The sequence below is a fragment of the Anopheles moucheti genome, chromosome X (assembly GCF_943734755.1).
Source record: "Anopheles moucheti chromosome X, idAnoMoucSN_F20_07, whole genome shotgun sequence".
Classification (NCBI taxonomy): domain Eukaryota; kingdom Metazoa; phylum Arthropoda; class Insecta; order Diptera; family Culicidae; genus Anopheles; species Anopheles moucheti.
In genome coordinates, this window is record NC_069142.1 from 9,297,997 (window position 1) to 9,360,243 (window position 62,247).

Genomic DNA, 62,247 nt, shown 5'->3' on the forward strand with positions numbered 1-62,247 from the left:
CGAGTATCTGCATCTGGCAGAAGAGTGGTGGGTTTGAGGAAGGCTGTTTTACTTATCTGACGTTCGTCCCCCACCTTCAGAATGTCTTGGATATATAGGATATCCAACAACCTAGACGTACTTCGGGACATTTGACTCTTTCTTTTGCCATCCCAAAGATCTTTCCTAGTTACGAGGTGCGAGGGGGAAATTCTAAATGTATCACACTCCATTTTCGATAGGTTTGCGATTATGAACCTCCGACAGGGGCAAGTTGAACGGTTTCCAACCCAGCAGCAGCAGCAGCAGAAGCAGCCAAGACGCGGACAGGTACCGAGCGTAGTCGATAACGTGGCAGTAGCTGTGTGCTAGTGCGATGGTGCTCAGCACGGAGTGGTCCCAGGTGGAGATAATCGATCTGATCAACGATGGTAACGGGCTCGGGTTTATGCTTGTCGGTGGCCGCAGTACGGGCGTGGTGATCAAGGCGCTCATACCCGGCTCGGTCGCCGAGCGGGACGGTCGCCTGCAGAGCGGTGACCACGTGCTACAGATCGGGGACGTGAATCTGCGCGGGTTTAGCTCGGAACAAGTGGCGACCGTGTTGCGCCAGTCGGGCCAGCAGGTGCGGCTGATAGTGGCGCGCCCGGTCGAACCGACCTCGCCGGACTATCAGGCCCTCGCCAGCCATGCACCGATCATCCCCACGAAGATGCTCACCGATCCGGACGAGCTCGACCGAACGCTGCTCCAAACGGCCGGCTACACGTCCGGGGCCTTCCTGCAGCCGAGCGGCACGCTCGCCCCGACCGCCCTGGGGCTGCTGGCGGCAACAACGACAACCACCACCACCACCGGTGAACCGACGGCCGGCGGTGTCCTCTGCCCGACGCACATCGAAGTCGTCGCCGTCAACAACAGTCTCAACAGCAACGGCACGGTGGCCTCGCTGGAGTCCACGAACGGTGGCCCGATGGCACTCATTTCGCCCACCTCCATCGCGCTGCCTGCTCTGCCCCCGCACCAGCTCCACTGTCAAGCGATCTCGACCATCAACGCGCTGCTGGCGGACAATGGGGGCGAAGGGGTGACGAGCGAACCGCTCGGGACGCCCCAGTCACCGCAGTACAGCGAACTGGACGGTGCGCCGCCGGACACGCCCGAGACGGAAACGTACGAGGTCGAGCTGCGGAAGAATGTGTACGGACTCGGCATCACCGTGGCCGGATATGTCTGCGAGGAGGAGGACCTGTCCGGGATCTTTGTGAAGAGTATCATCGAGGGCAGTGCGGCGGAGATGAGCGGCAAGATAGCGATAAACGACCGGATCGTCGCCGTGGACAACCGCTCGCTGGCGGGGGTCACCAACCACCAGGCGGTGGAGATCCTGCGCAACACCGACATAGCGGTGCGACTCACCCTGGAGCGGTTTCTGCGTGGACGAAAGTACGAACATCTGCAGGTGGCACTCATCGACCCGATGGTACCGACGGCTGCCGCACAGACCAATGCCGCTGCCAACGTGTCAATGTCCTGTCACGCGGCCGGCGAGCGGGGACGAAGCAACGGCACAATACACACAACTTCCCATCCGAGCAGAGTTAGTAGTGGTGGCGATCTGGTCGGGATGGTGCTCTCACACTCGCAAACGCTCTCGCATTGCGCCTCGCAGTGTCAGTCGCAGCGGTGCTCGATCGTACAATCCCCATCGGCGACGACGCTCTCCATATGCCCTGCGCGGTCGGACGCCGACTCCATACTGACCGAGTGCGGCGCGTACGAGTGTGGTGGTATCGAGCCCGAGCTCGAATCGGGCACTACGTTTGACTCGAGCGTGTTCGCGTTGGAGAACGGTACTGAGGCACCACCGTCCGTGGATGAACTGCTGCTGGATGCCGAGGACGAACGCCGGAATGGTGCAGCGGATGCGCTGTACGCGAATGGGTCGGTGCTGGCGATGGCAATGGCGGCGACCACAACACCGCTAACGACCGCCGACAGTGACAGCTGTGATACGCGAACGGCACGGGGAACGGAACCGGACCCGGTGGTGCAGCGATGGTCACGCGAAGTACCCCACAGCCAGATCGTGGTGGCCGACATCCGCAAACTCGCCGGTCTTGGCATCAGCCTCGAGGGGACGGTCGAGGTGGAGGGCGGTGTTGAGGTGCGCCCGCATCACTACATCCGCTCGATCCTGGAGGATGGGCCGGTCGGACGTGACGGCCAGCTCAAGCCGGGCGACGAGCTGCTCCAGGTGAACGAGCACCGGCTCCAGGGCCTGAAGCACATCGAGGTGGTGAAAATACTGAAGGAGCTACCGGCACAGGTGCGCGTGATCTGTGCACGCGGCAGCTCACCCCCCACTGTGATCAACACGTCGCGCAATGCGGAAGCGTTCGAGGCGCGCAGCATACTGGCGGGCGGCCTGCAAAGTCTCCAGAGCCTGCAGGGCATCCTGACGAAGGCGCAGTCGGAGAGCTCGCTCTACACGTCCAGCACGGCCACGCTCACCGATCAGCAGCGTTCGAAGTCGGTGGAGCAGGTGTCCGGACTGGCGCTCTGGACGAACGAGGTGCTCTACTGCGACATCGAGAAGACGGAACGGGGCTTCGGCTTTTCGATACTCGACTACCAGGATCCGCTCGACACGGACGGCACGGTGATTGTGGTGCGCGGTCTCATACCGGGCGGTTCAGCGGAAACGACCAACTTCATCTTTCCCGGCGATCGGCTCGTGTCCGTCAACGGGCACAGCCTGCAGAACGCCACCCTGGATCAGGCGGTCAGCATACTGAAGGGCATACCGCTCGGCCCGGCCCGGATCGGATTGTGCCGGCCACTGTCAACGTCCGACAACAATCTGTCCTCCACACCGGAAACGCCTACCACCTAGCCAGGCCGGTAGCGAACCGCGCACCACCGTCACCCGGCGCCCTCTCCAATAATCTTCCAATGACCACGCACCACGGCGCTGCAAGATGGCGGGTAAACGCGGTAGCGGTTATGTGTCTCTAGACGACGGTTCAATCAAGCGAGTGCCTCTCGAGCAACCTTTTACCATGCCTATGCTCCCATTTTCTTGGTGTGTCCACCTTTGCCCAAAACGGATGTACGCCCCCTTTATAGATGCTAATTTATGTCTCCATCAATATTCATTCCCCCGACGACTCCGTCACCGTGTTCCTCGGTGAGCCCGCCCTCGCTCGGTTTGATTTGGGGATGATTTATGCGAGCGGCGTCACGACTTTTGCACAAGCGGGGAACTTTACATTCCAACGGCATGCAAAACGCATCTGCCAACCACACGCTGGTACGGGTTGTTTGAAGGTCGTGTGTACTCTTCAAACTCTCTCAAATCCCAAAATCCCAAGCAAGATATCGACAGCGGCGGTATGTTGCCGTAAAACGGCGAACAGCAATAACTGTAGTCATTAAACTATTCCAAGGGCTCCAAGGAATTGTGGAATTCTGTTGTTCTTAAAGGGCAATGTCGTAACATAATCGAAGTACAACCTATCGATACTCACACCGCCGTGTCTGTCGGATTTGGGTGGTTGCTCCACTTCACGCTACCAAGCATCGAATGTCCTGACTGCGTCCACAGTATACACCCCGGTTATAAATCAAGTGGAAGCTTCCACTCTTACTTCGGGGACCTGTCGTTTGGAGCGCAATAATTTGTTGACATTAGAGGGTGAGAGGAATGAGAAATAGACCAACAAAAAAAAACACATCTCCCATACCCGTGACCTATGTCGGGGTAGCCACTACGGAGCCTGGACCTTCATCCGTACTCCACCCCCTGCCCAGTAACCGAGAGAGGTCATTAATTTAAGGTGGTATTAAATTTACAGCCCCGTATCTTCGGGGCCCAGGTTTTTTGGCAGCCCCCGGTGTGACATCCGGACGTCCGGCTTTTGCGATAAATCGAAGCGTCACAGCGTACAAGGTTGCTGTCAACTGGTAAAATCCCCGCCCAACTGGAAAACGGCAACTGGAACAGCAACACCGCTGGATTGTTTTTGGCAAACCAGTTGGAAAACGAAATTCAATTATCATCTAATGTCAACAATAAATAACGCTCGCTATTCCGGCAGAGGGCGCTTTCACCCATGCCAACGATACTCTTACTTTGGGCCGCTCACCCGAAAGGTTCGTTAGAGATGCAGGCAGAACCCGAAATACGCTCTTATAGCGAACCGCTATAACCCGGCAAAAATGCGCGTATCTCGAATTTCCGTATAAGTCAAATTTGGGTGCAATTTCGTTTATACATCAACGTATAAGAGTCGACTTGTTTCACTCTATTTATTCAGCAAATCACCCGTTTTATATGACAATGGAGTGAGTTTTCGAACAAATTTTCACCTTTTGGCTATAAACTAACTCAGCTGTCAAAAGTTCCCAAACAACCGCATATCTCGAGGATTGCCTGTGCTGTCGAAACGATTGTGGATGCGGTAATGTTGAACCTCCCCCGAAAACTATTGTACGACCGTTTTGCGTTCCCACACCGATCCATTCTTCGTCCGCAACGCAGGGAGGAGTGTACAGCGGTGGTCTACTAAATCCTCTTACCAGAATACCGTATCTGCCAGCTAACCGTGCGGACAGCTATTGTGACGGAGCTTTAATGCCTCGGGTCATCGATGTAGATAAACATCAAGCCCCGTTGGGTTTGCGTTCATCCGTTCACCAGTCGCGAAATTTGAGCCTGCACGGGGGCTTTTGGTCCGGTCTCATTATCGGCGTCATCGCTATCGTTGCATTAGCGCTACCAAACACCAGCGCACCAGCTCAATCATACTCCATCCATCAAGCGGCCTAGTGCCTTCTCCCCAGTGGGCCGCACTCGTTCCCGGGAGTCGGATGACACCTCACTCGAGTGAACGATGAGTGATGAGCGTGTGGCGCTGCGAGGAAATTAGATAGGGGATGAAGGATGCCGGTACTGATTCTACTGCGAGCAACACTCTGACAGCTCTCCGAGCTTTTTGCAGCAACGGCTGGGCACGGTCAACTTTCCGCGTTGTACATGTCTTCCGCCTACCGGGTTTTGCTTTTCTTCGCCCACCGAGGCAGGTTGCCCGAATCTAATCGGCCTACCACATAGCACACGTACAGCTCCACTGCGGATGGTAGTAAATTAAGTCATATTGCACGTACTTGTACCTCCTGAGTGGTCGGGTTGAGCTTTTACTTTTACATCCCCGTCGCTGGGTCGGCTGGTATTGTGATAAAGCGCTGATCGATGAGTGTTCTCGAGGTGACGGAAATTCGTTACGCAGAAGAAGGAAAAAATAATAAAACAACCCACCCGGCGTTTGGGTTAACGCCGGGTGTTTGGAGTTGGCGTGTCTTGCATAACGTGCTCAAGAATGGCACTCTTCGACGTGCTGAAGATTGCACAACGAAACGCTACTCGAAACGGAACAACCGCTACCGGTTGTAGTCGCCGGCCATCCATCCTTGGAGCTGAGATGAGCTGAGTACCGTCCGCCTCTTCACCTTCACCGGTTGGTTCAATTCTGCTGAGGGCGCAGAAGCACTCGCACGTTCTTCCGAATATCGCTTTCCATTATCCGTCGCTATCGTCGTCTAATCAACAAGAATTCACCTCCAACAAAAATAAAACCCTTTCCGGGAAGGAAAAAACCTTCTCTACACGGCACGAATAAAAGAAATCCTCCCTCGCGCGCTTGTCTGAATTAGACGAGCACTAAAGCCAACAAAGCGTGTGTCATTTAACTGCTGAGAGGTGGCTCACAAAGCAGCAAAATTATATCGCATGCATGGCATATCTTCATAGTCTCCCGGGGCAGGTCTGCACACACGCATCTCCCGTGCGTATTACAGCACACACACACATACACGCATGCTAATGTGAAAACTGGTTACTGCCAGCCAGGAAGTGGTGTGTGGTGTGCATAAATTCCACGGCGAATTTCCGTTTGCGTGCGGAAGAGGTGAGCAGAATTTTCTCTCTACTCCCCCTCGCCCCCCCCATCGAGTGACGCAGTGGCACGGTGGTTCGGTAATAATGCTGGACCCATAAAACCGGGGGCCAACCCTGGCCAACCGGTCCCACACCGTTTGGTTTGGAACGTTTTTCAGCCCATTAGTGGAAGTGAAAGTGTAGACCTTTTGCTGCCTTCCGCTTTATCGGACTTTATCCCCACTCATCCCGTACCCGTTCTCGGGAGGAAGGGAGTGGAAAGGGAGGAGGGAGAGGGGGGGTTTACAAGGTGCACAAAAAAAGGCAACCAAAAACAAAGATGGCGATAGGCGTGTGTCGTTCGGTCGAGAACGAGCCGGAACTGATTCCATAAGAATTCTCCATCCCGGAACCCATCCGGCATATGCCGAAAGGTGAATAAAAAGGTGTATAGTGGAGGATGTTCACCATTACACCTCCTTTACCAAACTCGTCGTACGCCCCTCACCAAGCCCGGTGTGAACGAAATACTGATGGGCGCTTCAACACCGAAGCACGCCTAAAGTTAGGCAATGTGGTGTACTTGTCGGACGAAGGATGGAGGAAAAGTTGGTCCAAACTTTTGGTAACTCCCGCGCACTCCCTCCTGTCGGGAACAATCCACTCCAGGACGAAGAGTTACCGAGTAAGCGAGTTAGACAAACGTAAACTCCCGTAAGCTCATCAGCGTATATTCCAGATGACTGGCGTCCTGAACGTGGCAAGTGACAAGCTTCTGTGTGGCTGCAACTGTACACCGGCCCACTCCCGTCATATGTCCGGATGAGCTCCACACGCCCGGAGCTGTCAACAGGAATGGATTTGTTTCGCAAACACTACACTTTGCCACACATTAATGCAATAAGTTATCGTCGAAAAATGTGCCTAGACGTGACGGAATCGACAACGGCAGGATGTCACGACACTTGAGCTAATTTGTCTCGGTTGTTTTTTCACTCAAAGGTTTTCGCTTCTTTGGGAAGTTATTAACGAACACGCAGCAACTATTGAAGGTGCAGAGTTAAAGGCGAGATCACTTAAAGCCGGTGTAGTGTGCTTTGCTCCAAAGTCATTCGCCAGAATTGGAAAGTGTCCTAGCTGGCCTCAAAACCCTTACCGAATTCCCCAAGGTATCTCCACTCCAAAAGAAAATGAGTTCCCTTTTTTGTTCTCCGCTATTCTCCGACCAGAAGTTCACCCGAAAAACTGACAAAAGGGCCACCGGGAGCAAATAAGCAAACAGTCGTAAGTCGTAAGTCCCTTTTGTGCCCGCACATGGAGTCGGGGTATGTTGAAAGGTTTCACCCCGCCTCCACACACAGTATCCCACAGCTTCCCCATGTAGTAAAACAGCCGGCGGCGCTTTGCTGCGGTATAGTCTCTAGTCTGCAAAACAAATGTTAGCAAAAAGCACTCTAGCAATTTTTTTTTTGCTTGGTACGGCCAGGATTCGGCGATTCGGACTTTAATGTCCACGCAGATGCCGGTAATTTTACGCCGTCCACGGTATGTGTTGGTGCTTGCTGTGGTTTTGTGCAAGAACATATCCCGCCCCAAAGATGCATGCAGTACACCGCCCAGGGAGGTATCTCATCCGTTTCCGTTTTCGGGGTGGGCAAAAGAAACTTTGGGCAAAAGTTTTTTCCCCAAAGTCTTTGCGTAGCTTCGTCTCTTTCCTCAGATGTCAGACGTCTCATACGGGGATCCACGCTTTTTGGAAGTGGATCGTCTCAGGTTTTGGTAGAAGCGACAACCCCAAACGTGCGGTTGGGCCGTGGTGTACTTGTTATGATGAGCATGAAGCATCAGCGTACGGATGTTTTTGGTGCGCTGACACGCTGACTTCGACGGTTTATTTATGTCCTCCCGAGCACGGACTTCTCGGCAATATCTCCGAAATGGTGGAGAATTGACATATTTATTTAATACACCAAACTTTAGCTGCTGTAAAGTGGGGAGAGGGAGACGGAAAGAGCGATACAGGTAGGGAGGAAACAAGAACACGGCATTACGCAACAGTTTACACTAACTTTTCATTTAGAGATACCCGGAGCAGACGTTACGCTTCGGTGAAGTTGTCTTGTTCGGTTCCGCCACGCCAGCATAGCTGTTATTCTTGTTTTTGTGCTCGCACGCGTTCCGCGGTCGTTTATTTGCATTTTTCGGTAGATTTTAGCACAAGGCAGGCAAGGCTACGATACCCCCATGTGACCTCGCAAAACCGTACCTTCGTGCGTGTACGTTTCGCGTGTACCAACACCATCGCCCATATGGTACACCCCTGTTTTCGGGGGCTTTGGTGGAGGATCCGGTCGTTTGGTGTGCAACTTGTTGGACGTACGCCGGATCTGTGCGCCCGGAAGACTCTAGTGGCGGGGTGGCTACAGGAGGGCAGCAATTTTGCGGCAAGTCAGCATTTATTCTGGAGCAATAAATTTTCCCGCCAGGCAGGCGCGAATTTCATGACCTCGTTTATTCGGACAAGGGCAACTTCCAGCTTCTGTGCTGTGGAAGCTGTGCTATGGACGTTCGAAATTGGCCAAGCTGTTCACAATTACATTACGCTGAATTTTTTTATTGCTTTAGCTTGAGGGAGGGAGTTGGGGAGTGCACAGTCACACAAACCTTTACGGGAATTGGTCCGCGCGTACATGGGGGTCCATCCATTTTAAAACAATTCTTCGACCCCGGTGGCCATAAGCGCCATCTTGGGTTCGCCCACTCAGCCTGTTGGTGCTGTTTGGCACTGGCCGGCCAGTTGTATTGTATCAATTATTTCGCAGTCGCTTTCTGCGCCGGATGGAACAGCAACAAATGAAAGAACACAAACCGAACCAATCTCGCCGGTAGCTGGGAACAGCGGAGGAAGCACCAAGGAATGCAAATGGCGATGGAAACAAATACCCTACACGCACGCACCGCAACATTATGTGTGTGGTGATGAAAGCCTACCTAATAGATCGCCTTTTGTTTCAAATACGGTTGAATGCGCGGAGGATACCGCAGCCGAAACAATCTCCCATTCCAATATGGCGCCTCGTTGGCCACCGGCATGACTAGTGAAGCAGAGCCTGCCTTTTATCCTACCGTGACATAATATAATCCCAAAAGCACACACACACAAACACACATGCTATACACTCTTTAAACACACACACATACACACTAAAGGGAAAAGAAAACCTGCTTCATCATTTGCGGTGGAGGTGTTAAAAAATTCAACATCCTTCCGAAAAATATACTAAACCACTACCACACACACACACACCAACACCATGAGCTCGACGTTTCTGACAGTAGCGAGAGCAAGCGATAACGAGACAGTAAGAGAGAGAGAGAGAGAGCGAATAAAAAAATACAAAACCCAGCGCACAGACAATACACTATCAGCTCACAGCTCATCCACCTCAGTAACGAGGATATACATACATATTGGGCTAGTAAATCAACGCCACCTGATCGTGCAGCTACTGCAGGTATAAAACTTTGTCGTGCTTTGTTCCCCGTTTTTTAGATTAGATGGGCAGCGAACACACCGAAACAATCGCGAAAATGCGTACCACAAGCCTCCGAAACCCCGTTCCGCACGCCATGTCGTCCATTTTGTTGTGAACCTTTTGTACTATCGTGCTTCAGTTTGTACCGCAAGGCACAAGAGTGTCCTGTCATGTTCAGGGAATAGCGAGGACAAGAATAACAAAAAAAAGGAACGATGCAAAGATGTTGAATGCCCAGAACAAAGGCACACCAATCCATGACCAGCGCAAACAGTAGTGGTTTCACCGTACAATCGTTTTGCGGTTAAGATCGGTGTTTCTTTATTTGTGTTATTTTTCCTCCTCTCTCTCTCTTTCTTGCTGTTTAAATGTAACGCCACATATTGCACTGTGTCTGCCGTACATCGCACGGAAAACCCTGCAGGGTCCTGGACGTGCGATGGAACAATGGTCATAGTGGATAATCCACTCTTTAGTAATGGATATGGCAAGATGGCCGGAGCAGTACAACGACTGAGTCACTCACCCATGTTCCCATGAAGAGTTGGCTATCGGGACGTGGAAATTCACCAGTATTCCCGATGTCTGCAGCTTCTTCCACCTCAATGCCTTGTGGATTTCCCTCCGCCGTCTTCCTTCTCCCTCTGGTAATGGATATGCCAAGATGGCCGGGGCAGTACACTAAGACTGAGTCAATCTCCTAAATACCAAGACCAGCGGCTATCCGGATGTGGATTGCCCTCACTCAAAATGCTTCATAAAAGATTTGTCTCAACAGCACACTTCTACTTAATCTTCTTAATGTGAAAGACAAACGTCTGTAACCCGTTTCGGGGATGGAGAGGCTACTGTCACTATTCCGAAATGCAACGTTTTAGTGCAGAATGCCTGGTTGGGTAGAAGGTTTGGAAGAATCCATCAAATTGTGTCATGTATGCATCTTTAATTGAATTGGTTGGTTGCAGTAGGACCAATTCCTGGTAATTGTTTGGTTCGGTTCATGTTACCCTGTACGCTCCACAGCCGCTTTACTGACGTCATCCGAGCGAATCAGCTAGAATGGCTAGAAATAGGGCAATTCCAAAACGGCCTCTGCCGGAAAACCATCCCCAGTGCCAGTATTGCTCCCTGATTGGATAGCAAAAAAAAAATACTGGTTACCGCTTAAACTCACTCCGCACTCCTTGTACGTGCCCGTTCGATTGTGGAGGAGTCGGTGGCACTCACCAAAAAATAAACTGGAAAGATGCAAATTTGAATAAAAATTCCCAAGCGTTCCGTGTAGCACCGCTGCTAAAACCACTGCTCAGTCGACCGGAAATACAACTCGGGACCTCAAACCCGTGTACGGGATGTGAAAACATTGAGGGTAGAATGAGAAGAAAGCAAAACAAAAAAAAAATAACGCAGAAAAAGCTGCTCCTTCCTTTGCCGCACGTAAACGTACGCAACTAACGCTACCGAAATGCGGATTGCCGCGTTTCGGGCGTATATATATTTTTCGGTCGCTTCTCGTTATATCAACGCACCCGCCTGCCTATTTCCTTCGGTTGATATTGATCAATCAGAAAGCATCTGGCACGATTGTGCGAAAACAGGGAACTAAATGGAACCGCGGGATAGAAAACACATTTATTCCACCTCGGCCCGCAATGTCCAAAGGATTTGTTACAGTTTTTTTGTCTTACTTGTTACTTGTGTTTTTTGTTGCCAAATGTCGTTTTGCTACCAATTTCACCTGCCTGGTGTAATCGCGTGAAGTAATCGATATATACGAGCTATTTTGCTTTTAGTGCTATTACCATCATGCGTTATCGTTTTGTGTCGCCATTTGCTTTTTTTTTCGTTTTGTTTGTTTGCCGCCATTCGGTTGCACTTTAGTAATGAACTCTAGGTCAGCGACACACTGAGAGCAAATAATTAAATGCATGGGTTACGGTCACTGCCTAGCAACGGTAGGATCGTACAATACACTCAACACCATATTCGCGGTTTATCTCGCTGGAAACGTCCTGTTTATTATTTTTTTGTTGTGCTTTCTACATCTCTTTGTGTACGGTGAATGAACGATGCACTACACAACGGTCGCACATTTTGAACCTTTGGTCGGACAGAGAAATATTGTCCGATCGGACAAATGGAACAATTTTTTTTAAATGTTATGACGCGAAGAAAAATAATCTCCTAAAGCCTTTATGTTTTAATGTCATCGTACGCGCACAACCTGGATACCATAATTTATCCAGTGAGGCATGAAATCGAAAATGGCTGCCACTGTACAATTATTCTCCTTATAGCGACCACCGTTTTGCCTGCACCGGCAACGGATGGTTGCCTTTTCCTTCTCATCGAAATGAAATTATTTTCTACTTTCTTTATGATTATTTTTCTTGCGCTGTTTTTTTTTTGCCAGTGATATTTTGTTGTCGGCTCAGTTGTCTCGCTAAAATGGTAGCAATTAACATTTTTATCGATTTTTGTCCCATAACCTGATCCTTGACATTCAACGGTTGGCGGGATACGGGACGACAAAACGACGGTTAGACGGTCGTAAAGGGGTTGGTTGTAAATGATTTCTTACCGTTTTGATTCGATCCCATTGACCTGGTTTTGGAGTGTGTGTAGGGAAGGGATTTCCTGCGATATCCATTTCCTTTAAAAGGGTTCCCTTTTGTTTTGCTCTAAAAACGACAGCTTGATTGAACTTGAGAAACACTGGAGAAAACCGAACCGACATTTATAAAATGAACAATAACAGAAAAAAAACCCATTGCCTAAAGGTTCTGATGCGAAATTGATAAAGAAGAAAAGAAATGCATAAAAACATTAAATCAGGCACATGATAAAATATCACACAAAAAGAGAAACAAATACGAAAACATTAAAGTAAGAATAAAAAACTAAAATGAAGTGAAAAAATCTCATAAAAGAACAAGCAAAAGTGTGTTAGGGAGAGAAAGAGAGAGACAGGGAGAAAAACAAAAGAAAGATAAAAATTAAACAACAGAAAACCAAACAAACCCACTTACAAACGTTTTCCACCATTCTAGGAATAGTGAAACCAATCCCCATCTTTAAACGAGACGTGCTAGATGTAAATGCGTCCTTTTTCATAATATCATATTTATATCTTCCTAAAACGAGACTAGCAGCGGCCTTTGGCAAACATATAAAAACGAAAAGCGTATAGTGACACGGGATTAAGCCTCCAGTGAACGATAGGTCGGAGAGAAAGAGGATCAGGATGAAATGAGAACGCAAGAGGCGCGGTTTTGCTTTCTCGGCACGGGCACAAACATTGGAACGGTTCTGTACTTTATAGATATTTCTATTATTCTCCAAAAAGAAAACAAAAAAAAACAACTACACACTGTGACGATCTAAGTAAGTAGGACTAATTAAGAATTGCAAGCTAATCACGCCGACGAGTGTAAGTAACTATTTTATCGAAATTATTAGGAAAACGAATAGAGCGTTATGGACGCAAGAAAACAAGGGTGGAAGTGGATAGCTCAAACGCACGAGAGGGAGGAAAAATACACACACACACACACACACACACATTATACACACAACCCTGTTGATGGTTGTTGTAAAAGTAGACCAGCAAGCCGTTACTAAAGCCATTTTGCTGTGCGATTAGCATAACTTCATGGGACATGGGTGTCCCGCGGATTGCATAGTTTTTGGGGCATATTTTATTTTTGAACCAACCCCTAACAGGTATGCAATCCGCAAGACGTACCATCTGTTTTACTCCGGAAAGCCGCTTTAATAGCTCGTTTGTTCTGGTTTTTGCAATGCTAACTTGCTGAGAAGTACCGAAGCGTCATTCTACGCTCCCAAGCACGACAGAAAGCGTACTAATGCTTAGAAAAAAAAAACAAAATACAAAACTACAGCGACGGATTAGCGATGGTTAGTTAGCACGGTGAGTAAACACACTTAGCTGCTCTGTTTCAGTCAATGACGCACATAATTTTAGGAACTGATCCAAGGTGTATATATACTACAATATGCACATTTTTTACAAAATGGCTTTTTATGTTGTTTGTTGTGATTTCCGCATGTATGCAGAATAAAAAAAAACACAAATATTTTTCATTTGGTTATAATGAAACAAGATTAAATCTTACTCAAGTAACAATTACGGGCAGTACCTAATGTGGTTTTTCTGTCTGACTGATTTTTTTTCTTGAACATAAACCAACGCACATTACCCTGCAGATGTTGTACTATAGTGCATTGCTGGTAGGCTGTAGACCGTGAAAAGGATTCTATTATATCGTATTATCCTTTTTTTTTTAAAGCCACGCCTGAAACACTGAAAACAAAATAGAATAAAGTGTATTTACTCCGCTCAAAAAGGTGTATGCGCCTGAAAGTATGCTATGTGGTTTTATTGTTACCACTTATCGAGTAATATGAGATCACGGACTAGTCATTCGGCCAAATGCAGTCAAACGTGCCCCGTACACGTGAGAGAAACGAACCAAACCTAGCGAATTGCATACCTTACGGCGTTTTCACGTTCGCCTCGTGTAATTTGTTTCTCAAAGGCGCAACACACTTATGGCAAACAAATTCTATCCCAATGCCTGCTCGCTGGTTGTTTATGCTTGCTTTCTGTACGTTGGTAAGCAGGTGAGGTGATTGTGTTATACATTTTGGCAGCAAGAATTATCTGCTAAAATGCTAATCAAAACAGACGCGGGCGTATTGCCCCAGCAGGGAAGAATATCAAGCTACAACAGCTAAGTGAAAACAGTAGTGGTAATAACTAAAATCACACGCAACAATTAAATTAAGACGAGTGAAATGGATAGAAAGCGACACAATAATCATTAGGGCGTTTATCCTTTCTGCACCGGAAAACTATCCCTTTGAAAAGAGCGAAAACCCCGTATCTTATCGCTTCTTGTAAATGTTTACATGGCGGCAAGCCTAACACCCACACCTACACACAAACACACATACTAACTCAGCGCATGTATTCGGTGACCAGTAAGCCAGTGCACAACACAACAATCTTGTGATAATCAGTGAGTGTTCGTTACTCCTTGTTTAAGCAGCAGCGGGAGAAAAAGGACGCGTAGTAGTAAGGCTTAAGGCGGTTGGAGGCGATTAATCGACAAAATATAATAAACCAAAAAACACGTTAAACAAGCTTTCGGTATTGCGTTAGTGTCCGTTTATGCTGATTTGATTTGGTTGTTTAGATATATAGCGAGAGTGCGTATGCGTATCGTTTGTTTGACGATACTTGACTGTAATGTGATGCTACTGTTTGTACTCTAATCAACGCACCAACTCCTTTAAGTGTTTCGGTCCGGTCGGAGCACTAAGGTAGCACCAGGGCGAGAAAAGAAGTGCTCCAGCGCAGAAATGAAAAGGGCGGATGGCGGGTGGAACCGGTTTGACATATCACATCTAACTGAAGAAGAAACAACAACAAAAAATCACACACAAAAACAACAGCTAACAAACGCACTCTCTTGTGACAGAGTGAAAAAGTGAACAAAAATCCGCAAAACAGCAAAACATTGATTTATGTTCATAATTTGCTAGCTAAAATAATTTTAAAAATGGATTCATCTAATAGCGAGAAAAGAAAACAAAACCGCAAGTACAGTTTCCGCATAGATATGCCTACATAACAATAAGTGGAAACTCAAGCGAAAGAGAACCAATTAATCAATGAAGATAACACACAATATAGGAAAATATAAGCAAACCCGAACGAACCAATAACTATATTCCAAAACACCATTCTCTTTGATTAATTTCAGCAAAGTGTGAATTATGTTATGCAAAGCGATAAAAAAGTAAAGGGATATGATAATTAAAGGCAAATTATAAACACGTTCATAACATAAGAAAACTCATATAGTTACACTGTTTTTTGTTTGTAACGAATAGAAACATTTAAAATGTTATTTCTTGGATTTTTTAAATTCTTAAGAATAAAATTACATTCACGGTCACGAGAATCATAGCCTTTGCTCGTTTCTTTACTTTTTTGTTTGTGAATACTTAAGTAAGAAACGTCACAATATAAATGCAAATGAAAACAATTACTAAAGTACCCGGTGGTGAACTCACATGTTCGATGAGCGTAACTGTTCCGATTGCTGGTCCCAAAAAAAAACAAAAGAATGCAAGTTTTAATAAATTGTTCATTAGCAAATACAACAAACCCAAACGCTAAAACGAACGATCAAAGTGGAACAAGTCGCTGTTACCATCCCGCAGCTCAGTGAAAAAAGGCAACAGCTCACAAGATATTCCTAATATTGTAATCCTTATTCATAGTTTGTAATATAATAGACAAAAGAAAGACGACTGTTGGATCTTCAGGAATAAAAGAAATGTTTCAAAATAAACAAACAAAAAAACGATCCAAAGGTGCAGAATAAAATACAAAATGGACGAAGTGAATGCTAGAAAATCAATCGATCGTTGCTTAGTTAGGAATGGTTTGTTTGTTTCTAATTTTCTGTTCATGTTTAGTTATAATGCAAACGTCATGCAAAAGAAAATATATCTATATACAATGTTACTTCCTTTTCCTTCCACCCACCATCGGGTTCAAGGTGGTATGTGTGGTTGCATTGTATGAGGCGAATACAAAACACTACACCTCCAACGTGCGGTTAATGCGCAAGCCGCAAGTTTTTAAGCACCCAAACACATTCGAGAACCAAGTAGCGGTCGCCCAGAACCAAAAAAAGTAGAATGGTTGAGAGGAGAATCATTGAGACAAAACAAAATGTGAGTGTGAAAAAAAAACAAAAGAAACACAAATATATCATGTGCATGCATTAACATTAACTAGACCACAAGCATCAAAAATGAAGGCAAAGATGAAAAATATGTGGAAAACGAACCAAAACTTCTTAAACAAATCTTAAACCACTACAAGAAAAAAAAAGTTAGTTGTAAAACAGAGTGAAGAAAAAAACAAAAATAACAAACAAAACAAAAAACACTCAACCGCTTAAAATCAATGGCACACACAGAAGAGAAAATAAAGTTGATAATAAGAGTTGATAATCACACCATAGATAAAACGTTAGCAACTTTGAGGAAAGAGAAATGAAAGAGAAAGAGAGAAAGAGATAGAGAGAGAGAGAGAGAGAGAGAGAGAGAGAGAGAAATGATAGACAAAATGGTTAGCAAAGGTGGGCAGTGTGTTAACACTTCATTAAATTCTATTCATCTCTAGTATCCTTAATGCCCTCACTACGCCGAACAAAACGTTGTACACCTCTCTTTCTCTTTCGCTCTATAATATATTACATATACATACTTAAACACGACGTACACCGTTCACCATATATTCCCACACATCCGCGATGTGATGTAACACTTGCACATTACTGCGTCCCCTTCAAAAAAAAAACAAACCAAGCAGCAACAATACAAAAATCACATTACCAAAAAAAAGGACACCCACAAAACCACACACACGCAAAATAATAATAAACAAAAAAAGAGAACAACCAACAATTCTAGAGCGCAATTTTGTCCTAAAAACGCGACCCATTAATGTTGCGCGATCGAAGAGGAACGCATGGATGGAAAAGTTATAAAAATAGTGAAAAATAAGAATTTAATTAAATGGATCAACAAACAAAAAACCAAAAACAAAAAACAAACAAATCAGAACGAAAATTGGTTAGTTGTACCAACACGGGGTTTCATTGTTTTCGAAAAGAGTGTCCGAAAAAACCATTTAGCAACAGATAAGGCTGAGTAATGCAACGTTTCATCTACACTGTCGGCGTAATTTCATGTGACACGCATTGTGGGATGCTGGAAAAGGGCAGGAGTTTAATGGATGCGGGCGTGAACCACTAGTGGTGGTGTGCTGAAACGCTTCTCACGCTTATCAAGCACGATTGGGTCGGTTTGCTTTTATGGCGGACTGTAAATGGTGTGTGGTAAGGCGTACGAAAAACCCGGAGCCCACATTGTAAAAGCTCCGATTGTAACGCCAATTGGTAAAGTGGGCAGAGGAATGACTGCGGGACCGTGGCACCCTGTATTGGTCGTCTAAATGCGACAGATGGCTGTGAAATATGTTGCTTTGTTGGAGTACCTCCAGGACTTCCAGGAGATGAGACATTCAGTCTACATGGATCCTTATTTTCACCCTCACACTCAAGCTTGTTCGCGCTCGAATCGAAACGCTCCAAATAGTGAACAAATGTGTTTAACTAGCTGCTCTCCATCTCCCAGAAACTCCCAACCAAAGCATGAAATCCCATTCTTGTATTGAAAGAAACTTCCCAGCCATGATGGTAAGTAAACGGTGCAACTTTACAGCAAAAGTTATAAACGATACCCATTTCATCGACCACTCAGTTGGTTGCCTCACAGAAAAAGAAAGAAAGAAAGAAAGAAAAACAAAACAATGAGGCGCTAGCATATTACAGTCTGTTCCCAAATATTAAGAGTGTTAAATTATCTTTTATGATGCCGCTTCCTTACCACTCCGGTACCAAGCGCCAGGCCGCAGCACAGTGTCCGAACAGCCTCAACGCAGTCCCCTGTTTATTTTCGCTCTGCTCCCGCACAGTAATGACTCGGTGGGGAGAACATTTAATCGCATCCTTATCGCACCGAACCAGAAGGTAGATGTAAAAGTGTCGGAAAACCCAAAGATACATAAGGTAATCAAGGTAAGGTTTGCCGTGGTCGGAAGATATCGTCGAGGGTATGGTGGAGGGAATAATGCTACGGCGGAAGCAAAACAAGGCACAGAACCAAGAGAGCACGCATTAAATATAGATTTAGAACCGGGTACAGCACGGAAGATTGATTCCCCCGGTAGCGGTACACACAGATTGAGTGTGATTTGTAGAATTAGCGAAGTAAAATACCCCGTGAGATTAATTTCATTTATTTACGTTATTGTGAAAAGGCGTTCATACTTGGACAGCGCTAAAAACAAAGAGTTTGCACCACAAGGTAGACTATGCACTGCGGATTGCATACCGTCAGGCGGAGTATGTTATGGATGTATGCAACACGCATTACGCACAAAGTGATTCGTATTACCGTTGCACACTTTATTCCTTCTTGCCTTTGGTATGCTCCTTCGTGGATGTTTCACTCAACCCAACCGCATCGAGCGAAGCTTCATACAAACGCCCAGCCAATTCGTCATCTTTCGCCAGGTCAGACATCTCCACACGTTCACAATCACTATTGACGGGCATCAAAAATTAAAACACTCGTTAGCGAACAGGTGTTGTGGAGGCCACGGGGTAAACACTTACTTGAAGAAGTCCCCGTTGCAGCTGGCCAGCTCTGGGTCCGTTACGAGGCGAACGATGGTGTGAGCGCCCTGTGCAGGACTCTTCATGAAGAGCCACATCCAGGGAAAGGTGAGCACCTTCGCGAACAGTGCCTTCATGATGGGTGAGTGCCGCAGATGGCCGGTACCTCGGACCAACCCGGGCGAGCAGCAGTTGACGGTGGTTTGATGCCCCTCTGTCTGGAGCTTCTTCGCCAGCACCCTGCTCGCCAACACGATGGCCAGTTTCGAGTGGGCGAAAGCATCCCGGCCGCTCTGCGTAAGCTGACGTACATTGAGTGGGTCGTCACGGTCGACGATCTTGGCGGCAGTGTACCCATGGGCGGATACGTTCACCACGCGGCCACCGTACGGCGACCGACCCAGCTGTGGTCGAAGTAGCTGCGTTAGCAAGAAGTGGGACAGGTAGTTACACTGCAGATGTTGCTCGTATCCATCCACGGTGCGTCCGCCCGGTTGGAAAATGACTCCGGCACAGTTTATCAGTGCGTCCACCGTCGGATGGTGCGCCTGCACCTGACGCACAAACCTCCGCACACTGTCGAATGAGCGCAGATCCAGCACGAACACCTCGCACGTATAGTCTGGCGCTTCTCGGCGGAGCAGCTCGCGCAACGCATCACCCTGCTCAGTGCTGCGACAGGCCAGCACCAAACATCTCGCTTTCCGTCGTGCCAACTCCCGGCATACTTCACGTCCGATGCCTCCGGACGCTCCCGTCACCACGATTACTCGATCCGGGATGGTGTTGCCATTCGGGCAGGGCTGTCCACCCATGTACGTCCTGCACACGCACCCGGGAGAGAAACGCAGGAGCGCAATGTAGGGTTGATTGAAGGATCGAACATCGAACGATCTGACCACCCATCACCACTCACCTGACAGTGCCGATCACGAACACGATACCGGCTATTATAAAAGGCCACCAGCTGGCAAATGGGTCTGCCTCGGTCAGTGCCTTTTTTATCTCATCCATACCGTCCACAGTGCACGAGGTTAAAGCCCAAACTACCACCAATATTCAAAAAAAAAACCCCCGAACGAAATTCACTCGCACGCGTTTGTTCCGTTTTAGCGTTCAGCAATAGAATGATTCGGGAAACAACGTCACACATAACGCACCGAACTGTTGCAGATGATGACTGTTGCAACGGAAAGGTTTCAATTGTCCCTACCGGAAGTGATTAATTTGAAGCTCACTCGTACCACCGAATCAGGGCAGCAGTGAGCAGAGATTACATCGGGTCAATGGACTAGATATTTGTTTTGAGCTGAGCAGGCGGCTACAAAGCATCCCGAATTCTAGTTTAATATCTGGCAACGTAATACTAGTTGTTTTAACATCCCTTAACCGAAGAATAATTTCCAAACATTATTGGCTTCAAATGGCACTTCAAATTTGGATTTTGGTGAATGAAAACAATCAATAACATTCGATTTAATGCCTTAAATGTTCAAACCATCTTTAATTGTTAATCCAATGCATATACATTGCATTTTAAAATACCGTTAAACACGAAAATAGTTAAAGAACAAATTAAAGAAGCAAAACCAACTGGTGCTCGATTTATCTGCTCGACATTGTTGCACTCTGCTCGACGTTTCAAATCAGTGCAGAAGACACAGCCACACGGAGAATCTTTATTTCTGCTTTTAGTTCTTCACTAGCGCTTGATGAAAATAGGCTTCCATCGCGATAAGTACTACAAACAATTAAATTATTCACAAACAAAAAAACAACTATTTTATCAGAGAAGGTGTTGTAGAGATTTTGTTTGATTTTTACTTTCATAATTTATATTTTACAACTACTTCTTATCAAGTAGTAATAGTTTGATAATACGATGAAAGGCGTCTTATTGGAATTATTAATAAATCAGCAGTAATAGTAAAACTAGCCCGATACATCGATCCGGAAAACTGTGAATTCAAATTAAATGATTGTATTTGTGTGATGACAGCTGACAGTTGAGTGAAATGAGCCCATTTGATAGCTGCTCTGCTCTGTGTATTGTGTAGTCAGTGCACGAGATCATAACGGGAGGTGAAGAAAATAACATAAGCATAAGCAACATAAGTTCACCGACTCGAAGCATAAAAGACTAGATATATGACACTGGATAGTCAGAATAGAGAAAGAAGCCCGTAAATTGTGGGAGTTTACACAAGAGTCGAAACAAGCACACGTGGATAGATCCATTCTCGTAAAAAGAAGCAGGATTAACAGACCGGGCAAGAACGTTGAAAAGCAGGAACAAACCATGGCACCGACGAGTAATTTTGAGCTTTCCGATATTGTCACAATCAACATATCCAACTCACAAAATGATACTGTATCGTTCGAACGGAAATACAGCCGGACGTTGAAGATCTACGAGTTTAAGGTGAGTCACTGCTTCGTCTGGGCGATGCTCTCTCCCTGTCCCTGTTCCATCCGCACCATCTGCTAACAAAGGATCGATTGTATCCCTTCAGGCGAAGCTGGAACCAATTACCGGTGGGAATGCTGGTACAATGCGGCTCGAACTGTACAGTGGGGAAAGATTGGTGTCGAAGCTGGACGATGATAGCCAACCGTTGGGTAAATATCCGGTCGAGGATGGTATGCGAGTGCACGTTGTCGATCAGTTCCAGTGCATCCAGGAGAATGTGCCGAAGTTCGAGCTGTCGCAGGAAGAGTACGACAAGAAGGCGGACAGTTTGCGCAGCTTTCTGAAGAAAAACAAACTCGGCAAATACAACGAGGACGAGATGGCCAAACAGGAAGAGGAACGGAAGCGACAAGAGGAGGAAGATAGCCGTAAGCTCGACGCCACTACCATCGGGGCCCGATGCCGGGTGACGGCGAAAAACAATCCGATCCGGCTCGGTACCGTCATGTACAAGGGTCCGCTGGATGGGAAACCGGGCGTATTCATCGGTGTCAAGTTTGACGAACCCCTCGGAGTGAACGATGGCAGCGTGAACGGCAAACGATACTTCGACTGTGGACCGAAGTATGGCAGCTTCGTCGCACCGAAAGCGGTCGAGGTGGGCGATTTTCCACCGGAAGAGTTTTCCCTCGATGATGAGCTGTAAAAGCCAGCCAGATGGATGTTCCAGCGATTCTTTTCGCCATTCCAATGCAGTGTGTATGTGTGTTTGTGCTTGTGCACGCTTTGCTAAAGTGATATAATGATGGAGAATAGAAGAAACAGGAATCAGAATCATTTGAATCGAGTGCATTTTGTCTCTCTTGTAGCTAACCTTTCATGCACTTTCGTTTCTATTTTATAGCATACGTTGTAAAACGTTCTACATTGTCACTATGTAACGCTAATTTGTTCTTTTTCAAATAAAAATGAATAACCCTAAGCATACACCTGCTCTTCGAAGAACAAAACCGAAGCTTCTAGATGGCAAACAATAGGAAAGCTGAATTAAATTAATTTAAACAATCTTTTGTTGCAGTACAACACAGCCAAAGGAATGGTAACTTGTACTTATTTGTACTTAATGGTAACTTATGTATTTGCAAGCAAAAAGGAGAAAAGCTTTTCAGTAGAAAGGCAATTCCAAAATCGTAGGAAAATCGTTTCAATCTATTGCACAATACATTTCATCCATCTTGGGATCTTCGACTCCCAATTTGAGTGACTCATCACAGAAGATTCATGTCGTATTAAGCATATCATTAGAGATTACTTCGTCTATGTTATCAACGATGAGTTTTTCCACATTCAAAGTGACCCTGAAGAAGGTTTTCCTCATGCGAAATAATTCTCAGGTCTACAAAAGTTTGACAATACTGGTGTGGCTCAACTGTGGTAAGCTATTGAAATGTTCAAATGATACATTTCCTTTAAAATATGCTACAGAATTTCTTAACTTGAATATCCAAACAAGTGCTAATTATTTAATTCATTTGTTTTAAATTAAAATCAACAATTTCTCGATACGAATCATAGTTCTCAAACTGTCAAAATGTCCGCATCAGCTTTCATGTACTTCATGATCTAACCTTGACAACCGAACTACACACACTCTTTGACATTTAAAGTTTTTGTGGTGGCAGCTTGATATCTTGCATTCTACGTGATTGTTGCCACTCGTGCTCGTGAAATATTTTTGCTTTCGAAGCTATTTTATGGTGTAAATAACATGCAGGTAAGAATTGGGATTTCATTCGCAATAGATTCCCTTTATGTGCGCCTTTACACTGTGCCGTCTGGACTAATTGCTAATTGTTTTCCATCAACATTCGCAAGGAATTACAGGAGAAATCGCTACCGATCAAAACGGGATCATCGCGCGGTGTATCGAGGGTGCTGGACAAACTGCGAGCTTCCATTGAGTCGAAAAACTTCTACGAAGCACATCAGATGTACCGCACGCTTTACTTTCGGTATGTGTCGCAGGGGAAATATGACGACGTGTTGGAACTGCTGTACGACGGTGCGCTGACGATGCTAGAGCACGAACAATTCAGCAGTGGTGCAGATCTCGGTCTGTTAATTATACAAACACTCGAAAAGGCTGGCATTACCGCTGGATGTAGCGAGCAATGGATGAAGCGGCTTACAGAGCTGATTGGCAAAATTAAACCAACTATTGTCGATCGGGAAACGTTGCTCGTGAGTATAAAACTCGTCACAGGCAGCGACGGTAATACGCAATTACTTACCATATTATCCATTGCAGGAAAAGGCAATGAAATGGAGCGGTTCGCTCGTGATGTCCCCGACCGGGCATCCACTGATGCACCAGCTGTACGCGCAGATACTTTATCGGGAGGGTGATCTGATTCACGCCCGTCATCACTTCGCCCTGGCGAGGGACGGTACCAGTTGCGGGTTTCTGCTGATCGAAATCAGCCGCACGAAGGGTTTCACCAGCGAGATCGATTTGTTCGTCGCCCATATTGTACTGCAGCAGCTTGCACTGAAGGAACCGGCGGTTGCTGCGGATACGTTTGCAACGTACTGTAAATTTCACACGGGCATCGCCTGTACCGATCCACCGTTCGCCTTTCCGCTGCTGAACTTTCTCTTTTTTCTGCTGCAACTGGTCGAGCAGAACAATCGCAAGTATGTGACGTTCATGGCGCTCTGCGAGCTGTACAAACCGTCGCTCGAGCGGGATCCGTCCTACGAAAAGTATCTGCAGAAGATAGGTGTTAAATACTTTGACGGCAGCAGGTTTGAGCAGCGGAACATTATCTTTAGTGATTTAATTCAGCAGTTTTTTATCGACATGGAAGAGGGCGAACTAGAGGAGAGCACGACCGTGCATGGAGACGTTGATTAATTGTGATCAGAATTGCGTAGAATCGCGTAGGTCTAGAAGGGGAGCCGAATGAGAAGGTGAGTTAATTATATTATTATTTTTTTTGCGTTCGCTAGTGAGTGTCGGAGGTCGGACGACAGGCGCAGTTGTACAGCGTCCGACAAAACAATAGGACCACCCCCTAATGTTATCTTCAAGCCGTTGAAATGCCTTCATAAATGCGACGGAATCATGCGGAGGAATAAAAAAAATTCGATTGATTTTATCTCACGGATGAAGGCATTTCAACAGCTTAAAGATAACATTGAGAGATGGTCCTATTATCTTGTCCGACACTGTATATGATTCAAATATATGCAGTTTCCGTACGGGTGGGAAGTAGGTAATGTAGTAACGATTATAATAGAACCAATTAAGAACGGAAAATGAGCTTCGTATCGCGAGTAGTACTAAACAACTACAGCCAACAGCAAACGATAAACACAAGGGAGTTAGCAATTGCGAAGCAAGGGAGTACATTATTCGAGCGACAACACATGTCCCAAGAATTTATCAATTTCATTTGTTCAGTTTATTCGAAAAAGATTTTCTTCTACATCTCGGCAAGAGATCAAAGTATGTTTTGCAGATTTACATAGCGGGCAGTCATGAAGACGTGGGTAGTAGACTAACCGCGCGTACAAGAAAGAGATAAGCTTTCGCTATTGTCTAAAACTTCTAACCATGTGAGCAACACATTAAATATTACAATAAGTTGTGTCGTAAATTTAGCATGCTCTGTAAAGCTTCTGTTCGATAACGAGTATAGCAGCTCGTCTAAATTACTCCGCATACGTTTCCCGCGTACATCAATGTATGAAGATAAACATGGTGTATCGTTTGTGATATAGCTAATATTGTTTTGCAACGGTTCCAACAGTCGGATAAGATACGGATGGCAAATATCTACTCGCCCGCAATATAAACCTGGTACATATGTACACACAAACTTTCGGATCCAATAGTCCTAACAAAGTAGGATCGTAACGATTTTGCAATGGAAACGATTGTTTGAGTGATAACGGTGATACGTAAACACAGCTGCATAGCTATGGATAACTTTAACTCATCCGAATCACGTGTTGTAACACAGTCTTTATTTATCTGCAATAAAAAGAAACACACGGTACTCATATAAATCCTTGTTCCTAAATGTTGTGTATCCTGAAGTTAAAAATAATTCTTGAGTAATAAATTCAAGTCAATCATTGTAACAGTTCCGTCGCAAGGCAAGCTAAGGCTTGTTTCTTGGCGAAGTATTCTCGAATCGAAGATGTCTATTACGCAGCGCATTTTGTGACTGTTTTGCCGCAAGTTAACAATTTGAACCATTTTTTTTAACCAGAGTAGTAAGAACCAGAGATAAACAACCAAAATACCGCCATTGCATAGTTTCAGGCGATGTGAACACAAAACAACAGCTCTGCAACATTGTGGCTCTCGGAACATTCCCCGTATCGCATTTTATGGCAATGCACCGTGAACCACAAACAGCTGACGCGCTTGACAGCAGCTCTATTTGTTGTTGTTATGAAATTCCGGCAAGCAGCTTAAAACAACAACGCGTTTCTTTGGTGCAATACTGTGTGAAATGTGTAAAAGTTGTTGTGAAATATCGTACCATTAAGACTATTTGGTGTCTTTTTTACTAAGCCGACTGAAATTGGAGTACGTTGTGGGGTTAACATAGTTTATTCCTCAAAGCAATAGGTTGGGGAGTAGCTGAAACTCATTCTCATCGTCCACAGCACAATCCACGCGATAAGGCAAGGTTAGTGGAAACGAACTCCAACTCTTATAAATTTGGTTGGAATACTTACATAATTGTGTTGTCTTTTTAGCTTAAAATATGCTACAAATCACGAGAGGTGTGCACACCGGTCGTGAACTGCTGGCACAGCGCTGTTCGAAGCTGATCGACAGTGTTATCAGAGTGGACCATGCTGGTGAGCTGGGAGCGAACCAAATCTACCGTGGACAGATGGCAGTTCTTGGTAAGGCATTTCCTCTTTTCTATTGGTAAACAGCTATCAAGAGTAAATATTTGTTTTTGTAATGCCATAAAGCAAAGCGCATATCAAACATTACGCAGCGTTACGCACGAAATTATCCTCACTCGCTGCGTAAGGGAAAATATCTTAACTTGAAAACCCCAGCCTCCTTTGTACAGATAGCCAATTGTAAACGTTTTACTCCATGTGCCGCTCTTGTTTGTCCTCTTTCTGTCCGCAGGACATACCAAGGCGGGCAAAACCATCCAGCACATGTGGGAGCAGGAGAAAGCTCACAAGGAAGAATTTGATCGGCTAATCAACAAGTATCGTGTCCGTCCGACGGCTCTGCTACCGTTCTGGAACGTGGCCGGGTTTGCGCTCGGTGCCGGTACGGCACTGCTCGGCGAAAAGGCCGCCATGGCGTGTACGGTCGCGGTCGAATCGGTCATAGTCGAACACTACAACGACCAGCTGCGCAAGCTGATGGACGATCCGACCTTCACCGATAAGGAGCTGCTCGATACGATCCAGCGCTTCCGGGACGAGGAGCAGGAGCATCACGACACGGGCATAGAGCACGGTGCGGAACAGGCCCCGTTCTACCGTGCACTGACGGACGTCATTAAGTTTGGTTGTCGTACAGCGATCAAGATTGCGGAAAAGGTTTGAAATTCATTCAGCCATTTTGGTTCCTAATCCCAAACGACTGTGGTGCAGGCACTTCACCAGTAAGGTTAAATGTGCGTTTAAATGTACTTGTTTGTCTTGATAGCATAGTTTAACGCAGTGTGAACGTCCCTTCACAATTCTTTTATAATAAACTTATTGTTGTGTGACCGTCCCTTCCGAAGACGACAAAAAAATCTTTTTGTTGTTGTAAGAAATCCTAATGAAAAAGAGGTTTCTATAAGCTATAATGCCTATAGCATTCCGAAATCTTCCACAGTTGACTAATTTAACGTACCTTCATGTAACGATTTTCCAATAAAGTACGTTGAATTTAGGCAGATTATTAATAATACCTTTGTCTATTTGTCCGATGTCCAAGAGACGAAATCATGAAGATTTATCTTTCTACAAGTAACAGACACTTTTGAAAATATTTTGAATTGCAGTAACACCCAATACACAAACCTTACGACCTCGGGAATAATTTTCTTTTGTACTCTTATCGTACCAAAACCGATGTCCAAACCAAACATGTCTTGGAAGCTTATGTTCCCTTATGATTTGAAGGTGGAAATTCAAGGTTCGGTATCCAACACTTCGAGTCATCTGATACTACTTACTTATCAGGCCCTACGCCTATTATGTCGGTCTTTCTGGCATAATTCAGAATGCCAGATAATGGAATTAATTCCAAGTGTACGTCACAGGTTCACGAAGTTATAAACCTTCAGACACCAGGAACTCTGGACTCCATCGAGCCGTAATGAATTGAAACATCGCTGGCCACAAAGGATATTGAATAAGACACCGAGAAGGTCCATTCTCGGCACAAGACATGATAAGACATTACTTTATTATATCACTTTTTTGTTGTTGTTACGTATTCACTCCATCTCGTATCTCTCACTCATAATGTTTCGCACGGTTGGCATGATAATGGCGGACAAGCGGCAGAAGTGCAACTACTACTTTCGCTGGTTTGCTCATGGCTTTGTTCTTCCCTCGTAAATGTGCGCGACAGCGTACACAGGCTTGAGCTGACTACATTCAAAGGCTGAGTTGACTTGAATTATATATAATAATAAAAATAGCACACACGCACACACGCTCCGTAGTCGAGAATACCATCCAGGTGATGCACGTACATCCAACGTACAAAAGGAAAATCGGGAGAAGATGATGGACACCATTTATCCAAGGCTTTTCTCGCCCATTGAGATTCCAACGGTCTTGAGTGTACCAAACCGGCTGGTGGTGTGCCGCTTATTTCTTTGGAAGTCTCGCTGAACCCCCACCATCTCCGTTGGTGTTACGGCGCTTCTTCTCACCTGTTATTGGTTTTTGGGGAATATTTCGGTGATTATTGAACAATGTTATGGGAAGATATTAATGGTCTTGCGCAAGGATACATACGCTGATTGCATAACCGCCCGTACCATCCGCTGTCGCATGCGCAGGTATGGTTCGGTTGGCAGAGCCCGTGTTTGCACGGTCTCTTGCAGGTGGAACGTTGTCGACGCCCGATCTGGCAATGATCTCCGCTCAGTCCCGGCTTGCAGCGACATTTGTTCACCCCTCGGCACTTGCCATCGTGCAGGCACGGTATGACACACTTTGCTGTAAATTGATATTGGAGATTAGAGCAGAAGTGTTCAGATGTCCAACCAAGATGTCCTTGGTGTCCTTACAGTATTCGCAGCGCAATCCGTAGTAACCCTTGGTGCATTCACATTTGTCCTTCTGGATGCACTTGCCTCCGTTGAGGCACTTTTCCGCACAGATCCCTGTAAAGGAGACGTTCAGAGACGTTAGATATACTAGATGCTTCCGGCCCTGGATCTTCCTTACCTCCCTCACAGTGGCGGCCCTGGTAACCGTGCGGACAGGAACAGGTCCCGGGCGCTGTACAGTTCCCACCGTTCATGCACTGCGGATAGCAGAGCGCCGTCTGACAGTACTGCCCCATATAACCTTCCGGACACTGGCAGATCTTGTCCTCGTTGCAGACACCCTTGTTGGCGCACTTCTTGTCACACTCCGGGTCGGGTCCTTTAGTTTGTGGTGTGTTTTATGTATGGTGGGTCCCATGTCCAAGTTATTCGGGCGATCGGTGCGCAGGTCATCGTTGCAGGTTGTCGGAACCATTGTTGTTCCGTTGTGTTTGTTCGATCGTTCGTGTTTTGTTTTGTTTTTTTTTTGCATTTTTATATCAAAGGAAGGGGGCACATACGTTTTGTGTGTGTGTATCGGTTTCATTTCAATTTCATTTAGAATTGTTTTTTTTTTGTTTGTAATTGGGATGTAAAGGACGTACACAGGAAGGTTGACAGGGATACGGTGATAAGGAGACGGTGGTTGGTTGGTTCGTGGCATTAGACACACGTACACAGGTGCACACATAGGCAAGTGCGCGGATGCACGCACGCATACACACAATTATATATATATAGAGCAGTTACAAACCGGGGAATAGAAGTTAAGATGGCGTTTTGCAAGAATATAGCATAAACAACACATGAAAAACGTAACAAAACGAAAACAAATGGAAGCTGGTTTTATTTATAATTATTGATGTTGATACGTGTTTGCATAATATTAAGGTAGATAGCATTGCAGTTTGTGTTTTGTTTTATTTATTTTTTGTTTGTTTGTTGGGTGGCGTAAAGTGCACTTTCTCTTTCTACGATTACACCCACCCATAACCGCCATTTACCGCACAGAAGCTCCCCTGGCAAAACATGTAAATAATATAATAGATAGGAAAAGCTCTCCCGTTCGGGTTTTCCTGCACTCGAACTTTCCACATTCTTGGGCTTCAATTCTCGCTGTATGTGTGTGTCTAGTTTTCTTTTTTTTTATGTGTTTGTTTGTTGTATTCATCGCTACAGCAAACGCTAAGCTTCCCGGAAACAATTTTGTCGCCTCACATGATTGCCAAAACGTACGATTTTCCCGTTCTGAAAACTGCGCTGACATATGGAAAGTCCGAACAACCCAAGTCCCAACCAGCTGTGAGGGACGGTGGATGGGATGGCGGTGGTGTAACGAAAAGGGGGTTTACGATTTGCAGCATTTCCACACAGGCGCGAATGGATGGAAACAGAGAAAAGGGGAAGGGGAAGGGAAGGTGGGAAGGGAGGAGAGTGGGAGAGTGGGGTTAGTGATTTGTTTTTGCGCGTGCTTCAAACAATTTTGCATTCCCATCACAGAAGGTTCCGTAAAAAGAAAAATTCAAATCTCTGCGAAAGCCAGGAGAAAAACAAAAACATCGTATTTTCAGTGTGCGCGCGGCTCTCAGAAATGCTGCAAAGTCGCGAAGCGTGGGAAATTTGCGCCTGTTTTATAAGTATATAGAGGATAGGGAGGGGGTGTGAGCAAACGATTAAAGAGCAAACAATGATTGGCGAACGTCGGTTGCGACTTGTGAGCGTAAAGAGATTTGCAAATCAACACCAGTGTTTGACACCCCAGAGTTTGATATTAAATTTTTACGATGAGCGGAAAACTATCGGAAATTGATGGGAAAAATCGATTGTAAATCATACAGAACCAAATGGGAAGCAGAATAAAGGGTTCATTTGTTCTGGTGCACCGTTCTGATGGAATCCATAGTGCTCTTAGCTGCTAAAGTTTCAAAGGCTGTAGACAACAACCTACTCCAAGAGTTAAAAGTAAAAGTGCACCGAGTTGAACTCGGGCCTGGTTGTTTTTTAAATAATAAAAGAAGATGTTTAGCATATTCGTATTGGATTCAGGAATGCTGTCCCATGTTGGAAGCTATTCTTGATCATGTTGCACATCACGTACTTGCTGCAGTACGAACGCTTTCTCGTCCAAAACATTTAATTATTGAGCCAAATCAGGCAAATGGAGTAGCCTAATATAGGTCAAAGAATTCCATTTTGGTCACACATCGTTATCTTAATTTTAAAAAAATCGAAGCTGATGCGGATGGGTTTACTATCCCTTTAAACAATGAATCATGATGCTCTCGAAAATCCCTCACAATTCTAACCGTCATTAATTTAAGGCAAGGGATCTTCGGCAAAGATTCGGTTCCAATGATGTATAAAAGGCACTAGAAGTCCCTGTAAGATCTGGTTTAGAAGTGCATCTATCGACGGTATCACTTTGCACTCATCAATGACATCGACGCTGCCAATCTATTGGTATAATTCCAAATGGAGTCTGGTGAAAGCCAAGCAAGGAGTGCAAAAGCGGTTTTAAAGAACATGCACTAGGTTCATGGTAGAAGCGGTTCATTTACAAACTAACTGAAGCAGAAGCAGTATCAAATCAGCGAAAAAAGGAATGTTCAATACAACGTAAACATACAATGAAGCTGGGGCGGGAATTTTTGGGGATTTTGGTGTTTTGACTAGTCAAAAAAAAGGAGGCCATGTTGAAGCTTAACCTGAACGTTCAGAAGAGTCTTTGCAGAAGAGTGCAGTCAAATAGAATTTGATGTTGTCTGCAATACGCTGATCATTGAAGTACAAAGGCTTGAAGGTAATTGAGCATCAGTTTTCGAGATATGGTTTGCTGGAGTGGGACTTGAATCAAGCAGACTTTTCATGAAAGCGTAGACCTCAAACATCTGCCAGCCATTCGATCTCAATTTTGCAAGAAATTACATCAAAAAACGTTTCCTTTCGCTATTCGAATGATTGCAATGCATTGAACTTCAAGTCTTGCCCGTCTTGGCAACCCAGACGAACAGGTGGAGTTGCGCGTTACAAAACGTTATAACAACACCGTCATTTAAGTGTGTCACCGGGGGAACAGACCAACCAGTACCCAAAGGTAGGATTGAGCAGGGAATGCAGGGTACCCAGGAATTGTGGGTATGGGTATGCCAGGATGCGCTTGCATAGTGTTAGCCATGAAATGGGGAAAGTACAGTACAGGACATGTTAACAGAACACAGGGAGAAAATACAAGCGAAAGGATTTGGAGCAGTATTGAGAGGAGATGCGGGAAATCAGGTTGAATGGGAAACAAACATAATAGAAAACATAACAGAAGTAAGGCAAATACAACAAAAAGGCATACGCTACCTTGCGAAGAAGATGTTAGAGTAGAAGATCTTTCATACACACCTCTATGTGCACATTCCTTACGCAGTTTGATACGGAGAGGCGTGCCGGGGACCGGTTTGCCTTTCCGCGTTTGGATCAGGAGTCCAATGCTGAACATTGCAATGCCCGATACATTACCGGAGCATGGCAGGATCACACTGAACTCTGGTTTGTGGAAAGAAAAGGAATAAAAAATGGCACGTTAGTATCGGTCGTCGGTGCTTAGTGAGCCGTCGGTGCTTTAGTGTGCTGGAAACCTGCCCGTACCTACCCTTGGCGTTCGGCGGTACGCGTCCGGACGTTTTGATCGAGATCGTCGGTGGCTTGAGAATGTTTTCATCCACCGACATCAACCGGTCGAAGTTGTAGTAGTACTTCTTGTCGCCCGCCTTCCAGGTGAAGTTGACGCTGCTCACCTCGGACGGGATGACTGGCAGGTACTGGCTAAAGTTTGGATCCCGAATATGGGGCGACACGCGCCCATTGTCGATGGCGTAGATCTTCATTGCGACGCCACTAAATATCTTCACCTGCTGCTCGTTGATCCAGAGCGACAGGTCGTCGTCGACCGGTTCTTGATAGGAGTAATAGTACTCCTGTCGCGAGTGTACTACCGGAGTCAGTAGTGTGCAAGCAAGTGTAATCAACAGTATCAGTGCCTGCTGATGTCCGGTTGTCGATTCAGTCATTGCTTTGTGCGTGTATGTGTTTTTTTTTAATGTTCGTCTAATTAGCACAGCCACAGAGTAGGTCTTTCGTTAGACATACACCGTATTGGGACTCGCCTTACTGTCAGCCTTGTTCACCTTATCAACTTAGTTATCTATCTTACTCGGTTCTACATGTATACCTGCTCACTAAACCAGATTTCCAAACAAAAGCTTCTGCGGACAGCACAATTCAATGACTCAGTTTATCTAAGGCTTGTTTTGGCACCTTCATCATATACAATGGATAATGCAGTACGAATTAGTGGAACGTCCTATCAGTGGTAGGATAAGAAATTTAGAGGGGGAGAAAGAGAAGAAATAAGATCAATACATACTTCAGCTTCTAAAACTAGTTCTACAGTAGTAACAATCAAGCAGTTAAGCAGATAGGACGACCAGTTGACGGTTTTTAAAGCGGATTTACAATTCTTGAGGACCGTAGGTATTGTTGACATTTTGAAAATATATAACTACAAAACTCTCCAGAACACCAGTAGAAGTTCTAGCAATTGCTTTATGTTCCTGTAAGAACCTTGATGTTGACGCGTGTTTGGTCGTCAAAAAATATTGTTCGTTTATTTGGCACTTGTTCATCGGGTGCATTTTTATTTTATGAATCATGAATTTTTATTTTGTGTCCGGCCTCGTTGGCCGGCCTCCTTCTGATACGCGTCTTGCACCGTTGGCAGTCCGTGAACGTCTCCTCTATCTTCTAAGGATCGTGTTGCCTCGCTGGCAGTTGGAGTACGTGTCATCCTGTTTCGTCCTGTTTTCGTTCCTTGTTCATTTCTAGCTTCTATTTTCGTTTTGATTACGTTTGGTAGTATTTGTGTGATCGTGGAGATGAACATTCACTTCGCGTTTCTGGTAATGATGAGCGAGCTAACCGGTTCACTACAATGTCATTGTCTGCGCGTGTTATATAAATGCATGTTTCAACTATGCCGTATAAGACATCATTATGAGGCAGATGGGAATTCCTTCCGGTTGACAGTTATCGAGTGACTTTGATATCTTTATTTACATTTCCATTGGGGAATTCTTCGAAGTCTTCATGAATGACTTTATTATCGCTGGATGCTTTTTACAGTCGTCTCCACTGACAACAATAGCTCACTTGTATAGAACATCTCCCCCAACAAGCCATCCCGTCAATGCAAAGACTGCAGCTCTTCAACGTATACGCCTCAAGTGATCGCAATTAAACGACGACCAGTGCTAACTGCACTAAATATCCATCCGGTTGTGCTGAATTGATCGTAAAGCACGGCTAGAATGTGGAAACTGCCTCCCCCCTTAACCCGTTTGTAGGTTTGTGGTGTCAATTCTGTAACACGGAACTCGTACCGCAACAGCGCAGATGCCGGTTTTTTCGGACCGACTGACCGACGGTCAACCACTTTTTATTGCCCTTTACCGGAATAGCTTTCGCCTTCAGCAGACGGTTCTGCCCGTGGTTCGATGCCGTGCAATGTGCAGACTTAGCAGCAGGCGCGCATCGCCCGAGAGTGAATTTATTGCCCCGTGTGAGTGAGAACACTCGGTCTGGGGTTGCTGTGATTCTGTGCACTGTGGTACGAGCCCGGCAACAGAAGGGTAAAACGGGGTACGGACCATTTACAACGGATGCCATTTGCAATCCTCCCGATAGGGGTGGGTACGGGACTTCGGAAGGGGTTCCTGTTTGCCTAGCGACTTCACTCTCCCGTACTGGTTTGTGGTGCGTTGTTGTTGTGATTTTTTTTATCTTCTTCTTAACGATCGATAACATTACGATCGTTTACGATATATTGCGCAAGGTATAACGTCCCTTTTTTTTTTGTTCGCTGTTGTTATAAACAACTCGTTGCTATGTCATTCGAAATGATGCAAGCGACGAACCTAATCAGCAAACACTACAAACTTGCGCAATCTCAACGTATTGTTTCCCGCATGTTCGATTCGCTTTAATCGGACAAACAGTAAACAAATCTTTGCAGGTACTAATGTTTGAACACATTTTTTTTTTGCAGTCAATGCCGCAGGAAGTGAAAAATAAAGGAAGTAAGATCGATAAAGCAAAAACAAAACATAGAAAGCGAGTCCAAAAAGTACACCGTGAAAAATAGGAAGAAAGGTGAAGGCACATAAAGGGACTAAGCCCAGCGTACAGGGGGCGCAGAGTGCGTGAAGAAGCTAACCAATAAAAGATAAAAACCGAAATCAGCAGCGCATATCGGGGATATAACTTACTTCTGCAGGAGCAGCACGCTCAACCGGGGTCAGGTATAGGAGCAGGGTTCCTGGTTTTCTTCGCCGAGTTGTAAGCGGTTGTTTATTATTTTTAGTTTTATTTTATTGCCTTTTTGGCCGGGGTCCGGGATATTTCTTGCACTAAACCGAAACACACTGCTGCCCCGTGGGTCGTTTCTGCACCCGAAAAAGGTGTGCGCGCACGCGTGTGTGTGTGTGTGTTTAAATGGCGTACGTGTGGGTACGCAAAAAAAAGGCAACAAATCCGACTAAAGCCCACCAAAATCGGACACACAAATCAGGGACGGTCTGTTCGCCGCGTATACGGAACTGATTTTTTTTTTCTTCTGTTTGTTTGTTTGTTCTGCCGTTCGAAAGGTGTTATTCCGTTCCAATTAGGCGTACTGCAGTTTTGGGGTCCGTGGAAGCCACAAGTCCCGTGCCGTTTTTGACTGCAATGGCAAGTCCACCGTTGCGGAAGATGATCGTGTTAATCGTACTGGAAATAATGTCGTTCTCTCGGGGTCACCGGGGAATGTTGCAGGAGTTTTTGACGAAACAGCCTTCAGAAATTAGTTCCTCATCCTGTTCGGTTGGTCGGTGAGTGTGTGAATGTTGTCCGGACAGCGCAAAGGCTTCATCCGATCAGTTCACTATAGAGGCAAGGTTGGTGGCGGGAAGATGCATTGCATTTTGTTGTTAATGCTCTAATTTGTCTTGTCTACCTCAAACAAATACATACAACGCACACTAACTGAGCAACACGCACACATACACACAACGAAACAACAAACAATAAAACGACAGTGAAAAAAAAAACAATTAAATGCACGTATATACAAAACACAATGTGACAGTGAGATTGATATTGTACACGGTGATGGAGTTGATCACGATCGGTTGATATCGAACAGAGCCTATTTGCGTTGAGCGACCTGCAACTCGAACTTCGAGCGCGTTCGTTACAAAACTGACAAGAATGACGTCTGCTGGTTGAGTATTTATTCTCAATGGGCGCAACGCTGTCTTCTTCACTGGTGCGGTTTTCTTGGTTCGCCCATCGTGGTTCTGCGGGCGGGATCTCACCTTTCTGGAAGGCACCTTCACCAGTCGTTGGGCGGGAGAGGGAAGGAATGCAGAACCTGAACCTGCAAAGGGGTTCCACGGGTCAGACGCACTGCGTGCGTGCGACCGAGAGGGTTGATAGTGCAAGAAAGAGAGCGAGAGCGAAAGGAAAAAAAAGGAAGAGAGAAAGCGTGCGAATGGTTCGATCTGTCAAGAGAGGGATAAGAAGAAGGCAGATGGGCTTTAAAACAACAGTGCGGTCAGCAATTTGTGCCGCACCATTTTCAGGAACGTTGCCAAAGAACGCGATGTTTGCAGCCGTTGCATCGTAGCATATCTTTCTGGCGAGTCTTCGAAGCGTATGAAACAACACAACATATTTAATCCAGGATCTGTTTGCACACGAGGACATATCATGCACTTCTTCGCCAAAAACAAGCTTCAGACTACAACAACGCACAGACTACAACATTTCGCATACTTTTCATTTCGTTCAAACAGTCAGGCCGTATCGAGTTATTTTACCACGTAGTCAATCCTTGCTGAGGAAGAACGTTGGGATTTTGTCCCGGTCCTGTCGTGTGAGAACAGCGCCGCTACCAAACGCCATATTTTGGATGTTAGGTATGAAATAGAAAGGAATCGGAGAACAAAGTCTCACAACTTAGCACAACAATTGTGCATTGATTTGCTTATTGTGGAATGAAGCAATTCCTTCAGCATTTATTAAGGATTATGGATTCAATATGGACGATTAGGGATATAAACGATGATGTATCTCTAGTAAAAGAGTAGGATCTATTCATCATCTAAGTAAACCTAAGCAAACAGCAAAGATAAAACAAATATGCAATGGTCTTATGTCGAATGCATTTCCATCCTAGTCTTCCTGTCTTTCCTAATTGTTGGGTAAAGGCTCTGGCTACCACGATGTTTAGTTCGAAATTTTTCCTCTTTTACCTAGTTTAAATTAACCTAATCACTGTAATCGTTTTTTGGTGCAACGTTTTCTAGGTCATGCCTGCCATTTCTGGCTCACTACACTTAATTTTACCACGTAACCGGATAGTCAGTTCTGCTACGGGTCACAGTAATGTTATGGACGAATTGCAATCCAGAATAACCACCACGACCATAGCAAATTTATAATTTTAAAGAGCGCGATAAAATTGTGCAAGTCCCAATTGCGGTACTCTTTGTTTAAAATACTTTAAAGAAAAGCACAAATGTTTATGGATTAATTTAATTCTTTAGATATTTTCACATCTACAGATGGTTCAAATGAAAATAGTGCCACAGACTGCAAAGTTCCATGCCATTTCGATTAGAATGTCGCCTTGCCGGTTTGTTTTACGCGAGATCTCCCAAAATCACATTGTCCGTTTTTCACATGACGTTGCACGTGTTGAATGACCGCTACGTGGTTCGATATTCGAATATGCCAAGAAACATGTTGGCTCCGATACACGAAACACAGTTTACTGTTTAGACTGTTGTTTCTCGATATTTCGACTGGTAATACTCGTGTTTCGTTGACCGGTTTCATTTTTACGCATGTCATGCACGATGTAAATACGCCTTAATGTAACATTTTGACATAACGAAACAGAACTGAACTAAGCGTCATAAATTGCTCGCTCGATGCGCTTGATCCGGGAGCGTTCGATTAACCGGGTTTGCGGAAGATTCCGGATAACGGAGTGTACGTTGTGCTAGATATTTCCTGGAGTGCCTTTTCCCAACTTACGTAGAGAAGTAATATTGTGCCTTCACAACTTGACCCCAGTAAAGTTTCACGCTGTAGTGTGTAGTGCGTTACCGTGAATATCCGCGAACGCGTGGCGGTTGCGTTTCGTTGTGCGTTTTGTTTTGTTGATCAAAGGAGGTGAACATCGTCATCATACGGGAACGAATATCCAGTGAGCCTAGGGGATCAGGGATTAGTGCGCAACGGATGATCGTCTGTTCCAGTGGCACCGTGAAGGTACAGAGAAACATTCCTCTCATACGTGCCAACACACACGTAGCCGAATACCTCCATTGTGATAATCAGCATTCGAACGAAGGCAACGCAAAGCGCAACAATCCTCTTTGTGCTACTTGAATGCGTACACACATTTGCCTATTTACCCGTGTGGGCTACGCACACCAGCAAGGCCGTTCGCGGTAGACGGCAGAGGGGCGGTTCGGAGCAGTGGCGGACGGGGGCCGAAGAGAAGTGAAAGAAAGTGACCGTCTTCGTCGCTGGATCTTCACCCAACGGGCAGCGAGCGGGTATATCAATTTGCGTGCTTCTTTCTGCGGCTTCCGCGTCCTCGCTGTGTGTGGCGAAAATCCGAAAGCTCCGCAACATCACCCACCCACACATCACCAATCAGCTGTTCCACGATCAGCATACAAACCCGGACTTTATTTTTGCAACGCGCCTAAGTCGGAGGAGGAGAAGGTCTTGGCACGGTGGAGGTGGTGATCAGGCATTAATTTCGTGAGCATTCGCAGTCCAAAAATGTGGAGTCCAACGCACATTCAAGTGACAGGTAAGTGAAGCGTAACGGACAGGGTAAGGTGAAGTGGCAAGATTTGTTGGTGGAGGGTTGAAGTGTGTGGGAGGAAACACAGAGGGGTTTAGAGATGAGGGTGGTTGAACAAATAGAAGCGAAACTACATTAATAAATGCAACAGTTTTTGTAGAGAAGAGGTGCGCCCGAGCGGGCACTGGATTCGGCAGTTGGAATGCGAAATGGGTGGACGGCAATGGTGAAGCGGCACAGCGGGTCCACGTTACTCGTTCTTTCGCTGTGTTGTGTCAGCTGGTTGGTGGTTATAATGCTCAACTTGCGCCACGACGCTTCGACAATCGTGGGCGATGAATCATCCTTAGACAAACATACCAATCACCACTACATGCACGCACGCACGCACAGGTGCACACGTACGAACGGTCCGCACACCCCTCCGGGAAACGATCGGGTACCGGAGATGGTGGATGGTGTTACTGAATCATCTTGACTACACTTCTAAAGCCACCCTTATCTTGTACAACCCCTCACGAACGGTTCATTATCGCTCGCGCGCCGTGTTCACCAGCGAGCAAAACAAGGGGGCGGCTAGAAACATTAAAAACACCATCCTTCGGTCGTTTAATCGTACAGAACACCGGGGAAGAAGGTGATAGGGAAAGGCAAGCTCTCGTCCACCTGAGCAAAAGCATATTACAGCAACACTTTTACACAATGCATAAGCAAAGGTTGAGCTAACGTTTTGGTTTGTTTATGTAGCAACAAACGTGATCGTTTCTTCTTGTTCTCAAATCTGTTTCAATATTCTGTTTTATTAGGGAGCGTCCCCATAGTATAGATTGAGAGACGCATATCAACCATTGCATTACTCATTAGCAAGATGTTAGTAACACAGCGATATCAACAAATTATCAAAGTCATTATCAGAGTCGGTAATTATTAAATGCGATTAAAGCTTTCTGTACACCGCTTTTTTTACGGAAAAAAGGATAAATTATACTACTTTAATAACAAAAATTAGTGTTACAATTTGAATCACTTTGAATCTCTGTTCTTAGGATTCAAGCGTCTTTGAAGATCCCCCCCGAGTTCCGAGTTCCGGGATCGTTTTCCCTGTCAGTGTATGTAAAGCAGATTCGAAGTTTGCTTTACATCATTGCACACCGTATTCTGCCAGCTGGCTGTCTTCTCTTTTAGCCCGTTTCATTTGCTTTGGGTGAAAGGAACACCAACGAGAGAGAGTGTGGGGGTGGATCGCGATAACTAATTAATTTGGGTTATGATTTCCCTGGCACCGGCGGGAAACAAGCGACGAAACGTTTCCACGGGTAAAATCTCCCACCGAAGCCACCGAAGCCGGGTGAATTAATTTTGTTTTCTTATCCGTTCCCTTTTTTAGTGGGCATTGGGGTACACCCGAAAGTGTTGTTTGTTTTGCAGTTCTATTGCGAAAAGCGAAAAAGTTTATTTTTCGCACCGATTTTCGAATGTTTTGCTAGTATGTTTTCGATTTCGAATCTAGAGGATATATCGGGAATGTGTCATGGCATAGATTAGAACAAGGTCTATGAAGTGTACAGGTCGGTCCGTCTAGAGCGATTTGGCAGCTGAAAACGAAAGGAGGAAGAAGACCGGCGCGATCAAAACACACATGTGTTGATCCAAGAAAATCGTTTGGTCGCATATAAAAGTATTTAAACTGAAGCGGTAGAAGTCAATTATGCATGATGAAACATGCTCAATTTGAGTTTTCGTTTTGGGCAATGAATATCATATTATTATTTAGATTGATACAGTTATCGAAAACACGCATTTTAAACTTTTGTATCCGAGACACCGCATGTTAACTTCAGGCCATCAGGTTAGGCGTGTGTTTCACCATCATACAGCGTGTATATTGTCGAAATTGTAGAACAACTTTTAATACCATGTTTTTGGTAAACTTCTTATTATAATTTATAATACAAATCGTTGCATATTGAAAAAGCAAAACTACTGCCGTGATCAAAACTCGTACTTGTTTTATGTGTTGTTTGTTTTGATTCGAGAATTTTTCTGCTCGGAACTGTCAAAATCGCGTATGTATGTATTAGTACAAAAAAGAGCGACGGACCCACCTGTACTCTGTTAATTCACCTTGGATTAGAATTTAATGTAGTTAATCATTTCAATGAATTGTTTGTCATTTAGCATTTTTGACAACATTTAAAACAAATTGTTTTGCTTACATTAGAATGTTTTATTCACCAAATGTGTTGTTTTATCTGGATAGTATCTCGGGAACTTCCTGTTATGTATTAAAAACTAGCCAATTAGCGCTAAAAAATGTCGTCACATCACTTATGAGTTCACCTAATATCTTGCGCCGCTCAGTTCTGTGCATTGTGTGCTTCAAAGCGCACGAATTCGTTCCACTACCTTCACCATTAACTCGTGCTAGTTGTTTTATATGCAATCGTGTAGAGTGCTTCCCCCCCTAGCCCCCGGGGCAGGGCAGAAACAGTTAAAAATTGTTCAATGCTTCATCAACCGCAGCGTTCAACACATTCAAATGCGTTTCGTTTCGTACATCGCGACTGAATGTATTTCCTTGCGTTGGATGTATTTGTTTTATTTTTTTCGTGTAACTTTCGTATATTTTTCGTTTAAATGAATAACGATTTATAATTCGCTTGGTTGTCGTATTCTTTCGGGGCGGCCCGGGCGGCATGACGGTAGCCGGTATTCACACGAACGCACCGGAACAAAATTCCATCCGGACCAACCCCCCGTGCGCAGGACTGACTATCCAGCTACGAGGAAAGCCAGAAATAGCAGGTCTACTAGACCACTTGAGGTTGCTGTGCCAGTAAAGCAAAAGCACGTCCTAATTCATTACTTTTCCCACCTCATTGGGGTGGTGGCATTGTCTCCTCATGAATACAATGACAATAAGAATAATCCTCCAAAAAAGATATTTTTCTGTTTAAATATTTGTGTGCGTGTGCGTTTTTTTTTTGTGGAAGGTTTGGGATGGTTTACGCCAAAAAGGAAAGATTATTTTAATTTTGCTTTTGTTTTTCCGTTCCGCAGTGCAACGCGCCAAAGGGCTGCTCATCAAGGGCAAGGGCGGCACAAACAACTGCTTCGTCATCATCGCGCTCGGCAAGGAGAAGTACCAAACGTCCATCAAACAGAAGGCCCCCGACTCGGTGATGTGGAATGAAGAATGTGAGCTGTACGTAAATCGGTGCTGGCCCGTGGTTTTAGCGCAGTTGTTTAATCTTGTCTTTCTCCCTCCCTCGACACAGGCAAATCCCAACCCAGGGCAACCAGGCCCAGCTGGTGCTGACCGCGCTTCATCACAACAGCGTGGGGATGGATGAATTTTTGGGCCGGGTCGTGCTGCCGCTGAACGAGATGGAGGTGTACGAGCGGCCACGCGCCCGCTGGTACAAGCTAGAGAGTAAGGATCGCGAAAAGAAGAAGGAAAAGGACCGGGGCGAGCTGGAGGTGCGCATCTCGTTCACGGTGAAGGCCGGTTCGCTGACCGATCTGAGCAAGAAGGAGAAAAGCAAAAGCTCGATCAGCAATCTCGCATCCAGCGTGGGCGGTTCGCTGCTCAGCATCGGTGCGATCGAGAAGCGCAAAGGGTTGAAGAAGATCGCCAAATCGATCGGCTCGAAGATGCACATTTCCGGCATGGGAAAAAAGGAGAACAAGAAGGAGCGGGACGGTGCGGACGATACGTCGATGTACAGCGGGAGCTACTCGAGCCTGGCCGGCGGTACCGGTGGTGGTAGCGCCACACCGTCCACCGCCTCGTTGCACCCGTCGTCCGGCGGGCGGCAGTCGAAGCAAACGTTTGGCGATGCGGATCCGGGCGTAATCAGCGAAGACGAGGACGAGTTCGTGCTGGACAATTTGTCGCACAAGAGCTCGAACGGGTCGCTTAACTTGCGCTCGGCCGCGAACGTTCCCAAGCCGGCACCGGCGACTGCCTCCACACCGTTGGAGTGGACCGGGCGCGATACCGAGCCGCGGGGCGACACACCGGTGGCGACCGGCGAAAAGGTGGACGAATGGGAACAGAAGCTGTACGGCAAGCATCTCGATATTGGCAATACCGATTCGCTCAAGCGACGCAGCTGGGAAAGCTCACGGGTAATGCTGTCCGCCCGGTTGGAAGAGTCGGAACAGGAACCGGAAGCGGGCGGCGGCGATCAAGTTGGTGCGGGCGAGCAGCAGCGCGGACGCTCCGTGACGGCACCGACATCGCCCGAGCTTGACGGCAAAACGAACCACCGGGAGCAACAACATTCCACCAGCACCAAAGCACCCGCCGGTGCGGCGACACCGAAACCACTGCCACGTACTGGCTCGCAGGATGTCGCCATTATCGGCCGCCAGTCACCGGGTCCGGTAGCGGAAATCAAACCGGAAAAGGAAAGCTTCACCAAGAAGCTGAAACACTTCGTCAAGGAGCACCGGGGCAGTGGCCATCGGGCGGATTCGCTAGAAAACCTTTCCACGGGCGTTGGAGTCGGTGCACTGGCCGCACACAAGAAGCACGGTTCGAAGCTGCTCGGCACGTTGGCCGACCAGCGCATCATCATTGGCGGCGAGAATGGGGAGCAGATAGCGGCGGCGGCGGCAGCAGCGGCCGCCTCTCAGCGCCAGTCCAAGCTTACCCAGGTGTCGCCGGAAACGTTGGCCAAATATGAGGGCAAATCGCGCGAGGATGTGATCAAGATAGCGCACACGCTCGAGAACGAGGTGCACTATCAGAAGCAGAAGGTGAAGGAGCTGGAAGACTACCTCGACAGCCTGCTGCTGAAGGTGATGGAATGTCATCCGAAGATATTGCAAAACCCGTACCAGAAGGCAGCACCGACGAAAAGGTAACGTAAGAAAGTGCAGCGAAATGTTTCCCGTATGACTATTTTTAACTTTATTGTTTTTTTTCCACAGTGGATGATTTACGTGTTCCCGTCCGGTTGAAGTAATTTTTATACACTTTTATTGTTCGACAACTTTGATCAAAATTACGCAAACATCGTGATACATAAGTGAAGCGTAGAAGGGAAAGTAGATAAGGAGGGGGATAGACAGATAGATGAATCGATCGAGGAACACAATTACTCATTAAAAGTAAACAACACACACCCATGTAAACATACATCTCGATTACGCGTACTGAAATGAAACAATCATTTTGTTGCAAAAGGGAGATGCGCGAAATGGCGCAAACAGATAGCGGGCAGTGAACAATTTATTAGAATAAGGCCAAAATTTACAACAACAAGCCCAACAGCAAAAACAAGGCAGCCAGCAGTTTACTTCCTTCGAATATTGCTCGTGTGGAAAAGCGAAAGGTAAAACACACCACCAACCAACGGAGTAAAAGAATGAACCAAGTGAACGGGACGGCGTGTGGTAGAAGGGGATCGAAGTAGACGAAATGAGATTATATATCTGTTGTTTTTTTTTTGTGTCTTGCTATCGCCGGGACGATGCATTCCATTTTTTATACACCAAGTTTATGTGCATTTTTTTTTCTTTTGCGTACGAACAATGCGTCCCATCATTTTCGTCCACTTCAAACCCGATCCCCCCCCCCCCCCACGCCATCTTTCCCCGCCCGCTCAAGGATGTAACCGACGAAGGTGTGTAAGTCGTTGGTGCCGACCTGTAACGTACGTGTCTTCTACATCATAATCACGGTTAATGATCTATTATATTATCTATTGTTATTAATAATATTATATTTTTTACTATTAAATACGCCAGCGTGTAATAACAGCGAATGTGTGTGTGTGTGTGTATCGTGTGCTTCCCAAAAAGGTGTGGTGATGCGAAAGAAAAAAAAAACATTAAGTTATAATAACCCACCGCTTAACCGGGAGTGAATCGTGTAGGGCAAAAGTGTAGGGAGATAAGGTTATTTAAATTTGCTCACCTTTTACTTACTTTTACTTTTAATCAATTAATTATTTTCACATTTTTTCCAAATCTGTAATTCTTTTTTATACGAACAAGAATTTGCTAAGCAGCTTGTTTTTGTCCACATCTTAAACGTTCAACGATAAAAAGTATAGCTGATGTATCGTAATTTATTCCTCATTATAACTGCACCAGTTTGGTTGATAAAGAAACAAAACTAAATAACTTTTCTGCTTCTGTTTGTTGTATTCTTTTATTATTTTAAGATCATTTACATTGCACGTTGTTAAAACTAAGCTAAAAGTACGAAAAATAACGTATACGTATGGAATAGCAACAAAGATGTTATTGCAGCAGCGCTCTCTTGTGGTTAGTACTGGAAGCTTCGAGAAGTGGCGGTACAGCGCCATCTATACGTCAGAAGTGTATTCACTTCCAATCGGAACAGCAATTTTAGATCTTCCTGCGAACAATTACTTACAAATCATGCTCACCTTGTTCTTGCCTTACATTTCTTATCAAAACATGAAATACACCGGCTCTGTGTGTGTGTGTGTGTATGTGTGTTTTTTTTTTACTCATTGAAACTGTCTTCTTGACAAACACACACATTGAACACAAACCGAATCACTTGTACGTGCGTGCCAGCTCGTAACAAAAAGGGCCAACATATTCCCTCCCTCCCCCTGCTCTCATCCCCCTCCCGCAACCCTTCTTGCAAAAATCCAAAGTGCTACCGGTCAAACAACGCACTTAAATGCGCTAACGACCAATAACAACAATGTTTTGGCTTGGACATTCCCCAGCCATTTGCTGCTTCTTTTAGTATGCGTCAACAGTGAAACGTAACGGTACATTGGCAACACGAACATCAGCAACATCAATCCGCCGTGCAAATATCTTCTAGCTAGGGGTAAACCCCGGTGGGGTGAGTTCTGTTTATCCTCTCGCACCACCAGCCCTTCTGCCCCATTGCGTGTGCGCGGTATCGGTGGCTGAGGTCACTCGCTCACACGTGAAACCTCAAGCAATTGGAGCTGTGACATCAGACATCCCAACCGACGGTGAAGGAGGGCGGCAGGATGGTGGGTGAGTAGATGCAGTGACCAGCGCACGAAACGGAACCGTTCCCGGGTGATACAAGAGAATATGAGCTCATGGTGTGTGGAATTTCATAACTTTCTTCACGGACACGGCTGTGCGCCGGTGACCGGTGCTGGGTCATGTCACGCGAACGACGCTCGAGCGGTCGCTGCTCATTGATCAAAAACATTAAAAAGCGGCCCGGAAAAAGAAAGTTAGAGGCATCGGGCATTAGTTCAGGTTGCGTATATGACGCAATACCCCATATCAACCTAACCTAACAAAGCTGACGGGCGTTCGGTGAAGCAACCCGCGACCGGACTGTTTGCCGATGATTGAACTGATCGAATCGAACGAATCTATCCCCCTCTTCTCCTCCTGAAAATTGGGGTTAGTCTACACCGCACGTGCTGCACGCGTCTCACAACCCCCGGGAGTCCCACGGGAGTGCTCCGGGTCATCGAACTCCCTCCGAAGGTGCTGACGCTTAACAGTGGCGCTGTTTTCGTTCTCGTATGATGGCGCGCACTCTTCACTACCCGAGATTGTGTCTTCAATTCCCCCCCCCCCTCCTCTCCCTCCCCTTGCCCGTTCCTTCCCCATTCACCTTCCTACAGGTAGAAGTGTTATTTTTTGGCCATAGAACTCTCTCCCTCCGCTTCGGCCTATCCTCGCGAGTTTTAACCCACCGAGCAAGGAAAGTGCGATGCGCAAAAATGCCTCTTGCGGTGATCTCGGTACTTGTTGGAATTGTGATGAAACATCAGTAAAACAGTTAGCAAGACAGTGTTGCGCTGGCAGTTGGTTGTTTTTTGAGGAAGGATGTCAGGAGTTTGGCTGGATAGCGTACCGAGGCACGTATCAAACATGGCCGCTCAATCAACGCAAGTTGTTGGAGGTTTGCAGAGATGAGATAAGGGATGCAAAGCATTCCTGCAAGCGGAAGGGAGGAGGTGGAGGAGCACATAAACGCGCCAACAAACCGAAACAGCCCCCCCCAACGAAGGTCGACCTCCTTCCCCCTCCCACACGGTAAACCCACGGTCGTTTTGTCCCACATACCCGGGCATCCTATAACAGTGACGTTTGTAAACGGCGCTTGGTGTCAAAGAAATGGGCCACCAAGCCATGCCAAAGGGTGGCAAAGAAGCGGAAAACGAAGCCGAAAATAAAAATAATCCAAATATAAAACGCACACACGCGCGTTGTTCGAATAACAACAACCCTTTGTCCCATCGCCCTCCCACCCACCTTCGCGAGAATATTCCGGAATGGGATTTTGGTAAGCAAATTATAAAGCTCGCACCTTCCACCACACACACCCACAGCGTGCCTGCCCTTCCATCCCAAAACCGAGGAAGGAACGACGCTAATATGTAAACAAAATTGAAGAAGCAACATGTGGAGGAAAAATAAAACCCACTACAAGGAGCTTCAAGTAAAAAAAAAAAAAAGATAAACGACAAACATCTAAGAAAATGTGAGACAAGCGTAAAATAGTAGACAAAACGAAAGAAAGAACAAGTTGGAAGAAGGAAGAAGCAAACGAGCAACAGCGATGGGGCGAATGGAAACGGGAAATGGTGAAGAAAACCGATCCGATGTTGGACGGTTCGATTTCGAAAGAGGAATAAAACACAGTAACAAACAGAACGGAAGTTCTGCTACGGGAAAAGAGCAACGAGGGGGTACGGGGGTGGGGGTTGGAATGGGGAGAACAGAAAGAAAAAAACAGAACAGCGCAGGGAGAGGGAGAGAGAGAGAGGTAAAAAGCAACAGAAAACTGGAAATAAACCAGAATTCCGAGCTAACCAGGATAGAGAATTCTGTTTGGTGGAGCATCCCGAAGCGGAAGCGGGAAAAGAAAGGGGAACATTGAAAAAAAAAAACACCCCTCCCAAGAAACTCCCCAACGCGGGGGAGGGGGTGGAGGAAAATGTGAAGAAAAAGCGCAAGAAAGAACAGTCAAGTCGAACGGGGCACACGCTCGCAAGCTTCTCTCTGTGTGTTGGTGTTAGAACATTCACGCAAAACAAAAAATCCACACAAAACTCAAAACAAACACACACAATGGGCGAAATGTGCAAAATTTAAAAACAAAACAACAACAAAACCAAGCAATTTTGTAACATATATCAGAAATACTTTTACAAAAAGCAAAAGAGCACCACGCACTGTTCGGTGGTGACCATTAAGCAATAAACGCAACCAAAGTAAGGCAAGATGGTGAAGCACTGATGGTGGCTTCACGTTCTTTTCTTAGCCCGTGCACGGTTACGAGTATGGGCAAAGCGGGTGAAGATCGCCCTCCCGAAGGGGGTTGGGATTGGCCTGGAACACGGCGCGGCGCGAAGAATCTTGATTGACAAGTTGGAGCTGCTCTTCGATTGTAACGGTATATGATTTCATTTTCAAACGAACTCGGTGAACTGGTTGGAAGAATGCCTCCTTCGGACATAGCCGAACGCACACATCGATGATGATGTGTGATGATGTACTAACGCGTCCGTGGGACCGAATCGGACCCCAGAATGGGGAGGACTGCAAAACTTACAACAACCCTTCTCTCTCGCTCCCAGCGACTTGCTAATGCTTTTGTTTCTTTCGCACCGGGGGGGGGGGGGGGGGGGAGGGGTGTGGAGACTGACTTCATGTCTTCCTCTCGGTGAGGTGAGTGATCTGTTCGAAGGCCCAGAACGGGGTACGAAATTGGTGACGATTCGGTTGCTATCGTACGAATTCGTTTCGTTAACCTATTTCAGCCACATGTGACGCATGTGGCAGATGTATCATCTTCTAACGTTCTCTTTGTTCTGAGCGAACTACTAACACCTTCTTCACGGATGCCTGCTGCCAAAAACAACTGCCAGAGTACTGAACAATCAATACAATCTCCCTATATTATGGCATGCTCTACGGAAGCTTCTCACTTGACAGCTTCTGATTCTTTTTGTTTCACAACTGTTTTAGTTCGTCAGACATTGAAAAGTTCAGGGATTCTAAGACTTTTTGTTTAGGAGTTCTGAATAAGACCTCCATGTATGTGTCTGGTAATGCTCTTTTATTACTATAGAACTACTTTAGTTAGTTGACACATTCAGAAATTCAGAGATTCAGGATTTAGGGAGACTTAAGGTTAAGAGATCTTGAATAATCTGTTTGGTAAGGTTCTATTTACTATAGTACTACTTTTGTTAGTTAGACATTCAAGACTTTCAAGGATTCTGAGGTTGTAGGCTTGGAAGTTCTGAATAAGACCTCATGTATGTGTCTGGTAATGTTCTTTTCTACTGCAAAACCACTTTTGTTAGTTAGACATACAAGAAATTCAGGAGTTCTGACATTAAAGACTTAGAAGTTTTGAATAATACCTCATCAACGTGTATGGTAAGGTTCTTTTAATTATAGAACTACTTTTGTCAGTCAGACATTCATCAATTTAAGGATTTTGAGATGGAGGACCTGAATAAGACCTCGAAGTTGTTTTACTAAAGAACTCTTTAGAACTCTCATGCTTTTCCAAAGATTTTGCTTCAATTAAAGCCTTAAGACATGCATTAATGTCAGACTTACAAGACTTGCAAAAATACTTACTAGCAAATGATAATTTCTCCTTCAAAATGGCATATCCAGTAAGATTGGTTTAAAACCTTAACAACAACAAAGAATATTAGTAATTTTGTTGGGCTTTATTGGGCAGCTTCAGTAGCAACTTCAACGCAATTCCATCCACGGTTCTCATTACGGCGGCCAAGCTCGAACGCACCCGTACGTACGCTCGCTCACGCACACTGCTTCAAATCCGGTCCCATTCTCATTCCCGTTCTCAGGCTGTCTCGCTTGTGCCCGGTTTTTGGGGCCCGGTTACAGGTTCTCGGCAGGTTCTTGGGAGATGATCCACCCGTGGTCGTGGCGGCGCAGCGCAGCAGAGGAAACCACCGTCCGCTGTCCGCGCGGCTTCAGCCGTGTGTGTGTGTGTGTGTGTTTTTTTTTTAAGTGCTCGTTCCTTCTTTTCCACACTTTTGCTGTTACTGGTATAACTGTAGTCACCTCGCCCGTGTCGGCTCTATCCTTCCTTCTGCTGGTTCTTGTTCTCCCCCAAAACTATTCTCCTGTTCTTACCCATCCCCGGCACAGAACGGAACGGTCTCTGCCGGGTGCCCTTCTCTTTCACTCGCTGCCGCTGAGCAAGATTCCATTTTCGTTTCCTTCCGCGCGGTTCGTGCTGTGGTGCCGTAAAGTGGGGAAAAGCGCTGTGTATTCCACCAATTCCCATTACATACCGCGCCCGGTCTTCGATGCGTTACCTCAAAAACCCATTCTATCCCAATCAACTCACCATCATCATCGTCATCCTGGGGAATCTTTGATTTTCTTTCCGTTTCCACCTATCCACGTAGGCAAACCAGCGCCGTGGAGGGAGAAAAAAATTATCCCCAACCGTACCAGAAGCTACACGGTTTGTTGAAGATATTTGCTGGGCTAGATACGTGTGTGAGTGTAAATTAGTATCAAGCTGGGAAGATAGAACCTACCGTACCCTACAGAGTTGTTTCGGAAGATCTTCCTCGGAGCCGATACGATATGAGTTAGATGTCAGAATTTAATCATTTCCAACAACTCTTCACAGATAGCCAAAGACACGTTAAAAAATCGAAAGAATATCTGCTTTTGGTTCCTGTCCTAGCTTTAATTTCCTGTTTAACTCTCTTTCGATTATTATCAACACGCTTAATCTCCTGTAGTCATTCTGTAGAAATTAGTTCTTAAACTACCTGGATGTCGAACAAGGTTAATACATAACATTAGACGACTTATTTTAAATAAAAAATCCTATCTTTTTGCCTCTTTTAATTGCACCAACAACAATATATATATTAATTAAACTTTAACTGTTTCTTATCCTTTACTTTCTAATTACTTTCTTGACGCTTTCCAGTTTATAGCCATACCAATTCTAAATAGAAAATACATTCTAATTGATTTTTGCATGTTTTTTACCGTGAATTCTTTCATTACTGCAACAACTCCTTTCCTTGAGGACATTCGCTCGTGTTTGTCACGCTTTGTCCGCTTACCGAACTAATGGATTTACTGTCGATAGTCCGTCCCCTGTCCCGATTTTCCGGTGCTAAGAATATTGTTTCTGGATAAAAATTAGAAAGTTGACCGAGTCGCTACAGCGGTAAAGTTTATTAGACCTCCCCTTTCGACGCAACAATAAAAGAAATGATTACGGGAAAGAAGAGAGAGGGAGCGAATAAAAGCCAAAGATACGGGGCTCCCAAAACATTCACTACCATTCTCATCCTTTCACCTCTCCCCCCCCTCCCCCTCTTCCCGCCTCCCATCCCTCTTCCTCCTCCTTCTTCTGTTTCTCCTTTCTCCCTTCACGCCCAATCAAGAACCAGAACCTTTTCATGCGCGATTCACCGCACACCGTGTCAGGAGGTTCGTCGCTTGCTTTATACGCATTCAAGTCTTTCGTGTGCGATTCAGCAATGCGCTACAGGGCCGCAACAGGTCAGCTATGTCCCACTTTTTCCACTCACCACTGTAAAGTTTTTTCGTTGCGGGTTTTGACCAGGCGGTGGGTGGGCCGGACGGGAAGGGCGTGTGGGGTATGGTTTATATGGTGGGTGACGGTGTAGAAGGGGCGGGATGTTGCGCGGGTGTTGATTAAAATTCTAAAAATAACGTCCGGCCCGGCACAGTTCGGGGTAAGAACGGGGTCCACCAGCTCACCGCAAGAGGCTTTCCGTATGCCGGAGCGAAAAAGACGCACAATAAGGCACCGTTCTGGGTTCTGGAATGGCCTCAAAACAACAACAAAAAAAAAAGCAAGGGAAAAGAAAATGAAACCCAAATGGGCACCAAATCGGTATTGAACATTGGTGGTGTGTGCTGATCGGTACGCTAACTGTCCGTCAGCGACACTATTGCTATTCTACGCACGTCGGCGCGGGTTCCATCTGCACCCGAAATGGGTTCCCCGGTAAATTCCTCCGCTTCCAGCGGGCCCCGGGTTTGGGTGGGGCCACGCATGTATTGCGCAACTATCGGGCGTGGAAATTGCAGCGCGCGGGGTCGTCTTCCAGGGGCCAAATACACTCGCACCATACGCATCATCATCATCATCATCGTCGGTCGTCGTTATCGTCACCGTCGTCTTGGGTGCTTGCATCGACGAAGCTGAACAGCATAATTACCACCGCACGGGGCAAGCAGGGAGCAAGCATATCAAGCATAGGCGGCGACCCACGACATGCCCGGGTGGGTCCCGGGGGTGTTATTAAAGCTAGGTGCTTGATTATACCGTTTGACAAACCGCGCCATTTCATCCGGAGGGTGATTATCGCAGTTCAAAGGCTCTTAGTTTCGATGTATTGTGCAAACCTTCCGCTCATGTCCTTTATTTGATAAAGAATATGTTATGTATTCTGATTCATAAATCTTTAAACTGCAAGAATGGCTACGATTCTGTAAAGAATCATGAATCATCAGTGATAAAATTCTCAAAGATTAAGGAATCGTAAAGTTTTTATCAATCCCCAAAGATTCAAGAACCCTTATCTAAGTTACTCAACGAATTATAAGCTAGAATAGATGCTTGATATATTCTGAAGATTCATTAATTTTAACTAGTCTTTGAACTTCATGAATGGTGCTGAATCTCTATTCCAAAGAATCATGATTCCTCCGAGATTCATTAGCGTAAAGAGATGCAAAAATCTCCAAAAATTAAGGAATCATTAAAGATTTATGAATCTCATGATTGAAATCACTCTTTACTGAAGATTCATTACACAAATTGCGTTTAAAGATGAATTGTTCATTTTACCAAAGGAATATCAATAAATCGTTGATATTTTTTAGCTTTGGACTAGAAAATATCCTTCCCAATAAAGCAGCAGGGCTCGATTTCGAGCTGTTTTTTTTCGCACGAATTAATAAAAATAATCTTATCAAATAAATTCTCTAAAGCGGACAGTACAACAACTTTCAAACCATTTTCAAAACAGTGTAGCTTAAGTAATTTTATATCTAAAACAAAAATAAAAAAAACCCTTCTTGAGGAAAATGTCAAAACGGCGGGTAGGAAACCCTTTTATTCAAGCAAAAACAAAAAAAACACAATCCATCCGTACGGTGCATTTCTTTGAGTCTGCAATAAACATTTACCTAACAAGGGAATCTTCAGGAATTTGCAATCCCGTAACCATCAATAATAAATAAAAAAAAACACACACATTCATTGCTTTATGCTTAATGGTGGCAGCGTGTGTTTTTTTTTTGTTAGTTGTCATTGCTGTACCGCCTTGTAACAACAAAAGTGGAAAAACAAAAGCCCTAAACATATTACAACCTTCGAATGCGTTGCCCGCCGTAGTTCAGTTTATGGCTGGCCGACAAAATGTCCACCCCGGCCCGGCCCGACCGAAAGGGATAAAACCAATTGATTATCACCAATTTCGCCGTAGAAATAATCCCTTTACCCATCAGTCAGCTTTGCTGCAGCTTTAGCGCATTGCTCTGTCGGCCTGGGAGCGGGGGGTGTTTTGTTTTGCTTTTTTATTTGCAAGCCAAACGCTGTGTGCTGTGATTGATTGTTTTATGGATGCCGTACCGGTTGTACCCATCCGAACCGCTATCGGGGTACCGTGGATCACCCGTCGGAGCCTTGCCATTTTTCTTAATGGATGCTGCAAAATGACAGGTAGCGACCCAGACCGGCGGCAACACACAACGGGGTAACGGTGAAGGATAACGGAGAACCTTGGTGCCCTCCGATTAGGCAGGGCTCAATGGTGCCGATGAACGGACCGAATGGGTGAATAGCCGTTGGGTTACCCTACCCGGTTTGTGTGGGCGGTTTGTTTTGGGTTTTTGCAAATCGGTAGACACCCCCCGCACGAAAAACATTGATGCAAGCATTCATGGGTGCATCGTTCTGCAGCGGCACTGGCTGGCTTTGCGAGTGTGAAACAGTTGCGTGATCCTGCGTGATCCCCCCACCCCCCACGGATGCGAAGCAAAAGCAGGAAGCGCTCGTTGTTTCGCTCAACTTGCCTCACATCCGGTGGATGTGCGTCTTCTTGCGTCCGCACCAATTACATTACCCCGCATCCCGCTCCTTATCCCACTTTACCCTTTTTTTTTCGCTCCCAATCCCAAACCACCCAGATGGTGTATGTGTCTGTAGCGAATCTTGTCCGTTTCTTAACCTCAACCGCGACGCGTTCTTCTGTAGCGCTTCTGGTTTTTCTCGACTCGGGTTCTACCATCATCATCTGTTTTGCTTTTCACCATTTCCCATGAAAGAGAAGAAAGAGAAGAAAGAGAAAGAGAGCGATGAAAATAGAACAAAAAATGAAGGAATAAAAATCAATCAAAACCTTCCCTTCTCGCAATCTCAATCTACCCTTAACACACACCCCCACCCCCTATACGTTAAGGGTGGTATTATGGTTTTAGGGGTTTTCTTTCCTTTTTTTAGCATTCTCCATAGAATTTTCTATTCCCTTCCTTCATTTGTCTTTTGCTTTGCGCTTTATCTTCCTTTCCCATTCCCGATACGCTTTTCCTCGCTCTTGTGCTATGAGCCAGCTAGAAAGCTGCTACGTCACACTGGTTGAATTAAAGGTGCAAATTAATTTTACTCAAGAACCTAAACACACACACACGCACACACGCACACATGCATAGGAGGGAGCGAATTTCTATCAGAAGACTGGGGGGTGGTTCATTTAAGCAAAAGGTTAGTTAATTGTTGCACAATGCTTATCATATTTTCCCACCCAACCGAGTTCTTCATCTTCCTTTTGTTCTACCATCCCCTTTCCGATGAAGGAACTGGCCTGCGTGAAACGTTCTTCAGCTGCCACGTTAGACCGCGGAGACAAAACCGCATCTCAACACTCACGCACACCGTAGCGAAACTGGAAACTTCGTCGGTGGTGCGAAGTGAAGGGTGCACCTAGTAAGAAAATTCTTGACCGGTGGGCCGGTGCGACGATGCCACCCTGAAGGTGGTGCAGAAAATGGTGAAGGGAAGGCTGGCACGAATTTCACACAACACAGCATGGGTGTAATAAAAGCGCGACGATACCGTTAGGAAAAGCAACAGAAGTTGATTGCAAGTTGTCAGATCTGTGGGCGGTGGGAAGGGAAGCGAGGGAATCGCGCGAAACCTCCGCGAGATGGTGGAAAAGCTGAGGAAAAGCAGAAACGATGACGCGCTGTGTTTGCTTTTCATACCGCCCATATTGCCGGTGATGTTGGGGAAAATTGCAGGGAAATTTTGTTTACGAAGGGAAATTATATCTGACAGCTGTCTCACTTCTTTTGTGGATGAAAACCGTTTGTGAGCAGAAGGTTAAACGATTTTTTTGTTAGTAATTATTAAATTTCATAGTGGAAAAGAGTTTTCCAATGGGGTTTTCTTGGGATAAAGGAAAACACTTCTCATGTGACTTGTTTACTAATCAATGTGTAAACTGCTCTCAAATTTAGTAGAAGAACATCGATTATTCGAGGTGCGATGAATCAGTTTTCCTCGATAAAGTCATAAGGGATTAATTCGGCGATATTTCGTAGTTAGGTATTATAATAAGTTTTTGAAAGTAATTTGGTTACTTTATTCCTTTGCATGCCTTTGCGGCTTTAAAAAAGAAAGTTTTTGCACCGTTACGAGCATTTTTGAACGAAAGACTTCATGCTCGATTTTTAAGCGACGAACCCGATTTATGGAGCAACTTCCAATAGAACAAAACAAAAACAAACATGTATCTTTTTTGATGATCTATCCAAACATGTGCTGATTCTTTACAAACTTTGAGTTTAGAGTTTTGTTTGTAGAATATATATAGAATACTGTTTCTTCGGTTATTTTCCCTGTTTTTCCTCTGTATTTGCTGTTGTGATCGAGATGTTGTTGTTAGATTTGTCTTGTAATGCGTAAAGTAAATTATATCGTGTTAGAATTTATTGTAAATTACGTCTTAAGTACATACTTTAACCTACTTCCTGTGCTATATTACGCAGCCATATTGCCACTACCCAAAATGGCCCCCGGTGAAGATGAGCTTCCCGTTTCTTTTGTTTTGTTTGTTTCTGTTCTTGTTGTTGTGGTTGTTGCGAGAACTAAGTGGCGGTCGCGCAGTTATGACGATGACGTGCAACAGTCGTGCGTATGTTTGACTTTCCTTTCGGGTAGAACACATGCCCCGCTGTCGCTCCTACCTTTCCGCAACCTTCCTTCCCTTCTTCGTTCAGTCCCTACCACCACCCACAACGCACAGTACCGCGCACGCTGTTCGGTGTGGTGTGCGGTGTGCAAAAGTTTGTTGCTCTGGATTTCCGCTATTTTCTCGCAGCGACCGCGACAAATGGCTGACCGGCTGGCTGGCGGAACAGTAATGGCGCACGCATCCATTAAATTCCCCATCCGTTTTACTTCACCCACCCCCAACAGGCTCGTGTTTTGTTACCAGCGCCTTAACCCGCCGTTCCTTCTGCCGTACCTTTCGACGGGCGCGAGGGGATGGCTGAGGGGGGGGGGGTAAATATTGCAAAAGGGGAGGTTTTTTTTTGGCCAAAACGAACCCGAAATTGGCCGCGCGAATGAAAAGTTCAACAAACTAAAGCGCTGCTGCAAGTGAGCAGGTAACGGATGTGAGGAACAGAACAAGAAGAATAATCAGCATACACACATTCACACACATTTGGCCGCTTTGATTGGGGGCTTTATTTTGCACAGTTGTGATTGTGCGTGTGTGTGTGTATGTATGTGTTTTCTTCATCCATTTGGTTGCCGTTCATTCTTTTTTTTTTGCGAACATCAGTTTTGGACGAATTAATTTTATTGGCAATAATCAGCAGGCATCAGGTTCCGCTGGCTTCGGCGTTCTTGCCCGCAATAAAAGAGAAGGAGCAGAAACGATGGGAAACAATAGACTACAGATGCAACACACCGAGCCGGGAATAGTAGCGAACGGGTGGAGCAGAAGCCGAGTGATGAGTTTTAAAACCGAAACCACATTACGTGTCCGTTTTGAATCTCTTAACCGTTTCGACAACGAGTCAGAGACGAAAACATTTAGCAGTAGTACACTTGTTTTTTGGAAGCTAGCTAGTTACTTTAATCCGTTACATAAAAGGCTGGTGCAATGCTGAAAGTTTCTACAGTGTTAGGAGCATTTTTAAACGAAAGACTTCATGCCCGGTTTTTTAAGCGACGAACCCCACATTTTTCTCTCCTGGAACAAAATATGAGTTTAATTTGCTTTTTTGTGTGGAATACAATTCTACGATTCATTTGCTTTTGTTTTTCAATGCTTAATTGGTTAGAATAGAAAGCAGCTAATGAAAACATTACCAAAACTAATTGATTATATTATCGTCCCAATAAGGTTTTACGGTGAGTAATTTTTGAAATAGTTTTTTTTTGTATCGAAATTCAGTACGAAAGAATCATCAATATTTAGTAACGAAAGCTTAATAATCGTATGAACATTCCCTACATGTAGCATTTAACTGTTCCTTGCCCTTCACGATAGGCGCCGGCTCGGCTTAGCCCGAGGGAAAACAGTGCTGACCAGTGGTTGCCCTTTAAAGTGTACCCTTCGGTGTTTTGAGCCGTGGTATGAGCCCTATGGCCTACGCTCATCGTTGCCGGTGTGCCAGCTGGAGCCCTGTTTTTCCGCTTCATTTCATCCCGCGGCCCAACCGGACGGGCGCACATTCTCCGATGCGCGCTCGCACAGGAAGTCCGCGAGCATTACCAGCAGTGCCAGCTGGCCACTGTGTATGTGTGTCGGTGTGTGCACGTGTATAGATCGCCCCAAACCATGTGACGTGGCGTGAGACGTCAATTTCCTTCGACGGTTCCGTCGCAAAAGAAATGAAAAGAAATGAAGAACAGCACAGCAACAACATCAACACATAACAATCCAAATAGTGGAATGGAACGGAACGCACGGAACGGAACCGTTTGTTGTTTGGTTGTGTTGAATGGGAAGAAATTTATTGCGAGCGAGACGCGCAGTCGGAGTCGAGCGGAGGATGGGGGGTAAACATAAGAACCTTATGGAAGTGAGTCAACGAACTCGCAACCAGCGTTGCCGAGCACGGCCCAATTTGCCCGAAGAAGGCGCGAACCCGCGTTGGCCGGAACCGCTTCGCCACGCCACGCCTGATGCGCAACAGATGCGTGGTACGAAACCGTCCTTTCGATACGTTTCGGAGAAGCAGCACCGAGCGTTTCCGGGTGTCTTGGGAACGTTTAACACCGTTCTGTTGCATTTCTGCGTGTTCGCATCCTTGCGCACCGCATCCGTTTGATTGTGTGTTATGTTCGGTTGTGTAACCGAATACAACTAGCCCAAAGGCCGTCCTTTGCAGCGTTACGATAGTTGTGTGCAGTTGTATTTGGAACTTCATTTTATCGTTTTTATGAACGATTTTCAATATATTTATATATACAGCCCATTCAGGCCATTCTCACGAAAATAAAGAAAAATGCTCATTTTGATCGCCCGAAACAAAAGACTTCAACGCCAATATTTACCGATAAAACCTATTTTTTGCATCTATTATTTGAATAGAAATTCTTTAAGAGTTCCTAATGATGCATTACCTTATTCCAGATAAGTTTTCATCATTAACATGCGTATCCAAACTCCATTTTCTGATTAAAAATGTCATATTACATAACACTACAAATAAGCGACGAACCCTCGGTAATCGAGGTCACCACAATAAAAAACTATTCTAAAGCCATTAGAGCCGAACAAATTAAACCAAATATTATAAAACCAATGTTACGGTATGAGAAAAAAAGACTTTAAACCATTCGCTTTCCATTCGTTCGCTAAACAACGTTCATATAAAGCTTTACAACGAAAGACTTGAGCACCGCATCATCAGGCCACGAACCTGCACAGCAGTACAATCCATCATTAAAAAAAACATGCACCATGTTCTTTCGATGTCTTTATGACCTGCTCGCAGCAACATATGCAAAACGTTCGCCAAAGCAAAATTAACTGCATGGAATGATAAAAAACGGTTTCTGTGCAAAATAGAAAGAAAATGCTTACACTGCCCTTGGTAACCCTTGCCATCTGCTGCCATAGTGCCGGGCAATCCACTTAAACCACCCTATACACTGGCCATAAGATACGGCTCAGATTTATTTCTCTGTCCCATCATGTACATGTGTGTGTGTGTAATATTTTATTATAATTGCCAAATGGAAAATCCTTTTTCAGCCGCGCTTTAACCTTTTTTTATGATGGGTGCAATAAGCAACATAAAGAAATTGAACTTACAGTACTTGCAAATTTCGTTTCTCTACCCTTACGATTCGCGCAGGGTCTATCGTAAAAAGGGTAAAAAACAACTTAAAGGGCTATCCATTTTCGGCGTGTATTGTAAAACTGTTTTTCTGTGTGTCTGTGAGTGTGCGTGTGTTTTTTATTTGCACCACTAACGACCTACCGCGGCGAGAAGGTTGTTTTTCTGTTGTTGTCCTTCTGCAAGGATCACGTTACGGTTATGGTGGGTACAGAACAGTGCTTGACCCTTGCCAACATCCATTCAGCAGCTGACTAGCGTTGGGGACAGTATGGTTTGATGATGTTTTTCTCCACTTGTTTTTTTTTTCTTTTCGGTTCTCCTCACTCTCCTTAGACCAAGCCTGTTGTTCTTCGGTTCTTGATTTTGTGCTCCAAGAACAGGCGTAGCAAAAACGAAGCAAACTGCGGATAAAACAAACATAATAAGAAGCCTCCATACCGTGGCAATCACAGTTGGTCGCGCACGGTAAAGAAGGAAAGCCCATTTTCCTGCAGCGCAAATCGATAATGATAATCTAAGCAATGGTACGGTGAAGCAGTAACGAAAAGGGGAAGTATTCTTCAGGCGGAAAGGCAAAAAAACGTTGCAGGAGACTGGAGCGGTCAATGATTTCCGCGAACGGAAAGCGCTGGAAGGCAGCGAGGTAGAAGTCATAGTTTTCCACGTTCCATCTGTGCCGAGCAAAACCACCCAAAAAAAAAAAAACAAAACCCGCAGCAACAAAATGTCGATTGCGAAATGGCGTAAGGGAACGGGACGGTGGTACGCACAGGAGGTTCGGTTTTTCACGGCTCAGGTGCTTCCACGGTACAGTAAATTATTTTATTACGACTGGTGTTTTCTTTTTTCCTTCCCTTTCTCTCTCTCTCGTTCTCACTCTCTTACTCATTCTCAGTCTACTTCCCTTTCCTTTACCGTGTACTTGGTGTGCGCGAAGGAAAACGGACGCGCCAGAGAAGGCAAGATAATGATCTTGGAGCTTGGGCAAAGCAACGCTGTTAGAACGCGGAAAGGAGTCGCGGCACCGACGTCTGGGAAATGGGCGGCATGGGCAAGCGGTATGCCCACGGTTCTGATGTTTAGTGAGTGGAGTTTTGCGCTCAATTGTTCTTACGCTGCTGCCTGCCACCGCCGGCAAGAACGCGCATCAAGATTAGGAAAGCGTGAAGAGAAGCAACAAAAAAAAACAACACACGACACTGGAGGGGAAAAATGCGAAGCAGAAGAACAGCAAAAAAAGAACGGAAACAACAACGTTGGTTTGTCGGGGAGGAAAGGAGGGGGAAGTGAAGCAAAAATTCTGACGAACTACCGCCGCTAACGGTGGTGGTGGTGGCAAGCGGCCCGGCCGAGTGAAACTTCCCAATAACAGATCTGCATGAAATTAACTGAGCAGGTCGGTGCTAACAGTTGGCGTAGATGAGTTTTCCCGTCTGGCTCGTTTGGGAAAACTATTGGTATGATCATGGAGCACTGGTACGATGGTTTGGTTTGGTTTAATTCGCTCTGTTACTTTAACGCTATTTTATACTATATATTTTATACGAACTTTAGCTATTTTATATTTCACTATTGACACATTCCTAACTTAGTCCTAATTGAACCTGGGTATATCGAACAAATCTACATAAAGGAAGAGTAAATAATGAAATCCCGAAAATGTAAGTAGGAGAACAGAAAAAACATATAATTGAATGAAAAAATAATAAAAGAATAAAAATCACATAAAAGAACTAAAATAGAAAAACAAAATGATGAAGTGAAAAGAAAGTGAACATAAATAAGAATAAAAAAATGAAAGCAAAAAGAATAAACAAAATAAGCGAAATAGAAAACATACATAGGTATTTCAAAATAGAATAATATGTAGAATCGCATCCAGAACTGTCATTTGTTAGTAGCACGGATAATCCAAAACCCGGTTAATTGGATACACGGATAAGCGACGTTCCGCTGTACTAATTGGTGCAGTAATTACCTACATTCAGGCGTAGTGAACATTATTTTTATTTTTCGATTTTATATGAGACTTTTGTGAATTTTATCCAAAACAAAAACTTGTACGATTTTCCATGAGCATCACCTTTTCACACACACTTTGCGCTAGTGCGTGTAATACTAACTATTGCCCGCGTTGCTTGAGCTTTCCATTTTATAGTGGTGTGTACACCTGCAGAAGGAAAAATGGCATTTTACCTTTTTCCCCTTTTTCCCAACAGCAACAAACCTGGTTGGGTGAAAAAAAAAAGAAATCCCCACCCTCACTCTCATCCAGCACGCACCATGCGGGAAAAAGGGGCAACGGCAAGTCAACACTTAATTAGGAGCGTAATTAAAGCCACTCGAAATGGTGACTCTCCTACGGATGGGACCGGTCTTTGCCAAACCGAGCAATCTGTGCAAAAAACTCAACGAAAAAAAAAACCATCCCCCTCCTTCCTCCAACCCCTTTCCCTCACCTTCCCGCCCTCTCCCTTTAACGGCGCTTCTGCTTCACGGTGCTGCGGGCGGGTTTTAGAACGCGACTTGACTCTTCACGCTCCGCGTGGCAGCCGCCGCTCATATTCATCATCGTGGCAAAACCAAACATCGTGGTAATGAACTGTGGGCACCATCAACCCGGCCACACCACGGCCCAGACGTGCGCGAGACCAACCGGATCCGGTAGCAGTCGGCGATCACCGCCGGCCGATGGTGGCGTACGCGGGTGGCGTGCAGCGATGACGGGTTGCGCAATAGTGCACCCCGGAGAGCAAGCGAAGGGAAGGTAACGGGATCATAATTGTTCCACCAGCGCAGCCAAGAACACCGTGGACGGGCAGGCGCGTTTCCAGAACGCTCGAAGCGCACAACGCTCTTCTAGATGGTTCGCCGGGCCGGGCGAGCTTTGGCACATCTTTCGCGGTTGGGCTTTCAGCTGGAACATCGTCGGTTTCTAGCCATGAGTAGTTAGCTATACAGACAAACAACACACACAACATAGGGCGCCGAGGCGCTCAGCGAAACTCTGCGTGGAATCAAAGCAATTCCTCACCACACGCTATCCTTTCCCTGCCTTGCGTGTGCGTTCTCCCACGCAAAGCAAAACACACATTGACAAGGGTCGTAGGATGTCAGCCGACGGCCGTAAGGGATGTGAGTATGAAATGGGAAGGATCGCGCGCCAGGATAATGTGCTTACGGCTAGTGAAGATGATGCGCACCAGGAAAAATAAAACGCAAAGATCCGAAGGATTCGGAGATTCGGGTAGTCCCTTTTTTCGTTGTTGTTGTTGGTCTGTCCCCCGGGATCGTTTCGCTAGGTAGCGAATCTCCACGGAAACCGAACTACCAGAAGGACAAAGAGGTCCTTTTTTTTTTTTTTGGTTGGTTGGAAGCTGTTGGTTCCTTTCTCTCCCCACACCCGGTTCGCTGGAGTACGCGGACGTGCAACCACAGCCACACCTGTTCCAAGTTCCCACGGCCGTGCAAAAGCAGCACTCTAGCGGCGGATCCGTGTGGGATGAAAGCTGGCAGACGATGGTAAAGGAGTCCTGA

The 62,247-nt window shown here is 45.5% G+C and overlaps 7 protein-coding genes across 9 annotated transcripts; 5 read left to right on the plus strand and 2 right to left on the minus strand.

Annotated features, from left to right (window-relative positions):
* The first annotated feature begins 355 nt into the window (after positions 1 to 355).
* On the plus strand, positions 356 to 2,963 carry LOC128307229 (patj homolog). Its single transcript, XM_053044984.1, has one exon. The coding sequence runs from the start codon at positions 356 to 358 to the stop codon at positions 2,873 to 2,875; it is 2,520 nt and encodes an 839-aa protein (XP_052900944.1). The 3' UTR covers positions 2,876 to 2,963.
* Positions 2,964 to 18,348: 15,385 nt separating this feature from the next.
* On the minus strand, positions 18,349 to 19,751 carry LOC128307196 (retinol dehydrogenase 13). Its single transcript, XM_053044934.1, has 3 exons — positions 19,654 to 19,751; positions 18,738 to 19,559; positions 18,349 to 18,663 (listed from the first exon to the last, which is right to left on the minus strand). Exons 1-3 carry the CDS (start codon positions 19,749 to 19,751, stop codon positions 18,528 to 18,530), a joined length of 1,056 nt encoding a protein of 351 aa, XP_052900894.1. The 3' UTR covers positions 18,349 to 18,527.
* A 1,030-nt stretch (positions 19,752 to 20,781) lies between these two features.
* LOC128307020 (tubulin-folding cofactor B-like) lies at positions 20,782 to 22,121 on the plus strand. The gene is made up of 2 exons (XM_053044728.1): positions 20,782 to 21,159; positions 21,251 to 22,121. Exons 1-2 carry the CDS (start codon positions 21,037 to 21,039, stop codon positions 21,851 to 21,853), a joined length of 726 nt encoding a protein of 241 aa, XP_052900688.1. The 5' UTR covers positions 20,782 to 21,036; the 3' UTR covers positions 21,854 to 22,121.
* Positions 22,122 to 22,824: 703 nt separating this feature from the next.
* On the plus strand, positions 22,825 to 25,200 carry LOC128306885 (Golgi to ER traffic protein 4 homolog). The gene is made up of 3 exons (XM_053044522.1): positions 22,825 to 22,921; positions 23,023 to 23,388; positions 23,456 to 25,200. Exons 1-3 carry the CDS (start codon positions 22,916 to 22,918, stop codon positions 24,059 to 24,061), a joined length of 978 nt encoding a protein of 325 aa, XP_052900482.1. The 5' UTR covers positions 22,825 to 22,915; the 3' UTR covers positions 24,062 to 25,200.
* Positions 25,201 to 25,617: 417 nt separating this feature from the next.
* LOC128307004 (5-demethoxyubiquinone hydroxylase, mitochondrial-like) lies at positions 25,618 to 26,928 on the plus strand. The gene is made up of 3 exons (XM_053044704.1): positions 25,618 to 25,850; positions 25,921 to 26,073; positions 26,312 to 26,928. The coding sequence occupies exons 2-3, from the start codon at positions 25,929 to 25,931 to the stop codon at positions 26,740 to 26,742; spliced, it is 576 nt and encodes a 191-aa protein (XP_052900664.1). The 5' UTR covers positions 25,618 to 25,850; positions 25,921 to 25,928; the 3' UTR covers positions 26,743 to 26,928.
* A 635-nt stretch (positions 26,929 to 27,563) lies between these two features.
* On the minus strand, positions 27,564 to 35,714 carry LOC128306864 (protein shifted-like). Of its 3 annotated transcripts, XM_053044494.1 has the most exons (8): positions 35,637 to 35,694; positions 34,763 to 35,415; positions 32,092 to 32,802; positions 31,800 to 31,985; positions 28,591 to 28,791; positions 28,431 to 28,526; positions 28,156 to 28,359; positions 27,564 to 28,070 (listed from the first exon to the last, which is right to left on the minus strand). In XM_053044494.1, exons 3-8 carry the CDS (start codon positions 32,507 to 32,509, stop codon positions 28,006 to 28,008), a joined length of 1,170 nt encoding a protein of 389 aa, XP_052900454.1. In that variant the 5' UTR covers positions 32,510 to 32,802; positions 34,763 to 35,415; positions 35,637 to 35,694; the 3' UTR covers positions 27,564 to 28,005. The 3 variants fall into 3 exon arrangements, with proteins under 3 accessions (XP_052900454.1, XP_052900456.1, XP_052900455.1); XM_053044496.1 differs by having other exon boundaries at positions 31,842 to 31,985; positions 34,763 to 35,714; XM_053044495.1 differs by lacking the exons at positions 34,763 to 35,415; positions 35,637 to 35,694 and having other exon boundaries at positions 32,092 to 33,041.
* Positions 35,715 to 37,720: 2,006 nt separating this feature from the next.
* LOC128306696 (rab11 family-interacting protein 5) lies at positions 37,721 to 44,187 on the plus strand. Its single transcript, XM_053044282.1, has 4 exons — positions 37,721 to 38,364; positions 41,419 to 41,563; positions 41,637 to 43,226; positions 43,297 to 44,187. Exons 1-4 carry the CDS (start codon positions 38,334 to 38,336, stop codon positions 43,301 to 43,303), a joined length of 1,773 nt encoding a protein of 590 aa, XP_052900242.1. The 5' UTR covers positions 37,721 to 38,333; the 3' UTR covers positions 43,304 to 44,187.
* Positions 44,188 to 62,247: the final 18,060 nt, after the last annotated feature.

What these genes read in the sequence shown, in the direction of transcription:
- LOC128307229 (XM_053044984.1), top strand. Translation starts at nt 356, where the DNA reads ATGGTGCTCAGCACGGAGTGGTCCCAGGTGGAGATAATCGATCTGATC.
- LOC128307196 (XM_053044934.1), bottom strand. Translation starts at nt 19,751, where the DNA reads ATGGATGAGATAAAAAAGGCACTGACCGAGGCAGACCCATTTGCCAGC. An exon ending in TTCGTGATCGGCACTGTCAG is followed by an intron (nt 19,560 to 19,653) that starts GTGAGTGGTGAT and finishes GTGCGTGTGCAG; the next exon opens with GACGTACATGGGTGGACAGC. An exon ending in TGCAACGGGGACTTCTTCAA is followed by an intron (nt 18,664 to 18,737) that starts GTAAGTGTTTAC and finishes GCCCGTCAATAG; the next exon opens with TGATTGTGAACGTGTGGAGA.
- LOC128307020 (XM_053044728.1), top strand. Translation starts at nt 21,037, where the DNA reads ATGGCACCGACGAGTAATTTTGAGCTTTCCGATATTGTCACAATCAAC. An exon ending in TGAAGATCTACGAGTTTAAG is followed by an intron (nt 21,160 to 21,250) that starts GTGAGTCACTGC and finishes GTATCCCTTCAG; the next exon opens with GCGAAGCTGGAACCAATTAC.
- LOC128306885 (XM_053044522.1), top strand. An exon ending in TCGATCGGGAAACGTTGCTC is followed by an intron (nt 23,389 to 23,455) that starts GTGAGTATAAAA and finishes TATCCATTGCAG; the next exon opens with GAAAAGGCAATGAAATGGAG.
- LOC128307004 (XM_053044704.1), top strand. Translation starts at nt 25,929, where the DNA reads ATGCTACAAATCACGAGAGGTGTGCACACCGGTCGTGAACTGCTGGCA. An exon ending in TGGACAGATGGCAGTTCTTG is followed by an intron (nt 26,074 to 26,311) that starts GTAAGGCATTTC and finishes TTCTGTCCGCAG; the next exon opens with GACATACCAAGGCGGGCAAA.
- LOC128306864 (XM_053044494.1), bottom strand. Translation starts at nt 32,509, where the DNA reads ATGACTGAATCGACAACCGGACATCAGCAGGCACTGATACTGTTGATT. An exon ending in TCTAACATCTTCTTCGCAAG is followed by an intron (nt 28,792 to 31,799) that starts GTAGCGTATGCC and finishes CACAAACTAAAG; the next exon opens with GACCCGACCCGGAGTGTGAC. An exon ending in CGGATTGCGCTGCGAATACT is followed by an intron (nt 28,360 to 28,430) that starts GTAAGGACACCA and finishes ATCAATTTACAG; the next exon opens with CAAAGTGTGTCATACCGTGC.
- LOC128306696 (XM_053044282.1), top strand. Translation starts at nt 38,334, where the DNA reads ATGTGGAGTCCAACGCACATTCAAGTGACAG. An exon ending in AACGCACATTCAAGTGACAG is followed by an intron (nt 38,365 to 41,418) that starts GTAAGTGAAGCG and finishes TCCGTTCCGCAG; the next exon opens with TGCAACGCGCCAAAGGGCTG. An exon ending in TGGAATGAAGAATGTGAGCT is followed by an intron (nt 41,564 to 41,636) that starts GTACGTAAATCG and finishes CCCTCGACACAG; the next exon opens with GCAAATCCCAACCCAGGGCA.